General features: G+C 44.5%; 1 protein-coding gene and 1 pseudogene across 3 annotated transcripts; both read right to left on the bottom strand.

The window, feature by feature from the left end:
• Positions 1-38,577: 38,577 nt before the first annotated feature.
• LOC129354202 (kinesin-like protein KIF20B) lies at positions 38,578-62,926 on the bottom strand. 3 transcript variants are annotated; one of them, XM_055023725.1, is made up of 32 exons: positions 62,657-62,926; positions 62,424-62,526; positions 62,209-62,298; positions 61,997-62,119; positions 61,151-61,289; positions 60,878-61,068; positions 60,190-60,244; positions 59,516-59,758; positions 59,330-59,441; positions 59,183-59,254; positions 58,970-59,116; positions 58,605-58,767; positions 57,799-58,041; positions 57,364-57,503; positions 57,164-57,284; positions 56,969-57,074; positions 56,720-56,877; positions 54,518-56,215; positions 54,069-54,487; positions 53,848-53,986; positions 53,072-53,194; positions 52,937-52,985; positions 52,208-52,333; positions 51,959-52,071; positions 51,724-51,879; positions 51,488-51,655; positions 50,390-50,503; positions 49,873-49,959; positions 48,995-49,204; positions 39,336-39,410; positions 39,155-39,254; positions 38,578-38,689 (listed from the first exon to the last, which is right to left on the bottom strand). In XM_055023725.1, exons 2-32 carry the CDS (start codon positions 62,520-62,522, stop codon positions 38,610-38,612), a joined length of 5,859 nt encoding a protein of 1,952 aa, XP_054879700.1. In that variant the 5' UTR covers positions 62,523-62,526; positions 62,657-62,926; the 3' UTR covers positions 38,578-38,609. The 3 variants fall into 3 exon arrangements, with proteins under 3 accessions (XP_054879700.1, XP_054879702.1, XP_054879701.1); XM_055023727.1 differs by having other exon boundaries at positions 54,590-56,215; XM_055023726.1 differs by having other exon boundaries at positions 38,579-38,689; positions 59,516-59,722.
• A 607-nt stretch (positions 62,927-63,533) lies between these two features.
• Positions 63,534-70,846, bottom strand: LOC129354211 (ankyrin repeat domain-containing protein 1-like; annotated as a pseudogene).
• Positions 70,847-71,657: the final 811 nt, after the last annotated feature.

Here is a 71,657-nt window from a genome sequence, read left to right as displayed (position 1 = left end):
TCAGAAGTGTAGTGAGAAAGTAATTACTTCTAATTCACCTTGAAAGCAATTATCTCAGAAAGTCAATCCTCCAGATGCTTCGTTCTTCTAATTCTTTCCCGAACATTTATTTCCAGGACGGAAAAGAAAGACGTTGAGATGAGCGTCTTCAGAAAATCCAAGCGAAATGAAGACGCTTCGTCATCAGCAGAGGTGAGAGGAGAAAACGCTGGAAATACTCCAACAACCCGACGAGCCGCTTTCACAGAGGCAATGAAAAGACGCCTGATTTCATTCAGGAAACAAAATCCAGGTTTTCCACCCGTCCTTCAAACTGGCAGCAGCACCGCAGACAGATTTGACCATAAAATAAACTCCAGTCTGCAGGTTCATCCACAGCTCAGAATCACACGCTGTCAAATCTTATTTCATTTTTAACCATTTCAAAGGAAAGGATTTTGAAGTTTGGGGATTAAAGTTGACTAAAACAGGCTGGATGGCCAAAGGTTGTTAATCCCAACAGATTTACAGGATTCGGGATTGAGCTCCAGGTTTCTTTGGTGGATTAATGAAGGGCATTACTCCTTTACTCAAGTTCATGAAATAAAGTCTTGTGTTTGCCTTTTCTAGGCCCTCGCTCTTCATTATGGTCAAATATATAACAACTAAGTCCCAGCATAACCTGTGTCCATTAAAATCACTGAAATCTTCACTCAGATAGGATGACATGGTGTATTTAATAATCATAATTCATCCCAGACATGTTCAACTCTGACAGAAAGAGATGATCTGCACTCCATCTTTGTTTCAGGAATCATTTCCTTTAAAAAGCTCAGACTCATGAGTGAGTTGACTAATCCTCAGCTTGTGGACTACAGGAAGACTGCCAGCACCTTTTAGTGCAGCTAAATTATCCTTTAGCGTTTTAGCATTTCGCTAAAATGTTTAGTTTTCCCTAAATGTATTTTTCTGGACACATTTTAAAGCTTTAATATGATTGGCTGATTTGAAAACTTTCAGCTGAGGAGACTTTGAAATTTATGTGAAAGTTTTTGACTGTTACAAATTCTTCAAGTAGTTAGACATTTATATCCAGGCTCTTATTTTGAAGTTCTGTTTCGTTCTCTGTTTCTTTTTTCCCTAATAACTATTTTAAACAATAAACATACAGAAACAAGCAGCATATCAATATAATATCTATAGGGATTATAGAAAATGTACATTAAATTAAGCATTTTAATCTTCAGAAATAATTTGGAGTGAAATTAGCTCGAGCCAGCATTAGCCTAACAGTCTGAAGTTTATGGAGTTTTTCATATTTTCTCTGGAAAAACTGAAGTGAGTTCAGATATCTGGAGTAAAAGCTGCTTTTTAAAAATATGTGAATAGATTTTTTTTGTGCTATTTCACTGTTTCACTGGATTATTAAGCAATAATCCTCCTTCACTGGACTTTTGACTTCTGGATTTTATTCAGATATTAAAGCAAATTAAAACCCAGTCCCTTGGCGGTGAATAAACAAGCCTTCTAAATAACTGTCTGCTTTTTATCACAGTAATGAATAATTTAAAAAATGAATAAACAAGATAATTATATTGATTTGTTTCTCTTGCAGAGCTGGAAGGTGACAGCAGCATGTATGAGACCGAGGGCCGCGCTGTGCAGCCATCTGTTAGGAATATTAAGTGCAGGCAGCAGAGTGCTGCTGGAATATATGTTTAGTCATGAAAAGCTCTCCCACTGAGAGGCCCAAACTGCTGAGTCGCCGCTCTGAAGCTCACATGAAACCCAGGAACAATTTGCTGCTTTAAGTTCTGATTGTAGGTGTTGGCGCCGTGGGCCGCCGCTTCTCTGTGGGCTCCCACAATCCTTCACAGCGCCGCCGCAGACCTGCTGCTCGGCTCCACACACAAACACACACATATCGGCCCCCTGCTGTGAGGCGGGCAGCATCTCTCCTGAAGGGACCAGAGCGAAAGCTCAGACCGACACTCAGTCTCTTTTCTTCCTGCATCATCACTTTCCAAAGTAACAGAGTGTGGAATATTAAAATGTGTTTTCCTTTGCTGTTGTTCAGAGTCCAGGGTGATTCTTTTTTATTTCATGTCATTTCTGTGTTTAATAATAAAAATGCAGCATCATTTCAGCCAACAGACAGTTTGGAGAAAACTGAAGCATAAAGTTTGAACCTCAACAGAAACGTCCATCTGAGAAATCAAACCTCAGTGTTTCTATCATTCAGTTGAGATAATCCAGGTTTTCTCTGCGCAGCGTCTGTTTCACCTGCAATGGAGTCAGATGATCTGCAGGTTTTCTTCTTCCCAACAAACAAAACATCTAAAAACTAATGAATCTAGTGATATAATCCTGGTGACTTATGAACGAATCTTTGCTCATAAAGCAGTGAAACATTCGCTGGAAGAGCCAGACGTGGTGAAAACAGAAGTTATTAGGAACCAACTGGTTCCTGTAAGTCCCCAGAAGTGCAGCTTACAGAACCACTGGTACCGACACCAGCACTCCTGCCTCCCCAGATAAAAACAACATGCTTTTAATTATTTTAAAGTTTGGCCTGATTGTTTCAAACAGATTTTTACTGTGTGCTGTTTGTAAGTGTGATGTGGATTTTAGCTCAGGCTGCAGTCACAACACATCAGATTCAACAACTCGCCTTGAAATATTTATCTGGCAGCACGAAGAACCTGGAGGACAAACTGAGGTTAAATCCGTCCAACCAGGGCTCAGCGGGTCGGCAGGGAGGTTTTGGTAGGAACTGATCCGGGTCCGGCTGAGGGAAGGAAACCTCAGAGGGAACCAGAAGGTCCTCGGATGGAGAACGGCTCCATGCCGAGTTTTTCTGCTTCATTCATCTTCATCTGGTTCTGGGATTCACATTCAAATGTTCTACAGAAACTTCTGCTGGGGTAAAACCATCCGGGACCGGTTCCGACCCGACTTTAGTTACATTTCACACAAAGCAGAAATGAATGAACAGATGCGTTCATTGTGTTTAGGATGCTGCATGCTTTTATTTTGAAGGTCAGATATTTTAAAACTTTTTTCTGTCCCAAATCTTCCCATTAATATTAATATTGAGTTAACTTCATTATTTTTGTGATTACTTGTTTTTTCAGGATCAGAGCTGCTCCTCTATGACATGTGGGTGGAAAATGATTTCTCATGCATTTCATTTTTTATTATTTTAATTTATCACTCTGATGAAAATAAGACGACTGCTGGTCATTTTCTCTCCTTCATGAAGCTGTAAAGTGAAGAAATATCAGCTGTCGGTTTTGTGAACGTTTCCATTTCTGGGTTCAGTTCCTCAGATTTAAACTGAAATAAATCCACTTTATTATCAGAACATAAAAGTCCAAACTTCCCTGGTTTAGTGAAATAAACTGATGGTCCTGAGATTATTAATCTGCTGACTCATCCAGTCCTGTTCAGAGGACGCTGCATCATCAGGTTAAAGCAGAAACTGTCTGCCCATTGTTCCCATTGTTCCCACTGATTTAAAACATTAATTTTTCTCAAACTTTTATTGCTGATCCTCTGATCATGTCTGAGAGTTTCAGTTTTACTTCCTGCAGATTTCAGTGACTTTAAATAAACCTTTATGTGATGGATTTCTGTGTGGGAGAAATGAAAACGTTGTGGAAGGAAAAGTGACGGTGAGCCCGGCCAGATGGAAACGTGATTCGATCCATGGAAGGGAAGAGAAGCAAAGATTTCTGCGATTTCCACGTCGATTCAGAGAGACGAGTCCAAACAAGCCGAGACGTTTCCATGCTGACGGACAGACAGCATGGCTGCTGCAGGTGAGCATCAGGGCTGCAGCAAACCTCCGAGCTGGTTGGAGTAGAAAAACATACAGATTACAGGCGCCTGGATGTTGAACTCAGTTATTGGACAAATATATCATTTCTGCTACAAAATAGTTTGAGGTTGGATGAAAGTTATATATGCATCTGCAGCACATATAATTTGTAATAATAAGACCAGCAGAGATGGTTTCTTCGACAATTATTTTAGCTCATATCATCCCTTTTTTAACGACTATTGTGACATTTTAATGTTGTTTAAATAGATCTACAGGTGCAGGTAGCTACAATTCATTCTTTTGTTGTAAAAAAAAACAGGCATTAATCATTAAAAGTGTTAAGAATTACAGCTAGAAATGGAGGAAATTGATGCAGAGGCGAGAAATATGAATGAATAACGTCAGTCTGTCTGAACAATAAATTATTGGTCAGCTGAAGACAGATTTTAGATTTCATTGTGTTCAGAAATTAGAAAGGAAATTAGAAATATCTGTGTTGCTTCAGAATGTAATTCTGTAATCAATATTTATGACACAAACTGAAATAGTTTTCTTCAAATTCAGTCTCTAATAGTGTGAAAATGGTAAATGCTCTGTTCACAGAAAGTTAAGCGGAAGGAAAAAAGTGATCTAGGAAAAAGTCTCTTGAAGTCCAAAGTGAATTTATGGACTTTATGGTTTATTTCCTGTCACATTTACCAGTTTTATATTTAGTACTGTAAATGAAAACGAGCCGCTGGGCGTGACCCTGGTTGACCTCTGCAGCAGCTCAGAGCTGTTTCTGAACATGTCATGATCACATTCATATTCAATAAAGCAGAATACTATTGAAAAGTTCATTTCAGTAACTAGATGTTTGGATACAGTGTGAAGTTTATCCTGTACATTAAATCTGTTGTACAATTTTCTTCTCACAGCTATAAAACCAGTTAGATCATCAAATAATACAGAATGTTTGATAAATGAAAAATATGTCAAAGCAGTTTTAATCTGACAAATGAACCTCATAAGAAATATATTCTGATATGAAATTAACTTTTTCTTGTGGGAAAAATACTTTTCTGAATTTCTCTCTGCAGAAACTTTTCTAGAAGATTTAATCTGCATCATTCTTTTTCAAAATGTTTTCCTGAATCACATTTATGTATTAACGCTGTGGTTCAGAAATGTTCTCTCTGCTCAGATGTCGGTGTTCATGTTTGGACGAGTGTTGTCGGGTCAGAACCTCTGGATGAGCGACAGAGCTGCATGAACATTAAACTGATCACTATATTAAAGCTCTTGTGATGTTTGAAGCGTGTTTAAAACAACATGAGTGGCTCTGATGCGGCTCCATCCACTCTGAAACGTCATGAAACACGTCAGCAGCAGAACTCTGGTCCGGTTCTGGGTTTTCCTGCTTCACACGAACACACCGATTCCCACCGATTTACTGCCTGAAAATCAAACAAACAAGCTGGACGTTCAGGTGGAAGAAAGACCCAGAACACCAAACCTGCATTTAATAGATGCTCAAACTGGAGCGTCTGATTGCTTCACTGCAGCTGTTTTATCCCATCATCATCATCATCATCATCATCATCATCATCATCATCATCATCAGCAGCAGCAGCAGCAGCAGCAGCAGCAGCAGCAGCAGCAGCAGCAGCTGCAGCAGCAGGAGCAGCAGCTGCAGCAGCAGGAGCATAGAAAACCTTACAGCTCAGCTTTCATGCCCAAACCAAACATGTCTGACATGTGACTCTGACTGTCAGTGTGAATTAACTGTATTAAATTCACACTGTTACCTTCAGTTGTTAAGAAAATGCTGCACATATCAAATATGATTTAAAATAAATGTAACGTTATGTAACAGCCGATTCCTGTAAGTTAACCTTTAGGGGTCGGTTCCCACCGGCCCAGTTTGGTCCGCTTTAACCCAACTTGTTCCGTCTGTGTGAACGCCGAGCAGAAACTTAAGAAAAGGTTTTAAGAACACACAGAAAACAAGAGACAGAGAAGAAATATGAAGATAAAGCTTCATATCAGCCTGAAGACATGGAGCAGCAAGGATTCAACCGGCTGACGTTTTCTTCTTCAGTTAAATACAGAAATGTTTCTGTAATCTTTACTTCCTGTTTTACTTTGAAAGTTCAGCCTTTTTCCCAAGCTTGGCCTTGTACTGTTTAAATATGTTACTGTAAATTCTTCAGCTTTTATTATCATTTTCTTCAAAAATGTGACGGATCATTTCTTCATTCTACATTTTAAAACAAGATCCAAACTCTTTCAGTTTATTTCCTGTGTCAGAGTTCCAGTTTCACTGAACTGGTTTCCAGCCTGGAAAATGTATAAATTAATGTTCTGGTTCCAGTTTCATCATCTCACAGCTTCTGGGATTAAAGTGATTCATAAAAGAAATGTTTAGATTCAGAATCATGATGCAAACATTCAACCTAATAACAGAAACAGCACGGCGTTGTAAGCTCTGTCATTATTTTACTCTCATATGGATTCAGATTATGTCTCATGCATGGCTGCCAGAACCCGGTCAGAACCGAACCCGGTCAGAACCAAAACCACTCTGAGGACAAGCAGGCAGAAACATTTCAGCTGACTCAGTCCAACAGGAAGCAGAGCAGCTCAAACTTTATAGATGCAGTGAAAGTGATTCAGAGTTAAAGTGGATTCATATAAATCAGTTCAGTTTCCTCTCTGCTCTTCCTCAGGTTCATCTTCCTCCTCCTCCTTCTCTTCCTCCTCCTCTTCCTCAGTCCTGCAGCTGAGCTGATCTTGTCACAGCTGGAGAAACAAATCAGAGTCACGTTTACATCTTTCATGTGAAAAACACTGAACTTCTCCTGAGTTTCTTCAAAGCAGCAGAATTTGGATTTAAAGCTGCGGGACACTGCAGCTCTTCAGGCTCTTTGTTTTTCTGTGTTGGAAATGTACCAGTCTGCTGCACTGTTATAAACTATATTGATTTTTTTACTCCACAAAGGGTGAAATGAAAATAACAGAAACTCTTTTTATATGAAGTTATGATGACCACAATCAGTCACAGTGGTGCATTTCTAAAGAAAGTCTTTATTCTGCTGTTATTGCCCAAAGTTAAGCAATATTCACAGAGCAGAATCAGATTTATTGGCTAACATTGTGCAGCTTTCAGCTTCACAGACTCACAGCAAAAAGTAATGACTGCAATAAAAGATAAAGAAACATTATGTACAAAAATATACATTACAGACGATGCACTATAACCGTTTTAAAAAAGGAAAGGTTATATTATGACTGAGCTGATTCCTCTGGCTGAAGGTTTTCCATCAGAATCTGTGGTTGACGGTTTTAGTGAAACGCTCTGAACAGTTTGTGTCCAGGATGTGTGGGGTCTGCAGAGATGCTGATGTGATCCACAGGAAACAGTTCAGGATGCTGAGAGGAGCAGAGTTTCTCCAGACGTCCATCATCACCTCCAGAGTCAGAACAGCTTCAAATCATTCAGAATAAATCTGATCGGTTGCCTGTCAGCTAATCCAAGTTTCTGGATTTTAATCTGTGCTGACTCCGGTCAGGTCAGGTCAGGTCAGGTCAGGTCAGGTCAGGTGAGGTCAGGTGAGGTCAGGTCAGGTCAGGTCAGGTCAGGTCATCACTCGGCCATGGCTGACATGTTTGTGAAGGTGTGTGTTGATTTTTATCAGTGATATAAAAGAAAAGGAGGAATGATCAGGCAGTTTAGGATACATCTGGTCTTAATTCAATCAGACGATGACGGATTTTTAATCCTGTTAAATCCTCGTTAGTTGCTGATGTTTGGCTGGTAAACAGCTCAGAGTTTTTTCTAATGTCTTTCCGGAACAAACCTTCGTACTTTAGCCTCCCCTTCCTGTCGTCTGTCAGGTTTTACGACCTTTTTGCTGAGCAGAACCACAGAGGGGTTAAACCTGCCGATCCTGCTGTGCTTTAATTAAGTTCATTTGACCCTGACATCAGTTTGGACCCAGTTTTAATGTTGAGGTTTTCCAGAGGAGGAAGTTTTCTCTGAAGGCTGTTCATCAGCAGCTGAGAGACAGATGAGGCCATAAAATAAAAACCAACAGCTTCTCCAGATTCCCAGTGACCTTTTCTCTCCACAGCTCTGGTAATTGGACAGAACCGCTTGGTCTGCTGCCAGACCCAGAAAGAGGTCGCCTGTTACCTGCCAGCCTCCGGCTCGTATTTTTGGTTTCTTTGTCTGATTCCTGCAGCTTTATGCTGCTGAGTTTCTCTTCTGTGTTTCATGTTGCACCACAGAAACTTCATGATTGAACAAAAATCATTTGAGGTTATTTCTTAAGGTGAGATCCAAAGCATCTTGTCTCATCACATTATGGATATAAAGTTCAACAGTCAAGAGAATCAGCTGCTGCCAAAGGTCATCAGGGTCAGATCTGCACAAAGCTGATGAGCTGGAAGGTGCAGAATTAATAAATGAAGATGATCGGTCCTGGTTCTGGTCCTGGTCCTGGTCCTGGTTCTGGTCCTGGTTGTGGTCCTGGTCCTGGTCCTGGTCCTGATCCTGGTTCTGGTCCTGGTTCTGGTCCTGGTTCTGGTTCTGGTCCTGGTTCTGGTCCTGGTCCTGGTTGTGGTCCTGGTCCTGGTTGTGGTCCTGGTCCTGGTTCTGGTCCTGGTCCTGGTCCTGGTTCTGGTCCTGGTTCTGGTTCTGGTCCTGGTCCTGGTTCTGGTCCTGGTTGTGGTCCTGGTCCTGGTCCTGGTCCTGGTTCTGGTTCTGGTCCTGGTCCTGGTCCTGGTCCTGGTCCTGGTTCTGGTCCTGATCCTGGTCCTGGTCCTGGTCCTGGTTCTGGTCCTGGTTCTGGTCCTGGTCCTGGTCCTGGTCCTGGTTCTGGTCCTGGTCCTGGTCCTGGTCCTGGTCCTGGTCCTGGTCCTGGTCCTGGTCCTGGTCCTGGTCCTGGTTCTGGCCCTGGTCCTGGTCCTGGTTCTGGTTCTGGTCCTGGTCCTGGTCCTGGTCCTGGTCCTGGTCCTGGCCCTGGTCCTGGTCCTGGTCCTGGTCCTGGTCCTGGTCCTGGTCCTGGTCCTGGTCCTGGTCCTGGTCCTGGTTCTGGTCCTGGTCATGGTCCTGGTCCTGGTCCTGGTCCTGGTTCTGGTCCTGGTCCTGGTTCTGGTCCTGGTCCTGGTCCTGGTCCTGGTCCTGGTTCTGGTCCTGGTCCTGGTCCTGGTCCTGGTCCTGGTCCTGGTTCTGGTCCTGGTCCTGGTCCTGGTCCTGGTCCTGGTCCTGGTCCTGGTCCTGGTTCTGGTCCTGGTCCTGGTTCTGGTCCTGGTTCTGGTTGTGGTTCTGGTTCTGGTCCTGGTCCTGGTTCTGGTTCTGGTCCTGGTCCTGGTTCTGGTCCTGGTTCTGGTCCTGGTCCTGGTCCTGGTCCTGGTCCTGGTTCTGGTCCTGGTCCTGGTCCTGGTCCTGGTCCTGGTCCTGGTCCTGGTCCTGGTCCTGGTCCTGGTCCTGGTCCTGGTCCTGGTCCTGGTCCTGGTCCTGGTTCTGGTCCTGGTCCTGGTCCTGGTCCTGGTCCTGGTCCTGGTTCTGGTCCTGGTCCTGGTTCTGGTCCTGGTCCTGGTCCTGGTCCTGGTTCTGGTTGTGGTTCTGGTTCTGGTCCTGGTCCTGGTTCTGGTTCTGGTCCTGGTCCTGGTTCTGGTCCTGGTCCTGGTCCTGGTCCTGGTCCTGGTCCTGGTCCTGGTCCTGGTCCTGGTCCTGGTTCTGGTCCTGGTCCTGGTCCTGGTCCTGGTCCTGGTCCTGGTCCTGGTCCTGGTCCTGGTCCTGGTTCTGGTCCTGGTCCTGGTCCTGGTTCTGGTCCTGGTCCTGGTCCTGGTCCTGGTCCTGGTTCTGGTTCTGGTCCTGGTTCTGGTCCTGGTCCTGGTCCTGGTTCTGGTCCTGGTCCTGGTTCTGGTTCTGGTCCTGGTCCTGGTTCTGGTCCTGGTTCTGGTCCTGGTCCTGGTCCTGGTCCTGGTCCTGGTTCTGGTCCTGGTCCTGGTTCTGGTTCTGGTCCTGGTCCTGGTCCTGGTCCTGGTCCTGGTTCTGGTTCTGGTCCTGGTCCTGGTTCTGGTCCTGGTCCTGGTCCTGGTCCTGGTTCTGGTCCTGGTCCTGGTCCTGGTTCTGGTTCTGGTCCTGGTCCTGGTCCTGGTCCTGGTCCTGGTCCTGGTTCTGGTTCTGGTCCTGGTTCTGGTTCTGGTTCTGGTTCTGGTCCTGGTCCTGGTCCTGGTCCTGGTCCTGGTTCTGGTTCTGGTCCTGGTCCTGGTTCTGGTTCTGGTTCTGGTCCTGGTCCTGGTCCTGGTCCTGGTCCTGGTTCTGGTTCTGGTCCTGGTCCTGGTCCTGGTTCTGGTTCTGGTCCTGGTTCTGGTCCTGGTCCTGGTCCTGGTCCTGGTCCTGGTTCTGGTCCTGGTTCTGGTCCTGGTCCTGGTCCTGGTTCTGGTCCTGGTCCTGGTTCTGGTCCTGGTCCTGGTTCTGGTCCTGGTTCTGGTTCTGGTCCTGGTCCTGGTCCTGGTCCTGGTTCTGGTTCTGGTCCTGGTCCTGGTCCTGGTCCTGGTCCTGGTTCTGGTCCTGGTCCTGGTTCTGGTTCTGGTCCTGGTTCTGGTTCTGGTTCTGGTTCTGGTCCTGGTCCTGGTCCTGGTCCTGGTCCTGGTCCTGGTTCTGGTTCTGGTCCTGGTTCTGGTCCTGGTCCTGGTTCTGGTTCTGGTCCTGGTCCTGGTTCTGGTTCTGGTCCTGGTTCTGGTCCTGGTCCTGGTTCTGGTTCTGGTCCTGGTCCTGGTTCTGGTCCTGGTTCTGGTTCTGGTCCTGGTTCTGGTTCTGGTCCTGGTTCTGGTCCTGGTCCTGGTCCTGGTTCTGGTCCTGGTCCTGGTTCTGGTCCTGGTCCTGGTTCTGGTCCTGGTCCTGGTCCTGGTCCTGGTTCTGGTCCTGGTCCTGGTCCTGGTCCTGGTTCTGGTTCTGGTCCTGGTCCTGGTTCTGGTTCTGGTTCTGGTCCTGGTTCTGGTTCTGGTCCTGGTCCTGGTCCTGGTCCTGGTCCTGGTCCTGGTTCTGGTCCTGGTCCTGGTTCTGGTCCTGGTCCTGGTTCTGGTCCTGGTCCTGGTCCTGGTCCTGGTTCTGGTCCTGGTCCTGGTCCTGGTCCTGGTTCTGGTTCTGGTCCTGGTCCTGGTTCTGGTCCTGGTTCTGGTTCTGGTCCTGGTCCTGGTCCTGGTCCTGGTCCTGGTTCTGGTTCTGGTCCTGGTTCTGGTCCTGGTCCTGGTTCTGGTTCTGGTCCTGGTTCTGGTTCTGGTCCTGGTTCTGGTCCTGGTCCTGGTCCTGGTTCTGGTCCTGGTCCTGGTTCTGGTCCTGGTCCTGGTCCTGGTCCTGGTCCTGGTCCTGGTCCTGGTCCTGGTTCTGGTCCTGGTCCTGGTTCTGGTCCTGGTCCTGGTCCTGGTCCTGGTCCTGGTCCTGGTTCTGGTTCTGGTCCTGGTCCTGGTTCTGGTTCTGGTCCTGGTTCCTGGTCCTGGTCCTGGTTCTGGTCCTGGTCCTGGTTCTGGTCCTGGTCCTGGTTCTGGTCCTGGTCCTGGTCCTGGTCCTGGTCCTCCTGGTTCTGGTTCTGGTCCTGGTCCTGGTTCTGGTTCTGGTCCTGGTCCTGGTTCTGGTTCTGGTTCTGGTCCTGGTTCTGGTCCTGGTCCTGCTGGTAAAAAGTGTTTTTGGTTTCAGTTTCACTTTGAGTTTCTTGTCTTCCTGTCAGGGTTTCTGAAATTCTTCCAGTTTTAATTAGAAAAGGCGGAGCTGCAGTTTCTGCCAGCAGCAACAGTGAAACTGACATTTGCATGTCATTAATGAATGAAGTGATAATTCTTCTGTGTAATTAAGCAAAGTTTAGTCGACTGATGTCTCTGAAGCAGAGCTGGGCCTTAATGACGCCTCAGTCAGACGAGCTGAACTGGAAAACAGCTGCAGCGTCATTTCAGCTATTAAAGCTGACCCTCTTCAGCTCCAATCTCAACTTAAGCAATCTAAGCTACATTTGACTCACAGTTACAAACATAATAATTATTTTTTCACCCTGAGAAATGCTGCTGTCCAAATGCGGCATCGTGACAGGAGTATTAATTACCAATTTTTCCTCGCTGCTGCTTTTCATTTTGCAGGAATCACTCTGCTCTGGAAGCATCAACGGGAAACATTGTTATGGATCATACGGATGTTTTAAAGTTTTAGTGACTGGATGTTCAGAGTTTCTGGCCTTCATGGCTGAGCAAACGTGGAAACTTTCATCCACACTTTTCAGTTCAGTTCATGTACTGATGTGTCATAAATTTACACATTGAGGCGGTTTGATGACCCAGGCAGACGTCTTTGTACCTGCTTACATTTTACAAATTAATCGCCGACAACATGAACATCTAATCTGTCAGATCTGCTGTTCCTGAGTTGATTCATGATGAGAACATGTGAAAGCAGAAGTTATTACATCAATCACAAAATATCTCACCTGAACTACGACCTGAGCAGCCACTGCTGCAGAAATCATAAAACCTTTAACAGGATATTCAATCTTTAATGTGTTTCATTTATTGTAACCTGCCTGGAGAGCAGGGGTCTTCAACCTGCGGCTCCGGAGCCATGAGTGGCTCTTTGGATCTTCCACTGTGGCTCTTAATAACTTTAAGAAACAGCTGTTGTTCAGACATAATAACATCTTAGGGTTTAACAGTTTATTACTACAATATTTGCAATAAATTTCCACAAAAATTAACACTAAATGTAAACACTTTTACATCTGCATAATTAAATCTAATTCAATCATTTTTATTCTGAAAAATGTCTCCCCAAACCAATGACCTTTGACATGTGACGAGGTCGTTGTTGCACCAGAGGTCGTCTGATTGCCATGGCGCCAGGTCCGCATCTCACTCCTTGTTTTTCTGCATATTGCAGGAAATTACAAAACTGTTATCAAATCAAATTTGAGTCATAAACAGATTCTGTGTGATTATAATCCGCCCGGCTCCAGTTTGGTCCAAACTGCCCTCTGTGAGCCGCAGAGCCGCCACAGACACATCCATGTGTCTGAATCTGCATGATTATTCATCTGCGTGTTCAGAACAGCTTGTTTCTTCTTCTGAGATTTGCTGGAATCCCAGATGGTGGATCCGCCGCCTGTCGGGTCCAGAGCTGCTGCTGTTCTGCAGCTCAGCTCAGCAGCTGATGGCTTCAGTTATTTTATTCTCTGACTGTTAAGAGATCAGTTGGTCTCTGCTGAGTTCACACTGAGGTTGTTTCACTGATAACGCGCCTGCAGGTTTTCACCAAAACATTTTGGGTTTTTATAGGGAAGTGAGGAGGAAGTGATGTCACCCAGAGGGAAAACCTGTTCAAGGTGGAAACACCTGGTGGTGCTTTAACAAGAATCCATGTAAATGTTTGAGCAGACAACAAATCCACAGCTGTTAGAGTTTCTGCTGCTGCTCAGTAGCAGAACGGAGCAGACACTAATTGGTCCTGTCCTGTTAATTGGCACCTGGGAAATTGGATTTAATTACTGTGAAATTACTGTTTTACATTTATCCCATCACAAGAGGTCGTTTATGGAATCAGCTCGATGTCTGTGGTTTTCTGTGATAATTATGTTCAGAAGTCAAGTATCTATCGCTCCTTGTTCTCTGACCTTTGGTCTGAATTCAGTTTTCATCTGTTGGTCATCAGTGAAAACAATAAATCATCAGACTGAAACAACGTTGATCTCAAAGTGGTTTACTGGTAAAACTGGTCATTAATTGTTCCCATTTGTTCAGTTGCAGGTGTGGAAATGATTTATTGTTTGGTTGTTTATCTCCAGGTGAGGATCACAGTAAAGTGAAGTCATGACATCACATGGACTCCATCTTGATTTCTTCTCTCTGTTCTGGTTCCAGGTGTTGATCTTCAACATATTTAGATTTTATAAATGTTTTCCTTTAGGATTCATAAAATATTTCTAAATTTAAACTGAACAATTTTCACTCTGTTTAGTTCAACTTAAATTTCTCTGTTACTGGCGACCCAAACCTGGAGGGAATCATCATAGCAACCGGTGACTCAGCACTTTTCCAGCCTCGTTATCACTAAAAGGATTCTTCTGTTTCTTCTCCGTTCAGTTTTAATATTTTGTTTGCTTAGTTTGTTCTGGCAGATTGAACAAACCCTCTCAGCCTTCTCTGTGCTGGAACAGATTCTATTTTTGTCTGACCATTAACACATGAATTATGTAAAATAATAGAAAAACAGGAAATAGATGCTTCTTTGGAAAAAGTGGCAAAAGAAAGAGAGAAAGACAGAGATCATATCAGATGATCTGTTTTCTTTGGGTTTTAGTGAATCTAATCTCACGGTTTCTCAAACATATCTTAGTGGCTTTTATTGAGTAAATCTGTCTCCCAAACTCACATTTAATCCTTGTTTGGCTGCAAACTGCTGAAAAAATCCTTCCATGTAAACGATTTAAACGGTTGTTGTGATGAGATGTCAGAGTGTTTCCCTGGTGATTTGCAGAGCCTGGATCTGAGCCACGGTTGGTTTTTCAGACTCGTGTTTGTGTTTTGTCCTCAGCATGGGACGGTTCTGCAGGTGGTTCTGATCCAGACAGACAGTGAGGGATGCTGAGCGTCTCCAGCAGAACCTGGGCAGTTTTCACGTTTCACATGTGAAGCTTTAAGACATTTACTGGTACTTCAGAGGCTAACGCGCTAGCAGAATCAGGCTAACGGGTCAGACTGATGTAGCCGATCAGTGGGCTGATTTAGCCGCCACTAATCTGGGTTTAACTCGTCAGACTGAAATCAGATTTCATCAGTGACTCTTGAATTGTTGCAGACTTGCAGCCAGAGAGCAGGATGAGTGTTGGAGCCGATAAAGCAGGAATGAAGAGGATAAGCAGTCAGAACCCGGATCAAAGTTCTGATTAAACTGATCTCTGACACATGCTTTTCACTCCTCTTGGCAAAGGTTGCTGCTCAGAGATGATGAAGTTAGAAGGAATAAATAAATATGTGAAGCTTTGATGGAAACAGTGTGGGACTGAAAGTCAAAGTAATCAATAAGTGTCTGAGGTTCAGTGACTGATGGTAAGAGGAAAACTGCTGAACATTGTTGAGTTTAAATGACTTTTCTGCTTTTGGCTGATTCATTCTAACTCGTCTCATTAACAGACTCCTCAGTAAAAGTTTGTTTATGATCCGTTCTACAGATCAGGCCTTCAGTCTGCATGTTCTGAGCTTTTTACTTTTCTTTTGGTAGAGTTAGCTGAACTCCGGATGGAGGTTCTGATTCCAGTCGGGTTCACACTTCCTCCTGTAGCTCTTTGAGGAGGGCAAAAGCTTGTGTTTGTTCTGGTGAATTGAAGGATGATCCTGTGATATTCATTATCTCAGAGTGACAGTGAACCCAACTGGAACCGTGTAATTATGAATCTCCGCCGTGTGATCGTCTGCAGAGCCTCTCGTCTGCAGAGCCTCTCGTCTGCAGAGCCTCTCGTCTGCAGAGCCTCTCGTCTGCAGAGCCTCTCGTCTGCAGAGCCTCTCGTCTGCAGAACCTCTCGTCTGCAGAGCCTCTCGTCTGCTCGTCGCTGCCGGAGCGTCAGAGCAGAAAAGCTCAGAGAACAGCCTGCCAGCCGCAGATAGAAAACAGCCAGTCGTTCCTCCATCAGATCCAGCTGGACCTGATGGCGACCCGGCGACTCCGGCCCAGTTTCTGCTCCAGGGATCTGCAGCACTGCAACGCATCATCACCACTGGAGCTAAGCAGGGACTGGTAAAGGTCCAGGTTTTGTCACTTTTTAATGAAATCACTAGTCTACAGAAAACATCACAGTGCTGAAGATCCAAACTCCTCATCGTCGCTCCAGGCTGCTGCACAGCAGGACGCGCTGATTGATTAAACATTTCTTCTCCTGAGCAGGAAAACCTTTCAGGTCAGATCATTTTTTACTTTGTTGAGTTTCTGAGGAGCTTTAAGAAAGTTTTCACACCTGATAGTCCAATAGATTTGGTTCAATTTGAGATCAAAACTTCACCATCTGCTCCACCTTCAGCTACTGCAGTTCTTCCTCACTCCTCTGAATCAAACCAACCTGTTCCCCGCCTGGCCTGAGGGGGCGCTGCATCAAGAACCCCTGAAGGAAACAACACAAAAACCTCTGAAGACACTGAAGCAACTTCCTTCTTCACCAGGTGGAAACAAGATGAAGGCATCAGATTTCAGTCATTTCTCCTGGTAGCGCTAGGCTAACATGTTTGTTTTGGTAGCATTACCCACAATCCCCGGCACTATAGCCCACTTCCTGCTTTTGGAGCGTCTCCGATCCACCTGGCATTCATATGCATTCAAACAGAACCAGAGTTCACTTCAACTAAACTCAGACTAAGGTCTGGAAGACCATAGGACCAGAGGTCAGAGGTCAGAGGTCGATTAGCGTTCACACTTCACCAACTGGACCAGCAGATTACTTCACTTATAAAAGACATGTTGCCATTTTATAACTAACCCATCAGTGGAACTAGAACAAGCAGGAAGTCGATTCTTTATGTGGAGTTTTGACCAATAAAACCTTTTCAGGTGGAAGGAGAATCTGCAGGAACGTTCCGGAGTTGACGGAAAGTTTTTCTTTGACCTTTGAACCTGTGAGTGTCCTTACAGATGATCTGTTCATCACAAGTGCTGAAAGGTCAAACTTTAAGCGAGAAGCCCACTGGGAACCTCCAGAGTGGAAAAGATTGTGATTCATTCTGAGTCCCGGCGGAACGACTGATGGAGACCAGAGGAGGAAGAGGAGGGCGTGAGGAAGAGGAGGATCCATGTTGACTCCGGTTTATTGAGTTCACGCCTGGTGTGGTTGGGTGAGCCGGGCGTTTGTGAGGCTGAAGGATGAGCAGAACTGCAGCTCATATCGATTTATTCAGGATTTATTTCTGAATCATAAGCTGCTGCAGCAGGAAGGAGAAAATATGGAGACAGTTTGGGCTGCAGGTTCTGGTTTGAGCTCAGCAAGAGGATGATAGATGTTTACTTTCTCTTCTGTTGTTTGTTGCACTGGAAGCTTAAACCAGAGAGAAATCCCACTACGGGAGGCGAAAAGGGTCAAATTGAATGGCAATGACTCAGTGAAACTGTGCCTTTGTTAAAATGACTCACATTAAATCATAACATCGTTGAGCTGATAGCAGCTTCAGCACAACATAAAATCCAGATGTTTTATTATTACTCTCTCTCCTGATATTAACTCCTTATTTTTTATGAACATATAAATAATCCTACATCTACTCTTCTCTTCCTTCTTGTTTTTTTTCTGTTTTCTCAAACCTCCAGGCAGACGGCTGCTGGTAGTGAGCCAGGTTCTGGTTCTGCTGGAGGTTTCTTCCTGTTAAACAGGGTTAGTAGGCAGTGGAGTTTTTCCTCTCCACTGTCGCCACATGCATGCTCAGTAGGAGGGATTGCTGTAAAGTCAATGACAGAATCTAAGTGACTGTTTTTAGTTGATCCATCCAGGAGGAATAAATGCTGCAACCTCAAAAGATGGAAACTTTTCAAATGATTTGAATAATAAGTTTAATGTTTCATATGTAGGATTATTGCAATATTTGTACGACTGAAGTGAAATGATTTTTTCATAAGCTACAACAAGACGAGATTTGTTGTGAAACAGCACCGATGGAATAAACTGAATTAAAACTGAAGCTTTTGAAATGGCAAAACATTCAAAAATATGTTTGAGCAAATTGTGTCTTCTGCATTTAAATAAGAAATGCAATTTCTTATTTCATGAAAAAATCACATGCGAATATGTTTGTTCACACAATAAGTCATTAAAAATCACTCGGTGTAAACACTTGCATGACATCTATTCATAACTATCAGCCAATCAGAGACGTCTTATTCACGAGCGGGAGCATCAAGCCCCGCCTACTTGGGAGTGGCTACGTTTAGGGCATTCTGGGAAAACTAGCTGGTTATTTTACAGAAAGTTATAGATACAACATATTGGAATGAGATAAAACTCTGAGAGCTGTGAGGCTCTAATGGAGAAAGAAAAAAACAAACGCAAAGCTGCTTCCACTTCCTGTTGTCTTCTTGGTCGTTTCCTCCAGTAGTAAAGGTAATTTTATTTATTTAGCACATTTTCAGCAACAAGGCAATACAAAGTGCTTTACAGGAATTAAAAGGAAATACAAACAAAATAACAAACCAAAGGAAAGAGGAAAAGAAAATGAATCGAATGTTGATCTGAAGTGTTTAAACTCGTCGTTTCTGTTCAGGGTTCCTGGATAAAAATAAGTAAGATATGAAAATGTTCAAAATATATCATAACAAGACAGAAAACTCCATCTCATCCTATTGAAAAAGCTTTTTATTGAAAAACGAGTTTTTCAAAATAGGCGATTTAAGAATTAAAATATATTCTGGGTTTCTGGTTTGCTCAGTTCGATGGTTCATGGAAACAGTTACTGACCCTCTGCAGCCACTTCAAACAACCAAAGAAATCAGCAGCAGCTCTTGTGAATGACCTTTGACCTGCAGCCTCTCCAGCGGCTGAAGAGACGGTGCGCTGGAGCAGGAAGTCCCATTAGGCAGAACCTCAGTGACTGGATCAGAACCAGCGGCAGGAATTCATTCAGCACTTTGAAACGTTTCATTAAGGAATCTGACCTCAATGAAGCCGAGAGAAACACAGCGACGCCTCGCTCGCCCTGATTCACCCGCCAAGAGAGAGAGAGAGAGCGCGACCTTTGCTTTGTTCACCAGGTTCTGAAGATCGGATCCGACCGCTGGAAAAACACCAAGTCTGATTTCTGCTGCAAATACCTCAAAACTAACTGTTCAGCAAGTTATAGGAGCTGAACATCATATGGATGAAAAAGATCCGGTTGAATTGTCAGATTATTTCACAACATGGAAAAAATGTCTTCTTGTGAGAGAAACAATATTCCAGCTCAACGAGAACTAATTTGTTCTCAATATAAGGAATTATCGACTCCAAACATGTTCATATTTCTCTCTCCTTCATAATGATCTCGTTCTTCAAACACAAAATGTAAAACACAGCAGTGACGCCTGTCTGCCGGCTGAGCTCGCCCCCTGCTGTGTGCTAATGCAACTTGGCATCATAAATCAGTTTTTTAAGAGCGGCTCCTGGAATAGTTTCCTAATCTCAAAGCTGCTTCAGATGGCTGGCTTCCAACGAGCGAACAGGCAAAATGATTAATTACTGCTTACGTGATTCATTAAAAGATAGAAAATGTAAACAGAGCAGAATAAAAGCTGAATCGATCAGTTTGGAACCTGTTTCATTTGTAAACGTGTGCAGAATGGAGCTGGAATATCTAATGCTCTTATTTGTGATGCGTATCAGATTAGGTTCATGGAGTGTGAGCAGCATTGTTTATGGATGTGGATAATCTCTGGAGAACAGTTAAAGTATTCACCACCTCAACCTGCTGACAAATGAGAGCCGGATCAGGTTCTCACCTTCAGGGAGGAGCTGAGGAGCAACTAGCTTCACATTCACAATCAGGAGCAAATTGTCTTCTGTCTGCTGACTGATCCGTCAGCGCTGGGTGTAACTGACAGCAGATCATCAGCCGGAGACGTTTCAGGATGAAATGTGATGATCAGGTCAGATTCTGAGTGATGTGGATCAGCTGGTCGTAGAAAACCTTTTAACAATCAGCACAGATGAATGAAAATGACTCCAAGTGGAAGAGATTTCCTAACATCTGTATGTTTTCAATTTACCTTCTAAATAACCTTAATTGGTGTTTTTTTCTCAAATGTTAGTATTTTATATCATAACTGAAGCCTGGAGAGTTGGAGATCGAGCTCTTGGTCGTTGCTTTTCTTAGTCATTTCTTTTAGCTATTTTAGTATAACTCTATGGGGGTGTATATTGATACAGTCAAATTACCAACAATAGTTTGAGTTATTTAGCCTGTCAAAAGGGAAAATGGATATTCATTTTTAACAGGCTAAATATTTAATTTGCACATTAAATATTTAGCTCCAAAGTTAGCAAGCTAAATATTTAGCTCAGACTAAATATTTAGCTCCAAACTAAATATTTAGCTACCAATAAATATTTAGCTCCAAACTAAATATTTAGTTGCCACTAAATATTTAGCTCCAAACTAAATATTTAACTCCAAACTAAATATTTAACTCCAAACTAAATATTTAACTCCAAACTAAATATTTAACTCCAAACTAAATATTTAGCTCCAAACTAAATATTTAACTCCAAACTAAATATTTAACTCCAAACTAAATATTTAACTCCAAACTAAATATTTAGCTCCAAACTAAATATTTAGCTCCAAACTAAATATTTAGCTCCAAACTAAATATTTAGCTCCAAACTAAATATTTAACTCCAAACTAAATATTTAGCTCCAAACTAAATATTTAACTCCAAACTAAATATTTAGCTCCAAACTAAATATTTAGCTCCAAACTAATTACTTAGCCAGCTGGATATTTGAAGACGTATTTAGTTTCTCACCACATATTTAGCTGTGAAATATTTAGTGTGCAACATTGACATTTATGCATGAATGAATAATGTGGGGGAAAAAATCATTTTTGCAAAATGAAAAACCATTTTTTTTCTTACATCAAGCTAAATAACCAGAATTATTTCTGTCTTTAGGTTTAGTTTTTTGGAGGTGAAAGGTTAAACGAATGAGGAAAAAAACATCAAAAACAATGTTGGGTGTAAAGTTAAACAAATAAATGGAAAATGAATCTGTTGTTCCTTCTCATTTCTCTTCCCCTCTGCAGTAAAAACTGTTTCTACTTATTTCACTTCTTACAGTAATAACAGACCTATCAGATTTAGTTCAGATAAAAGTAATCTCTGTGAGGAATAAAGTTTCTTCAGTTCCTGAGATGATCAATCACCAGAAGAAACAAAAGTTTTCTCTTTGTACTATTTGGACTGCAGGAGCAAAAGTTTTGCACCGTGACTGACTAGAATAATAAAACAGGAACTTTCCTCACTGTCTGCAGACAGTAACATACTAAATAAGGAGTTTATTACTGAACTGTGTGCTGTCTTCAGGTGCTACAGGCTGTTATTTATTCAGGAAAGCTGAGTTTCTCAGGAGAACAGAGAAAACTTTCCAGAGAGTTTGGGTTGCAGATCCTGACGAGGAGCTCTGAGGTTCTACAACGGGATGGAAGCTAAAGGAGTGAAGATTGTTTTCTAGGGATTTAACAGATTATTGGAACAATGTGTGACATGCTGGTTTGGTGCCTGTTAGACTTTAAGATGGGATTTCATTGCAGGTTTGGTGAATGTTTGGTTTATAAATGAAATGGGAAAGCATCACTGTATGAGATGAAGACGAGAGGTCTGAGTGCAAAGCCCTGAGGAACTCCTGGATTAATCATAACTGTAAGGAACTTGTTTGCTTTCAAGGGAGTTCAAAGTTCAATAACATGATGAAAATTTAAATAACATTTATTCCAATACTTTGAAACTGTTGTGGTTTTTGTGGAATATAAAGTTTAATGGGTGTAAAATGAAATTCAAACTGAAAGGAAACTTCAAAGTGAAACATCCATATAAAATACTGAGAACTGCAGCATGCATATTTTGTATCTAATTAAGATTGTGCTCATTTTTCAGGACTCTTTGCCTCACAGCTGTTCCTCCATCTTTTATGTTTCCTTCCTTTCCTAACTGAGTTATTACTGTGAACTCAGAGCATCAAAGAGGAGAAAACCTTTTTCTAAGGTGCATGAAGTGTAATTTAACTTTGATTTAGCTGCAGCAGCTCATACATTCACAGCCATTTGTGCAACAGCGATGCCTGGGATTTACCGTCTGAACTGGAAATAGACTGAACAGTAAACTGGAGATATGGGAGTGCTGCATATCTTTTCATTAGATCCGGCAGCCGGGCCAGGAAATGTTCACCGGGCCGCTGGAAACGGCTACCACTCAATCCACTGCCAAAGGGTTTCAAATTCTCGTTTTTAAATGCTAAAGCAACGTCTGGATGAAATTTAAAAAAATAAAATGGTGTTTGCTGGTAGTTTGGCTCCATTTCACCTCCTCATCCTGCTGGGAGCCACAGAGTCTCCTCTTCTGATTCATTCTCTGTTTTTAGTCTTAATATTCTGAGTTTGGTAGATTTCCTGCTGTTGTTGAGCATCTATACTGTTTAGATTTGAAACAAAGGTTTGAAATACAAATGTAGAAAATTTAACAACATGAAAACATTATTAAAAACTTCAGCTCAGAAGAAAACCTTCTAAAATATATTTAAATCAACTGTTAACTTAGTTACTGCAAACTTAAAATAAAGTCTCTATACATTTAATCCATTTTCTAAACAATATAAATGGTAAACTAAGATTAAAAAAGCAGCTTTAAGTAAATATTAAAAGATGAAAAGATCAATAGTAAATGTAATAATTTAGTTATAGTCAGAGGAGACGTTGAGGATTTGATGAGAAAATGTTGCATTCAGTCATTGGAGATTTGACTTAAAGTCAGAAAAACTGGCTGGTGAACATTAAAACCAAACTACCATAAAAACTAGAAACTGTTTATTTCTTCAAGTTCATTAAGAAACGGAGTGATTAACGCGCATTAACCCTTTAATCCTCACATCGAAATATGAATCCAGCTCATTGGAGCGACTTTGTTTGGCTGATACTCTGCAGCTGGAACCACAAATTTACATACACCTACACTTCATCACTGCCAGACAATAAACACCGAGTCCTCCACCACTTCCTGGCGTTTTCTAATTTGCTGCATTATATGGTGAACAGAAACATAATGTATCTCTGCTGTGATTAACATCACTCTGACCCGGCCGGCCTCCTCTGTGTCACCTCTACCTGTCATCATCCGTTCACCTTCAGAGCCTCGTTTTAAAGTGTTGAGTTGCTGGAACGAGTCCAGCAGAGCGGACACAGGTTGTCATCATGCTACCTGATAAACAGACGTGTTCATATGTTCTGACCCGTTCTGACCCGTTCTGACCGTAACAGGACGGAGGGTCTAGAACATTTCTGAGTGATACAGATGAGAGCAGCGGATGTGAATCTGAGGAATAATAAAAACATTCAATCTGAAGATGTTTGAAGGCGATGCGGTGAGCGGCCTCAGACAGCCACTCACACTAATTAGCTTTCAAACAGAATCGTTTTCTGTCAGAGATTCAGGAGGAAACCAGCAGTTTTCCAGGAGTAAATAGATTAGATATATGGAGGTGGAAACTTAGAGGTATTTCGCTGACCAATCAGACGCTGAGTTTTCATTCCTGCTCATGAAGGTACAGCCTGTCCTCATAATATTCTCATCTGATGAGACTGACAGAAATCCATCGGAGGTTCAGCTTTTACTTTACAGTTTAGACTTTAGCAAACCCTTCACTTTTGATTTTATTAGAGCTGAGGAAACGTTTCAGATCATAGTTTGAGTTTCAGACAGAATATTTCCCAGCTAACAGAACCAGCTAACAGAACCAGCTAACAGAACCAGCTAACAGAACCAGCTAACAGAACCAGCTAACAGAACCAGCTAACAGAACCAGCGAACAGAACCAGCAAACAGAACCAGTGAACAGAACCAGCTAACAGAACCAGCAAAATCACTGGTTCTGTTAGAACCAGCTAACAGAACCAGCTAACCGAACCAGCTAACAGAACCAGCTCACAGAACCAGTGAACAGAACCAGCTAACAGAACCAGCTAACAGAACCAGCTAACAGAACCAGTGAACAGAACCAGCTAACAGAACCAGCTAACAGAACCAGCTAACAGAACCAGCGAACAGAACCAGCTAACAGAACCAGCTAACATAACCAGCTAACAGAACCAGTGAACAGAACCAGCTAACAGAACCAGCAAACAGAACCAGCTAACAGAACCAGCTAACAGAACCAGCTAACAGAACCAGCAAACAGAACCAGTGAACAGAACCAGCTAACAGAACCAGCTAACAGAACCAGCAAACAGAACCAGCTAACAGAACCAGCAAACAGAACCAGTGAACAGAACCAGCTAACAGAACCAGCTAACAGAACCAGCAAACAGAACCAGCTAACAGAACCAGCAAACAGAACCAGCTAACAGAACCAGTGAACAGAACCAGCTAACCGAACCAGCTAACAGAACCAGATAACAGAACCAGCAAACAGAACCAGCTAACAGAACCAGCTAACAGAACCAGTGAACAGAACCAGCTAACAGAACCAGCTAACAGAACCAGCTAACAGAACCAGCAAACAGAACCAGCTAACAGAACCAGCTAACAGAACCAGTGAACAGAACCAGCTAACAGAACCAGCTAACAGAACCAGCTAACAGAACCAGCTAACAGAACCAGCTAACAGAACGATGGCAGGGCTAATGTTCAAATTCTACCAGAAAACGCGCTCATCTCTTAGCAACAGATTAACAACAAATGTTGTTATTGCTTTTGAAATTCGTCTTATGTTATTGGACTTAACAAGAACTTTGCAATTGGTGAATTTTACAGGAAAATTGAATGTATTTCTTTATGTCAGGCTGATGCTAATGCCCGGTTCTGCTCACGGCGTGTGGCCCAATAATAATGAAGAGATATTTTATTATATGTATTGTGACTGAACTCCAGTTATTAATGGTTCCTCTTGAAGGAGTTGCTTCCAGTATAAAACCTGCAGCAGACTGGCCATCTCCAGGCCTTAAGCTCCTTAGCATTAGCATTACCTGATTATTTGTTATATAGATTCATTTTGATGATTTTTTTCAGTTGTTTCCTTCAGAGTTTCTGTTTTTGTGCATTTTCTTTACAATGCATTTTTATGCACAGTAAATTTCACTTTCAGGGCAGAAAAATTCAACGTTTCTGTCCTGATGGATGAAACAGCAGAGAATGGAGCACATTTAGCTCTGGAACATTGATTTACTTATTTCTGTATGAGAATAAATATATTCTGCTACAGAAAGGAAAAGTTTTCTTTCTGTCTTAAATCAGTTTCATTTGCTTTCTCACCACACTGTTCTAGAAGGACATTTTGGCTGATATGAAAAAAGCCCTACATTTGGACTAAAACACTCAGAAATGTTGAGTTTAATCTCAGAAAAGTTCTAGACAATAACAAGGAAATGTCTGAGTCTGAAAAGTATAAATCTGCAAGAAAAATCTAGCAAATGTTCAACTTTTGGAGTTCTGAAATGTCCCTGTTCTTTTTTCTGTCAAATGTCTGTTTTCTGACAGAAATGACCTTTTCCCCCTGTACCTCCAGCAGCTCATTTATCGCGAGCTCTGCTTCATTCCTCTTCGTCTTTTTATCATTTAGAGTTTCACTGAATGGCAGCCATGTTGCTCTGTGAAAGGAAACACGTGAAATCTGATTTTGTGTGGATGCTCTGACCTACAGAACCTGAAGCTGTTTTCAGGTTCAGCAGGTCTGAAGACATCCAGACTTCAGATGAGCGGCTTTATTCTCCTCTGAGCCGGAATGGCTGCAGCTCGCGGTTCTGGCCTGTGAAGGTCCCTAACAAGCAAAATGATTCTGCCACCAATCATTTTTAGTGGAGGCTGGCCGGGAACGACCTGCGCCGTCAACAAGAACTCAGCCGGATCTCTCGGCGCTAGTGGCGAACGGATTGGAAAACGTCCCGATAATGGATCCAGAGAGCAGCCTCTTGCTTTCCAAGGGCGCAGAGGAGTGAGTGTAATTTACACAGAGGCAGCAGAGATAAGGACGAACACAGAGGAGCTCCCAGGCTGCACTTTATTGGGATTAGAGCAGATGAAGCTGCAGAGAAATATTAAAACAACAGATTAGCTTCAGTTGTTTCTGCAGGAAAACCTCAGTGGGATGAATACATGAAATAAACAGCAGACAGAAATCAGAGTTCAAATGAGGGTTTGGTAGCAAAGATGGAGAACGTAGAAATATTTCACATTAGTTATAGGAGGAGTCAGAGGAAGAGAAATGTCTGCATTATGAAACAAGGAAGAGTTTCACGTGTTCAGATTAAAATCATCAATGATGTTCAAGAACGCAGAAATATTAATGCAGTCATAAAAATATCAACTCTAAAGGTGAGAATATGCTGTCAGTAAACTCTTAAAATGTGGGATTTTATCAGGACAAATGTTAAAATATTCAACAAAAACATAAAATCATGTTCTTATGTTGCCATCAGAAACATTTTACTGATTCCAACAACAAATCTGATTGGACAGCAGCAGCTGAGGAAAATATGAAAATAAATAAGGAAAAATACAGGAAGAAAGTGTTTAAACATTAAAACACAACAGGACTGTAAAAACAGAAATTAAAGTTCAGATATTGCTTCAGCTTTTAAGATGTTGTGAAAATAATACTTTGTTGCCATGGTTACCCATCATAATAAATGTCCAAAAGTAATAATAATAATAATAATAATAATAATAATAATAATAATAATAATAATAATATATAATAATAATAATAATAATAATAATAACATAAAAAGAGCAAAACTCCTTCTGGAACCAGAGGTGAATAATTATCCCAACATTCAGAGACTCAACCAGAAACCAGGAATCAGAGGAAAGCAGCAGAGCTGCTCCAAAAGCTGCACTGAGCCTGGAGCCGCTTCCAAAGCCTCAAACACGTCAAACAGGAAGCTGTTGTCGCTGCTTCCTGGTGGTTTCTTCTCTACCTAAACTCTCACTATGATGGAGGAGGAAGCAGAACTTTCTGAATTCGTCTCTCTGCGCTCCGGCGGCCGACGGATGAAAACATCCAGCAAACGCAAGAAAAACCCCAAAAGCAACAGAAAAGCTAAGCAGCCACTGATTCACGCCTGCAGGCTGCTAGTGGTGAAAAGGTCAAGTCAAACAGATCAAACAGATCAGATCAGATCAGATCAGATCAAATCAGATCAGATCAAATCAAATCAGATCAGATCAAATCAGATCAGATCAGATCAGATCACATCAGATCAGATCAAATCAGATCACATCAGATCAGATCAAATCAAATCAGATCAGATCAGATCAAATCAGATCAGATCAGATCAGATCAAATCAGATCAGATCAGATCAAATCAAATCAGATCAGATCAGATCAAATCAGATCAGATCAAATCAGATCAGATCAGATCAGATCAAATCAGATCAGATCAGATCAGATTAAATCAAATCAAATCAGATCAGATCAGATCAAATCAGATCAGATCAGATCAGATCAAATCAGATCAGATCAAATCAGATCAGATCAAATCAGATCAGATCAGATCAGATCAGATCAAATCAGATCAGATCAGATCCATAACTGAGTTTTCTTTGGCTTCGTGTTGACTGTGAGGATCATTTCATTTAGTTTCTGCTCTGCGGCTGTGAGGCCCCAGCAGGAGTTCTGCTCAGGGAAACCGGTTCTGGTTTCTGGGTCGACATCCATCGTCCAGAACCTCCAGGAAGGTTCTTGTGGTTACAGTGACAGTTTTAATGAATGCAGCCTGCGGCGCTGCGCCACACAGACGACCTTTAGCTTCACAACTCCAACAACACATGAAAGTGTTTTCAGCTCATGTTGACCTGAGCTGAAAACATGAGCTCAGGTCATGTTTTATATGAAATGTTTTATATAAAAGCTGCAGCATGGAGGAAATCTGGTGATTCACCTTCAAGTTTTTGAAATTAGAGACAAAAAGAAGCTTTTAGTTTCACTAATATCTGCACAAAATATTACCAAGTATTTTGTTCTAGTTTCTACTGGAAACATCTTGCAACAGTTGAAATAAGACTAACTTACTTAAGACTAACTTAATCAGTTCTCATAAATGGAAGAACTGATTAAAGTCAATAACAGAGTGATAAAGTTTTTAGATCCACTGGCAGATTTTCAGAAAACAACTAAGACCACAAATCAAGAATTTTGACTTGCTTTATTAAAATTTCAAGAGGGAATCTGAAACTACAGTATTGATTAGATGTTACTGATATTTTGGGTGGATCCGCCCATCTCTACAGTCTGATTCTTCTTCAGTGGTAATAATGAAGGATCCTCTGACCTCCAGTCAGATGTTTTGCTGTCTGAATGTCTTCATGAATCTTGTGTTTCTGCCATCAGCGGCTGCAGAGCAGGAAGCAGCAGGAAGCAACAGGAAGCAGTAGGAAGCAACAGGAAGCAGCAGGAAGCAACAGGAAGCAGTAGGAAGCAGCAGGAAGCAACAGGAAGCAGCAGGAAGCAGCAGGAAGCAGCAGGAAGCAGTAGGAAGCAGCAGGAAGCAGCAGGAAGCAGTAGGAAGCAACAGGAAGCAGCAGGAAGCAACAGGAAGCAGTAGGAAGCAACAGGAAGCAGTAGGAAGCAACAGGAAGCAGCAGGAAGCAACAGGAAGCAGTAGGAAGCAACAGGAAGCAGCAGGAAGCAACAGGAAGCAGTAGGAAGCAACAGGAAGCAGCAGGAAGCAACAGGAAGCAGTAGGAAGCAGTAGGAAGCAACAGGAAGCAGTAGGAAGCAGTAGGAAGCAACAGGAAGCAGTAGGAAGCAACAGGAAGCAGTAGGAAGCAGCAGGAAGCAGCAGGAAGCAGTAGGAAGCAACAGGAAGCAGTAGGAAGCAACAGGAAGCAGTAGGAAGCAGTAGGAAGCAACAGGAAGCAGCAGGAAGCAACAGGAAGCAGCAGGAAGCAGTAGGAAGCAGCAGGAAGCAGTAGGAAGCAACAGGAAGCAGTAGGAAGCAGCAGGAAGCAGTAGGAAGCAACAGGAAGCAGTAGGAAGCAGCAGGAAGCAACAGGAAGCAGTAGGAAGCAGTAGGAAGCAACAGGAAGCAGCAGGAAGCAGTAGGAAGCAACAGGAAGCAGTAGGAAGCAACAGGAAGCAGTAGGAAGCAGCAGGAAGCAGCAGGAAGCAGTAGGAAGCAACAGGAAGCAGTAGGAAGCAGCAGGAAGCAACAGGAAGCAGTAGGAAGCAGCAGGAAGCAACAGGAAGCAGTAGGAAGCAACAGGAAGCAGTAGGAAGCAACAGGAAGCAGCAGGAAGCAGTAGGAAGCAACAGGAAGCAACAGGAAGCAACAGGAAGCAGTAGGAAGCAGTAGGAAGCAACAGGAAGCAGTAGGAAGCAACAGGAAGCAGTAGGAAGCAACAGGAAGCAGCAGGAAGCAACAGGAAGCAGTAGGAAGCAACAGGAAGCAGCAGGAAGCAACAGGAAGCAGTAGGAAGCAGCAGGAAGCAACAGGAAGCAGCAGGAAGCAACAGGAAGCAGTAGGAAGCAGCAGGAAGCAGTAGGAAGCAGCAGGAAGCAGTAGGAAGCAACAGGAAGCAGTAGGAAGCAGCAGGAAGCAACAGGAAGCAGTAGGAAGCAGCAGGAAGCAACAGGAAGCAGTAGGAAGCAGCAGGAAGCAGCAGGAAGCAGTAGGAAGCAGCAGGAAGCAACAGGAAGCAGTAGGAAGCAGCAGGAAGCAACAGGAAGCAGCAGGAAGCAACAGGAAGCAGTAGGAAGCAGCAGGAAGCAGCAGAAAAAAGCAGTAGGAAGCAGCAGGAAGCAACAGGAAGCAGTAGGAAGCAGCAGGAAGCAGCAGAAAAAAGCAGTAGGAAGCAGCAGGAAGCAACAGGAAGCAGTAGGAAGCAACAGGAAGCAGTAGGAAGCAGCAGGAAGCAGTAGGAAGCAACAGGAAGCAGTAGGAAGCAGCAGGAAGCAGTAGGAAGCAACAGGAAGCAGTAGGAAGCAACAGGAAGCAGTAGGAAGCAGCAGGAAGCAGTAGGAAGCAGCAGAGATTGATTTCCAAAACGCTCCTCAGATGAAATCAAGCAGCTGCTGGTTTTAATGCAGATGTTGGAGTGAGTCCGAAGGCGCTGACGCTCCATCGATCAACCAATCAGACGCTTCTCTTAAAGCTGGGCCTCATTAGGAGATAAAGACACGAAGCCACTCTGCTGTCTAATCAATAAACCTTTCAGTCAGAATCGCTTCATGTGATAAACGAGTCGACAGCAGAGCAGCTTCATGTTGGACGGCTCAGTTTGTCTGATTTCATCTGAGAGGAAACAACAAGCACGGCTTCAGTTTGCTTTAAAATGTCAGGAATAATTGGGTTTTAATGCATTTATGGAGAGCAGTCAGCGGTCTGATTGGACCCAAAATGTTTGTCCTCTCCTCAGACTGAGAGGCGGCTAATTACACAACAAGCCCGGTCCGCCGCCGCAGCTTCTCCAAACACAGCGGCGGCTTTTTGTTTCCCCCGAAGGTCGAGATAACGCTGGCGTGTCGCTAAACGAGCCGCTAAACGAGCCGCTCTCACTGATCGCTTTGTTTTCCCATGCAGGAAAACGACTCGAAAACGTCAAAGTGAGCAGGGACCTCAGGTTGAGTCTCTGACAGACAGTAATGGAAAAATGATGCTGGTTTCTGTCATAAACGAGAAGAACTGAGGAACAGATGAGTTTTGACTCCTGCCTGCATTATTCTCCAAGCTCAGACAGAAAACGTTTCTGGTTCATTTCCTGTCTCTTCCAGAAGCCGATGTGGAGCAGTTTGGTTTCAGTCACATGAGCCGGAACGACTTCTGATGGAGGCCAGGAAGTCAAAGGTCAACAATGAAGGCAACCTGGAGTAGAGCTCTCGTTCCAACACACAAAATAACTAATCAACCAATAAAAAAATAAAAGAAAGTACATTTCTGACAAAAATCTCCTCAAGTTTCTAGAAAATACTTGAAAATTTTGGTTTGAAAATTCAAAAATTTGCTAGAAACAAAGTGAAGGAATGTTTAGATGAATGCACCGCCAGAGGTGAACCGTATCTCATAGATTTGTATTTTATAAACTTTCTGGTCCTTAAGCAGCAGAGCAGGCTGATTGTCATGGTGAAACGTCTCAGATTAAATCAGATTAATATTATAATCTGCTTCATTCAGAAGCAAAAAAAAAGATGTTTACACATTTTCTTTTCTGATTGCAAAAATAAAATCTTTATTTATACAATAAAATCTCAACTAAAAGTAAAACTAATCAGAATCAAACAGATTGATGAGTTTAATCTGATCAGGGTTTATTAATCTGAATCATTTCCTGGAACAGTTGCAGGACGTCGGAGCCAAAATTCATCCAAAGGGAAGAAATAAAACATGAATTTAAAGCTGTTAAGTTACTGGAACTGAGAGAAACTGGATAAATGCGACTCGGTGGTTCATGGACAGCAGCTTTTATTCAGAGGGAAATTAAAAACGGATTTCACAACCATTGATGTGCAGATTGTGAGACGAAGACACAAAGAGGCCCAGCTGTGGAAGCGACTCCATCATTCAGCGAACGCATCACGGCTCTTCCTTCCTGCAGATGCAAACAGAGAAAAAACCAGCTGTAGATGGATTATTTAAACCCTCACTTTCTGTGTCACCCTTCCTCTCCCTCTTCTTCATCAGATTGGTTCGTTTCCTCTGGGATCTCTCCGTCATCGCCGGGTTCGACTCGTCTGTCCGTTGGTTCTGCTCCTTTCACCTTTTCTTTTCTGCGGTGATTATGGTGCTTTATCCTAACGATGCCTTCAGGCTCCAGGCTGAACTCTGAGCAGAAATCCTCCAGTTTCAGCAACACATTCACATTTTCACAGTCATTTAGGATTACTAACATATTTCCATTTCATCCATATTTAACGGCTCATTAAATCTGAGGAGCTGAGTCCTGAATGTCTCTGTTTCCACTTGTTGAACTGATTGTTCTCTGGAGGTTTATTAGTTCTTACAAATAATTTAAGTTCAACTCAGAAACGTCCAGGAAAAGAAACCAAAACCAGAATCTTGCCTCTTTGCAAACATGATCAACTTTATTTCAATATTTAAATAAACACAATAACAGGTTTATCCTGGATTGATAATAAACTTAACTTTTCAAAATAAAAGAGTTGGTTTTTGTCAATAAGTTAGAATAAATGTCACAATGTGTCTCATTTGTCAGCTTTTGAAATTGATCTTTAAGCAGATATTAAACAAGCTGTTCAATAAGTTTTTTTATTGTAACCTTAAATGTCATGTTTTCATTGACTCTAAGCAAAAACCAACACAGTTAGGAGAAACAGAGACAAAACATTTTCTAATGTTTCATTTGGCAATTTACTGAAATAATTGAGCTTTTTAATAATATTCTAGTTTAATGATCTATCGGGTTTCTTTGGAACAAACCCAATGAATCTCAGTTTCTATAAGATCTAGCACAAAACAAGACGGTTTTACTTTTGATTAGTGACTGAATTGATATCTGATTTTAATCTATTTTTATACAAAAAAAAGTCGATCAGTGGAAAAATGAAGCCTAAAGTCATGACTAATGCACAGCAGTAATGAGCAGGATGGTTGAGTTTCAGTTTTTCAGCTTTAATTCAGGTTATTTTTGCAGCACCAGAGGAATCTTTATTATAAAACTGACCTAAACTGGTTTAAACTCAGTGAATGAAATAATCTCAGAATGCTCTTTTTTTCAGTGACTTCATGGTGAAGTGAGGCGTTTCGTTCTGAATGTTTCTGGCTGAAGCAGTTGCAGGGTTTCTCAGGAGAAAAGCGTTTCGGACCTGAGCTGACGCTAATTGCGGCTGATCAGTGGGTTTCCACCATGTTGTCTCCATTTTAATGACTCGTTTAAATCCTCGTCTGCCTGCAGGTAGAAACCGACGCGCCGTTCCTGTGGGACGCATCCTCAGCATCCTCAGCATCCTCGGCCCCAGCAGAGCTCATCGTCGTGTTTACGGCTGCAGCCGCTCTGCAGACGCCGATGAGACCAAAACTCTTAAGAGGCTCAATATCCAGTTTTATTAGAAACCAGGGAACGTTAATGGAAAGTTCTGGCTTCCCTCATTCCATCCATTTCTGTTCAGAAAGTATCCGAGGAGGCGCCAACGTCTTTCATCCTCATCTGAACAAGACAACAAGGTAGAAGAAAACATGAAAACTTCCTAATTACTTCATCTGGGTTTGAATTTTTGGGGAAATCAAAGTTGATCAGAGAAACAGCAGAGCTGTGTGAGGTGGGACAGGACGACCTGTTGGACATGGTGACTAACACTGCAGAACAACAACAGATCCGATCAGCTGCTGGAGTGAAAACTGGAAGCTTTCAGAACCCGGTCCGGTTCCGGCCCACTGCCTGGGTGTCAGCTGTAACACCTCCAGCGTTTGGGCCGACCGTCTCTGACGTCAGGAACTGTCCACACTCTGCGTGTGGACAACGTGAGTAACAGTTCAGTCCTTCCCACATGCTAACGCCGCATTAATGAGCGGCGGAGGCTCAGGGGTCAGTGGGATTCGGTCCGGTTTGTCATTCACTGGAAAACAAAACAAAGAAAGAAGAGCAGAGAGTTTATCCGTGTGAATATCACGGCTCTCAGTGGAAGCAGCTGGGAACAGAGTTTGACACCGAGCGCTGTGAAAAGACACAAAGCTCCTGCTGGAGTGGAACAAACGCTGCTTTCTTTCATTCAGAGACGATTCATTATCAGGAGGCGAGGGCCTTCTGCTGAACTCTGGCTGAGATGCTGAACTCTGGCTGAGATGCTGAACTCAGGCTGAGATGCTGAACTCAGGTTGAGATGCTGAACTCTGGCTGAGATGCTGAACTCAGGCTGAGATGCTGAACTCAGGCTGAGATGCTGAACTCAGGCTGAGATGCTGAACTCAGGCTGAGATGCTGAACTCAGGCTGAGATGCTGAACTCAGGCTGAGATGCTGAACTCAGGCTGAGATGCTGAACTCAGGCCGAGATGCTGAACTCAGGCTGAGATGAAACCGAAAAGCAGCCTCCGTGTTGCCCTGGAAACCAGCACCGAGTTCAGCCCGGAGAACGAGACTCAAAAAATGATGAGTCCAAAAAGACTCAAAGGAGGAACAGTCCTACAATATCCAAGTCCATTCACACTGGTCCAGTTTAGCTGGCTTTGATCCAACTCCGGTCCGTCTGCCTAGAAAGTCCGGTTGGAGAGCCCTGAACTCTGGTGAGGTCCAAATGCATATGAACAGGAAGCGGATCAGAGACTCCGCCTGAAGGATGTTAAGAATTATAAAGAGGAATAACTTGATTTAGCTCGTTAATTTATTCCTCTGTCCTAGGTTCTTGTGTCTGCGTAAGTGTCGAGGGAGAAAGGGCAATCATACGACGTCAGACTTCAGATATCCAGAGTTTTATCCAGAGAAATTCAATACAAGAAGAATGTTACAACAGCATCTCACCTAGATCATCAAAAGTCCAAGACATGACAAAACAGAGACAAAGAACTGAGTAAAAAGACAAAAGATGCATCTTCCGGGAAACTCTCACTCAGCACAGAGATTCGAACTTTCAATTCACTTTGAAGTCATTTTAGTTCAATCACATGTACTCCAATTGCTAGTAAATGAGCTCAATTATTAAAGTAGCTTAAAAGGTTTGTATTTAAGAATTTTAAGTTTTCAAAATGTGCATACATGTAATAATTAAGTACTTTGATAAAACTCTCCACTATCCATAGATCTGTCTTTTGATGTCTTTAAAGTTTATTCATAAATTGCTTATTTAAAAATGTACAGTAAAATTTTGTAATACATTTTTCTTTATGTTTGATTAATTTATGCAAATATAACAGCTCTTAATTACATGTTCAGCTTGGATTTAAGTTTAAATCATGAACTTTCTGTCGTTTTGATGTTTCTGGACTAAACCTTTATTTCCTGGTCAGAATCAGAACCGCTCGGCCTTCAGCCAAACCACCAGTCACATCCACTTTCCTGTCAGTTTAATGTCTTTATCTTTCACGTCCATTACTTGGCTATGAGCCATTTACTTTTAAAAGTTGTAAAATAAAAACAGAATTTTCTCCCACTTTTCAATTTTCTTTAATGTGTTTTGAGAAAAAAATCAACTTCATCTGTTCAGTAAAGCTGAACAGATAATGTTGCATAAAACATTGAGATCAAATTGTGTCAAGATGCAAGAACAGCTCAGTGGCATCACGCCTGTAATCCAGAACGATGTCACAGCGTCATGGCAGCTCAGAGCTTCACATGCATGGAGGGAAAAACCACAGCAGACTCTCAGTCCACTGAACCATACAGAGCATAAGCAAGAAAAGAGATTTATTATATTTTGATACATCATGAACCACAAATACTAGAATGTACATTTTCTGTGTTAGACTAAAAACAATAAGGAAGTCCTCTTGTGGATTTAAATAATCCCTTCACTTCTTTCAGAGCTTGAGATTTATTGCTAGTGTTCTTTTCAAAGAAAAGCAACTCATAGAAAACATAAAACCCATCTCATCAGAGCAGTCATGTCATGTGACAGAAGCAGGTTTTCTGATTGCTGGTTAAATACAAACAAGTTTTCTGAATTAAAAGCTCCTGTTCCATCAATTTTCTGCAGGTAAATCTGTAAATGTAACCAAATAAACTCAGTATTTTAAAACTCTAAATGCACATTTTACTTTACGCTCATTCCAACTATGAGCTGATCTCATTAATCAAATTAAATATTATCCAACATTTCTCTGTTGGATAATAAATTAAAGAACAAAAAATGTAAAAAGTTGCTTTGGAGCTGAAAAGTCAGACTCTCTAGTGATCTGAGCCAAAAGAATAAGGGGAACGGAAAACAATTCGGTTCATCCAAACTGACCCAGAACAGGAAAGTCCAGATTCACGTTTGGGTCCAACGTTTCAGCCTCCTGCCAGCAAGTTAACGAGATACCGAAGGGTGGATAAATTATTTTAAATTCTGGTTGACAGGCAGCCAGAACTTCCTGTAACGGGTTCAGACTGACTGTTTCTGAATGGTCAGAGTCTTTGGAGCCTTTATTCAGTCTCCTTCGCTGTTCCACCTCCGTTGATCCAGGCAGCACGTTTCTTCTGCCAGTTCCATTTTCTGAAAGCGTGGTCAGCAGCATTTCCTCTGAAAGCTGAACGGAAGAGCAGCTTGAACCTTCAGAGAATCGAGAGCAGAACTTCTTCGGACTTTCAGATCCAGGTGTTCATGAATCACATGGACATGCGGAGGTGAGGAGGGTTCCTGTCACGCAGCTTGCAGGTTCAGCTTTTCTGTGCTGAACATAATTAGAGGGAAAAGCAGCTTTCTGACATCTGAGTGCTGGAATCCAGTCACAACGCCTCCATGATTGATTCACTGCCTGTTCCTGTGCAGCGACTGATTAGCTCCCTGCTGGGACCCAGCTGATTTACAGGAGGGAAATATTCTTAGCAGAACCGTAAATAATTAAAACAAGAAAACGATACAGAGGGAAAAAAACATTTTAAAAGAAACTTTAAATTTCTGAATCAAGGTTTATTTTAAATCAGTTTCTCAGGTGCAAACAGGGAGAAAAAACATGATAAACATCCAGAATAAAAAAAATAACATAACCTCTAAAGGAGCAGAACCAAGAAACCCAAAGACTCAGCTCCAGTTCAGCCACTAAGGTCAACTGGAGTTAGCACCAGTACATCTCAGACTGAGAAATTAGAATAATGTTGAAGTGCAATATGTCTCGCCAGACGTCTCAGAAAGTTTATTCAAGATTATTACGCATAAATAAAGCTTTTATTTTAGTTTTAATGATTATGGTTCACAATTAAAATAAAATCTTAGTCTTAGAAAATAAGATCATAAAGATGCTTCAGTTATAATGTCAGCTTTCTGAAAATCATTTATTATCCATAATCATCAAAATTACAGATTATTTTCCAAACAAAGACCTGTAAAATATTACTGTCCGATTATAGAAATGAGTTTCACTTTCTGAGACGACCAACAAGAAATATTCAACTTTTATGACGTTTTAAATATATTTTTAGATGCACCAGTAGAGAAAAACACTGAAACATTTTCTAACAGCAGTCAGCCTTTATGTTTGTCAGCCTAAAGTTGATTTTGGAAGGAGATAAAGTGCAGCAGAACCGGGTCCAGACCCGAACCGGGTCCAGACCCAAACCGTGTTCAGAATCAAACCGGGTCCAGAACCAAACCGGGTCCAGACCCAAACCGTGTTCGGGATCAAACCGGGTCCAGAACCAAACCGGGTCCAGACCCAAACCGTGTTCGGGATCAAACCGGGTCCAGAACCAAACCGTGTTCAGAACCAAACCGGGTCCAGACCCAAACCGTGTTCAGAATCAAACCGGGTCCAGAACCAAACCGTGTTCAGAATCAAACCGGGTCCAGAACCAAACCGTGTTCGGGATCAAACCAGGTCCAGAATCAAACAGTCCGGACCCGAACTGGGTCCAGAACCAAACCATGTTCAGAACCAAACCGGGTCCAGACCTGAACCAGGTCCAGACCAGGAGCCAGTTAAATTCGTCAGAGCTCCAGAACCTCTTGGTTCTTCTGGGTCTGGATCTACAACGTAGAATCATTTCTGTCCTTTAGATCTGAACGTCTGCAGGAATCTCAGAACGGATGATTAAAGAAAAATTAAGTGCTTTAAAATATTAATATCAAATAGTTTAAAATTGAAAGTTTAGTGGTATTTGTTGCAGGTCTTACAGGATGTTCCTGCCTTTTAGGGGCGGAGTCTGCGACCATCGCTGTTAGTCTGTTCTTGTGGCGGTTTTGGGGGAGGCGGGGTCTGACGGCCATGTTGGCGGTCTGCAGACGACGCGACACCTGGAGGCCCGGATGAGATGGCAAGAGCAGGAAGGAGGGAGACGGTTCTTCTGGGCTCTCAGGCTGCAGCCACCACTGTTCTTTATTATATATTTATAATAAATGCCTTCAATAGGGTTGAAAATAATTTTGTTATGGTCAGGATGTAACGAAAGATTCCCCAGAACATGATAACTCAGAGCTTCAAGGTCATGAGAAGTCCAGATGGTTCAGAAAGATCAAACTATGGTAGAAAATAACGTGAGACTTTATAGCAGCTCTCAGTGGAGAAAACATTAAATAAACTATATTAGGACCGACGAGGGAACTCTAAACAGATTGCACATTAAAATAACCAGGAAGGGCTTTAGTGCTTCTAGTCATGAGGGCGGAGTCATTTGATCATGAATGAACAGAAAGTGAACATAAAAATAACATGAACAAAAATACTGGGAGAAAAAACATATTAATGACTACAGGCAGGATGCTGCAGGAGGGTTTTAGTTTTCACTAGATCATTGCTAATCCTCCCGCTGACCTTCAGTTTAAAGGTCAAATAAGTGATTAAATAAAAGCGTCTCAGACAGAAAGATATGCTCGATCATAAGCAGCTTCATTAAGACAGTAATATGAAAGCTAACTGGATACGGCGCTAGCATTTAGCCACTCTGGAGCGGAGGCGCAGCTTGATCCGTTGGCTGCCGTCGCCGTCCTTCGTCTCCTGGTTAATAATCTGAAAACACAGACAGGAGAAAACATGGCAGAGGAGGGCGGACGCAGCAAAGCAGATAATTACAGAACATAACCAGAGTTAGCAGAAGTTAACGCTGAACCGCCAACAAAGTCTCTCAGTCTGTTTCACATCTAAATATCCTTCCAGCCGACTCTGGTGAGAGACTCCTGAAATATGCAGCATAATTAAAATATTCGTTCAATACGAAATGTAGTTTTAATATCACGTGGCTGAGATTTGAACCCAGAACCTTTTTGCTCCTCCACTGAGAAATGAACAAATAAAAACAATCATTTTCATTCCTTGCATAAGACAAACCTACATGTCCAGATTTACTGTGAGGTTATCAACACAGAATAAAGATAGAAAAATAACCCAACATCTCTTTTCGCAGGACTCATAACCCTGCAGTGAATTAATACATCAGATGAAGATGTGAGCCTCGTCACGCTGCCTCGGCTCCACTCACCGGGTGGGGGGCATTTCCATGGGGCAGGAGATTCAGGCCTGTAGAGTTTCTTTCTGCTCCTCTTGGCCGTCATACGGAGGGGGAGGAAGAGGAAGAAGAGGCTGACTGGGCATCCGCACGGCCGCTGACCAGGCTCATCATCTTCTTGGCTGCAGTAACACATCAGGTTCTTTCAGGGATTGGATCAGCATGATTAAACAGCAGCACAGAGATCCAAGGCTTGGGAAGAACAAAAACTCATTCTGAACATTTAGAGAGGGAGAATAAGTGTCCAGGCTCTGCCTCTGTGCAGATGATACTCGGGTTTATGTCACCAGATCACATCATCGACTCCAAGCAGGTAAAACACTGGATGGTTAACATTTTCCAGTGAAATGAGAAGTTAAAGTCCAACACATTTTAACCAGTCAGGCCTTCAGCAGGACGCAGAGCACATGTGAAGATGTTTCCTCATGTGACTGAGTTGTGTTGGGGTTTCAAGGCACTCAGGACTCCTGAGTCTCCTGGTACCAGGCCTCTTCTTCCTCCAGGCCCATTTTGCCTGTGCTTGAATTGTGTTTAGTTCTGGTGAGGTAAGGCTCCCTGCTCTAACTGAAAGGTTGTGTGTTTCTGACCTCCAGAGCTCAGGACGGTCGGGGACCTCTGCAGGAAGTCTCCGATCTTCTGCAGCGTGCCATCCTTCCTGCTGCGGAGGCTGCTCTGGGAGGTGGCGCTCTGGCCACAGGGAGGTAAAGGTGGTCAGCAGTTTGTCTCACAGCGTCCAGTTTAACAGTGAGTGGTGGTTCTGGGCGGTACCTCCTCTGACTGCGAGTTCAGCTTCGGTGCGAGTTTGGTTCTGGTGTTCCTCCGGTTCTCCGTTTCCACTTCCTCCTGAAAACAGACATGACTCATCTTTAACACGGCTAAAAACAACATGTTTCATAATGACAGGTTGGAGCAGATGGAGGCGGTTCTAATTCAACACGGTGAGGAGCAGCCGCGGTGAAAATATATGTCATTAAAGAGGAGAAACAAGCTGTAATATATAGTTAGAGGCCAGGCGGAGGAGCTGGAATCACAGTGAGGTAAACTCAGCCATTATCCGAGTGTCAAGTGTTTGGCTTCCACTGAGCCTGGAGGAAAACCTGCCAACAGCAGGTTAGCACAAACCAGCCAGGTTCAACGTATTTCAGATTCACACACTCAGCAGCAGCTTAAACACACCAAACACAGATCCAGTCCAGCCTTCAGATGCCAGACGGCCACTGAACGCATCCTTACTGAACGCACCGCCACTGAACGCATCATTACTGAACGCATCGCCACTGAACGCATCATTACCGAACGCATCATTACCGAACGCATCATTACCGAACGCATCATTACTGAACGCATCATTACTGAACGCATCATTACTGAACGCATCATTACCGAACGCATCATTACCGAACGCATCGCCACTGAACGCATCGCCACTGAACGCATCATTACTGAACGCATCATTACTGAACGCATCATTACTGAACGCATCATTACCGAACGCATCATTACTGAACGCATCGCCACTGAACGCATCATTACTGAACGCATCATTACTGAACGCATCATTACTGAACGCATCATTACTGAACGCATCGCCACTGAACGCATCATTACTGAACGCATCATTACCGAACGCATCATTACCGAACGCATCATTACCGAACGCATCATTACCGAACGCATCATTACTGAACGCATCATTACCGAACGCATCATTACTGAACGTATCATTACTGAACGCATCATTACTGAACGTATCATTACTGAACGCATCATTACTGAACGCATCGCCACTGAACGCATCATTACTGAACGTATCATTACTGAACGCATCGTTACTGAACGCATCGCCACTGAACGCATCGGCACTGAACGCATCATTACTGAACGCATCATTACTGAACGCATCATTACTGAACGCATCATTACTGAACGCATCATTACTGAACGTATCGCCACTGAACGCATCATTACTGAACGTATCATTACTGAACGCATCATTACTGAACGCATCGCCACTGAACGCATCGCCACTGAACGCATCGCCACTGAACGCATCGCCACTGAACGCATCGCCACTGAACGCATCGGCACTGAACGCATCATTACTGAACGCATCATTACTGAACGCATCATTACTGAACGCATCATTACTGAACGCATCGCCACTGAACGCATCATTACTGAACGCATCATTACTGAACGCATCATTACTGAACGCATCGCCACTGAACGCATCGCCACTGAACGCATCATTACTGAACGCATCATTACTGAACGCATCATTACTGAACGCATCGCCACTGAACGCATCGCCACTGAACGCATCGCCACTGAACGCATCATTACTGAACGCATCATTACTGAACGCATCATTACTGAACGCATCGCCACTGAACGCATCGGCACTGAACGCATCATTACTGAACGCATCATTACTGAACGCATCATTACTGAACGCATCATTACTGAACGCATCATTACTGAACGCATCGCCACTGAACGCATCATTACTGAACGCATCGCCACTGAACGCATCATTACTGAACGCATCATTACTGAACGCATCGCCACTGAACGCATCATTACTGAACGCATCGCCACTGAACGCATCATTACTGAACGCATCGCCACTGAACGCATCATTACTGAACGCATCATTACTGAACGCATCATTACTGAACGCATCATTACTGAACGCATCATTACTGAACGCATCATTACTGAACGCATCATTACCGATCGCATCATTACCGAACGCATCATTACGGAACGCATCATTACTGAACGCATCATTACTGAACGTATCATTACTGAACGTATCATTACTGAACGCATCATTACTGAACGCATCATTACTGAACGCATCGCAACTGAACGCATCGGCACTGAACGCATCGGCACTGAACGCATCATTACTGAACGCATCATTACTGAACGCATCATTACTGAACGCATCATTACTGAACGCATCGCCACTGAACGCATCGCCACTGAACGCATCATTACTGAACGCATCATTACTGAACGCATCGCCACTGAACGCATCACCACTGAACACATCGCCACTGAACGCATCGCCACTGAACGCATCGCCACTGAACGCATCGCCACTGAACGCATCATTACTGAACACATCGCCACTGAACGCATCATTACTGAACGCATCGCCACTGAACGCATCATTACTGAACGCATCATTACTGAACGCATCATTACTGAACGCATCATTACTGAACGCATCGCCACTGAACGCATCATTACTGAACGCATCATTACTGAACGCATCGCCACTGAACGCATCGCCACTGAACGCATCATTACTGAACACATCGCCACTGAACGCATCATTACTGAACGCATCATTACTGAACGCATCATTACTGAACGCATCGCCACTGAACGCATCATTACTGAACACATCGCCACTGAACGCATCATTACTGAACGCATCGCCACTGAACGCATCATTACTGAACACATCGCCACTGAACGCATCATTACTGAACGCATCGCCACTGAAAACAATTGTCTGCGAACAGCAGCGGCTCTCCACTTCGTTTGACCACCTGGCCTGTTCACTGCAGCATGATCCAGTCATCTCTAAATTTAATTCCTCCTGGCTCATGTTTAAACCAAAGTTTCGATTCAGTCTCTGCTGTCGACTCAAAGGCAGGAAGGAGTTTTAAAGGATTGTAAAGTTACAGCAGTTTAAAGCCTCTGGATCAGGAATCAAATCTTCTACTTCCCTGCAGTTTTGCCACATTATCAAATCAAAGAGTGAATCACAAGCAGCACGAAGACGAGGAAAACGAGGAAGACCTGCTAATCGGCTGGGGAGAGGAGTGGGCGGGGAATCAGGGAGAACAAAGGTCACGACCTGTGGAGTCATCAATGACTCACTAGATGGTTTTAGAGATAATCGGAGCGAGAACGGAGGAGCGGAGCAGAGTGTGTGAGGCACGGTGTGTGTGAGGCACGGAGCGTGTGAGGAACGGAGTGTGTGTGAGGCACGGTGTGTGTGTGAGGCACGGTGTGTGTGTGAGGCACGGTGTGTGTGTGAGGAATGGTGTGTGTGTGAGGCACGGTGTGTGTGAGTAACGGTGTGTGTGAGCGAGGAGGAACAGGCGTTGTGTGGAGGCGGAGGGATGAGAGCTGATCAGGAGTGGAGATAAGCTGGGATTGGACGGCGTGGAGTCGGTAAACGAGGAGGGAAAGCAAATGAAGAGAGGAACAGATGTAGACGGTGAAATTTGTCTGTTCTGGAGTGGATCACAGATCCCAGGTGAACCCAACAGAACCTGAAGGTCGATTCTATCCAATCAGATTCATCGTCTCTGAGCCGATACGGAGGAACGCCGACAGACGAGGCGCGAGGAACCGTCATCAGTTTTCATGGTTACCATGGTGACACTCTGTCTGGTTATATTTAAAACTTCAGACTGAAGAAGAAAAAACTTGCTGAAGATGTTCGCCTACACAGAACGACGGGTAGCTGCTGCTACGTCAGCTAAAGGACAGGGTGAGACCGGACCGGACCACGGCCTCGGACCGGACCGGACCGGACCACGGCCTCGGACCGGACCGGACCGGACCACGGCCTCGGACCGGACCGGACCACGGCCTCGGACCGGACCGGACCACGGCCTCGGACCGGACCGGACCACGGCCTCGGACCGGACCGGACCACGGCCTCAGACCGGACCGGACCACGGCCTCGGACATGAAAACTCCATGTCCTGCATAATTAAAGCTCCAAACTCCAACTGGAGCCTTTTAAGAAGAGTTTATCCAGAGTCAGAGTTGATATTCTTGCTCTCGGTCTGATCTAGTGAAAACGATCTGGAGGAGAATGAAGGTCTTTCCTCAGTGAAATTTACGCTCCTTTTACAAAGCCACACGTATCATCATGCATGTCAATAACCCCAGCCTATTGGACCAGAAGAGAGAAAAACATTTCTGCAGTAAAAGCCAGAAGCGGTTGTAAAGATTTTCTGGGACAGCAGCAGGGATGCCGCTCCTAACAGTAAAAGCTTCGTCAATAAATCATTATGAGACGGACAGACGGACCTCTGCCATCAGCACTGACAGACGAGAGCTGGGAAGTGAGCAGAAGGAGTTTATCTTCATCTATAAAGGAAACTTGAATCAGTCGGATCCGTCCTGATAAGAACCTGCTCAACCATGTCAGCTGCAAATTACAGCCTCTCCTCCGACAGGCAGCAATTACATGCAAATTAATCGGTTGATTTAGGCGGTTTAGAAGATAAATGACCTGAAGAGCTGGAGTCAGAACATCTCCAGATCCTAATACAGCGACACAGCGCTCGTCATTTCAGATCAGGTTCATTAATACGATCGTTTATCCACTTCTGTTCAGACTGTAATCAGCTTCCAGGAACCGGTTTGACTCCAGCGTCTCCACATGCAGCTGAACAGAAGTGGACCAGCCCACTTTGGTCACGTAGTTTTTAAAAATAGTTAACAGTGAGACATGTCAAATTCTGCTCAATGGAAAAAGCCTAAATAATAAAAACATTCCAGACAAACATACACGTCTGTCACAACTCAGCATAAGTTAACCTTCGATGAATCAAAATCTGAATTTGTGTGAAAACCAGTTAAAGTGTTAATGCTAAATCAGAAATCAAAGCATCGTCCAACTGATGAATGAGGTGAAAATGGCCTCCAGGGCTCATGATGTAAACACTGTAAAACCTAAATGTAAAAATAAAGTCAAACTATAATGTTCAAACTGAGCTGCAGCAGGACGGGAGCCACCTCAGACCAAGAGCTGAACCCAGTCAGATCTTCAGCTCTCAGTGAGACGCACCTGGACTTTGTAGTCTATTTTCAGTCTTTGTTTTCTCTAATTTAATTTTAAAAGAAAAAAAATCTAATTATTAATTTTTTGTTGTCTTATTTTGAAATGCAAGAACCAAAGACCCAGACAGAATCAGTACCGGGCCCTGAACCCAGTCACTGCGTTCAAAAGCTTTCTAGATTTCATGGAATGCAAAGAAACTGTTCATTTATCTTTAAACTAAATGAAAGATGATGAGCAGGTCAGTAGGAGGTGGAGACCCAACATGGCGGATGCCGATGTGATGGTGAAATGGTTCTGTGGGTTCTGGATGGAAACAGTTCTAATGAGGAAAAGCAAACGGTACCTGGCGTGCTGCTCGTCTTTTAGTCCTCCTGAAAAGGTGAGACTTGAACAAAAACAAGAATTCGGTTAAAAAGCAGCTTTAATTTGATGCCAACTTCTGCATTTTAATGGTAGCTGACTAACTTATAAAATGGGTATTTTTCCTCTAATGCAGTAAAAACTAATAACTGAAGACAAAAGATGAAAACATGAGCAGAAACTTTCTGTAGAGCTTATTGGACAGACAAAAACTTTGACTGGTCCAGAAGTGGAGGTTACAGAGCTGAATAAAAGCTTAAAACATTAAAGTGCATCTTCATGTCAAAATCCCACACAGACTGGTAGAGGAAACCTGGACTTTTACCTCCATCTTTAATCTGAGAACAGAGACAGGAAGCAAACAGATGGAAAGCTCAGAGGAAGAGTTTCAGTCTGCTTGTCCAGCTCTGGTCCCTCTGAGACCTTCTGAGGGTCCATGAAGTTCTGTTCCGTTAATCTGGAGGGAACCTGCTGTCATCAGCACAGCTGGGGGCAGTATGGGCCAGGATGGTGCTGGCAGAACCACAGACTGGACCCAGAACCAGAGACTGAGACCCAGAACCAGAGACTGGACCACAGAACCAGAGACTGGACCCCAGAACCAGAGACTGAGACCCAGAACCAGAGACTGGACCCCAGAACCAGGAACTGGACCCCAGAACCACAGACTGAGCCCCAGAACCAGGGACTGGACCCCAGAACCAGAGACTGAGCCCCAGAACCACAGACTGGACCCCAGAACCAGAGACTGAGCCCCAGAACCAGGGACTGGACCCCAGAACCACAGACTGAGCCCCAGAACCACAGACTGGACCCCAGAACCAGAAACTGGACCACAGAACCAGAGACTGAGCCTCAGAACCAGGGACTGGACCCCAGAACCAGAGACTGAGCCCCAGAACCAGGGACTGGACCCCAGAACCACAGACTGAGCCCCAGAACCAGGGACTGGACCCCAGAACCACAGACTGAGCCCCAGAACCACAGACAGGACCCCAGAACCAGAGACTGGACCCCAGACCCACAGACTGGACCACAGAGCCACAGACTGGACCTCAGAACCAGAGACTGAGCCCAAGAACCACAGACTGGACCACAGAGCCACAGACTGGACCTCAGAACCAGAGACTGGACCCCAGAGCCAGAGACTGGACCCCAGAACCAGAGACTGAGCCCCAGAACCACAGACTGGACCTCAGAACCAGAGACTGGACCCCAGAGCCAGAGACTGAGACCCAGAACCACAGACTGGACCCCAGAACCAGAGACTGAGCCCCAGAACCAGAGACTGAGCCCCAGAACCAGAGACTGGACCCCAGAACCACAGACTGGACCCCAGAACCAGAGACTGGACCCCAGAACCAGAGACTGGACCCCAGAACCACAGACTGAGCCCCAGAACCACAGACAGGACCCCAGAACCACAGACTGGACCCCAGAACCAGAGACTGGACCCCAGAGCCAGAGACTGAGCCTCAGAACCAGAGACTGGACCCCAGAACCACAGACTGGACCCCAGAACCACAGACTGGACCCAGAACCACAGACTGGACCCCAGAACCAGAGACTGAGCCCCAGAACCACAGACTGGACCCCAGATCCACAAACTGGACCCCAGAACCACAGACTGGACCCAGAACCACAGACTGGACCCCAGAACCAGATACTGGACCCCAGAACCACAGACTGGACCCCAGAACCACAGACTGAGCCCAAGAACTACAGACTTGTCCCCAGACCCACAGGCTGGACCCCAGAACCACAGACTGGACCCCAGAACCACAGACTGGACCCCAGAACCACAGACTGGACCCCAGAACCACAGACTGGACCCCAGAACCAGAGACTGGACCCCAGAACCAGAGACTGGACCCCAGACCCACAGACTGGACCCCAGAACCACAGACTGGACCCCAGAACCACAGACTGGACCACAGAACCACAGACTGGACCACAGAACCAGAGACTGGACACCAGAACCAGAGACTGGACCACAGAACCATAGACTGGACCACAGAACCATAGACTGTACCCCAGAACCAGAGAATGGACCCCAGACCCACAGACTGGACCACAGAACCACAGACTGGACCCCAGAGCCACAGACTGGACACCAGAACCAGAGACTGGACCACAGAACCATAGACTGGACCACAGAACCATAGACTGTACCCCAGAACCAGAGAATGGACCCCAGAACCAGAGACTGGACCCCAGAACCAGAGACTGGACCCCAGAACCAGAGACTGGACCACAGAACCAGAGACTGGACCCCAGAACCAGAGACTGGACCACAGAACCAGAGACTGGACCACAGAACCAGAGACTGTACCCCAGAACCAGAGACTGGACCCCAGAACCAGAGACTGGACCACAGAACCAGAGACTGGACCCCAGAACCACAGACTGGACCACAGAACCAGAGACTGGACCCCAGAACCAGAGACTGGACCACAGAACCAGAGACTGGACCCCAGAACCAGAGACTGGACCACAGAACCAGAGACTGGACCACAGAACCAGATGGAAGTTCTGATCTTAAAGTAAAAGCGACTATCCAGAACTCTGTCTCGGTATCAGAACGTTTCTGATGATGGACTGAATCTAATATTTATTTCTCCAGGTTTGTTTTCTGAATGAAGCACCTGGGAAATCTGATCTCAAGGACATGAACACTCATTAGAGCTGGGATTACCGGCACAAACTCATCTTTTCTTCCAAACCTTCAGGTTTGTGTTGAATTGATTTGCTTTTTGAGCTTTTTAAATGGGAACAAAGCCGTTCCAAGCCAGAGCTGCTCAGATGTTTGGTTATTAATTAAATAAATCTCTGATGTTAACAGAAGAAACAACCTCAGACAGATCATTGCTGACTCTTCCAACACTGTAGCAGTCAGTGTTACAGCAGCTCTGCAGAAGCTTCTGACTGAAGTAGTTCAGGTGTCTAGTTTTTGTACGTCGGTTTTATTCTGCTCTCAGTCTTACTTTTTAAATTACTCTAAACACGTTTGGTTGTTTTATCACCTTACTGCTGTAACATTTCTAAAACGACAGTTCACTTCATCAGCACGACTGTGGAAAATATAACTGAAATATTAAGTCTGTTCAGGTCATATTCCTCGTTCCTGGACTCTAATATTCATACAGATTATTTATTAATGCTCTTGTTACTTTAGTTTCTGCAAAGGACAAAGAAGCAGCTTTTTTCCTGCATTTGTCATCTCTAGGGACCAATTCCATTTTAATATTCAAATGAACTTCAGCTATTATTATTGAACAGATTAGTTTTTCATTTCAGATACTATCTCCATATTCCCAGCTAGCTGCTCTGGTTTGCCAAGCAGTAAATTGGATTCTTCTGATGGTTTTTATGTTAATCTACAGTTTGAAGTTCCTTTAAAACACACTGAATAACTGGACGCTTTAATTAGCCGAGAGGCTCCAAACAATGGAGAACAGCAGCTTAATGTGACGCTGTGGGTTTAAAATAAAACGTTCAGACAGTTAAACTGTCCTGAAGCTCAGCCTGGAGTCCAGATTCAGAAAATCTGAACCAGGTAGAAAACTTCACCTGAACTCGTCGTTCAGTTTGAAATCCCTGGGATCCGACACAAACTTCCATCTTCATCTGCAGGGGCAGCACAGAAACCCAGAGGTGATGCATCCACAGCAGGAGGAGGATGCGGGGTCACCGGGGCGACCCATGCCTCACCCCGCTCCACTGAGGGCGGCTCTGACTCACTCCCAGTTAAATATGGACGCTGGGACGTCTCGCTGTCTCCTCACATAACAGACCCTCTGCAGCAGGAGCTGAGAAAAACCGTCTAAATGCTTTTTTCACCCAGACGGCGTGAACCAGTGGAGAAGACCAGCATCACCCAGGAAACCAGTGACACACGGCAGACCTGAATAATCTAGCTAGCTCCAGCGGATATCAGAGAACATTTTCAGTTCATTTAAATGCAGGAATGTGTGGACACTCTCTAAAACAAAAATCTTTTTTCAGAGATTTTCTGCTGTCGTACGAAGAAACCAAAACCAGAAACTCCTCCCCACCCGGTGATGCTGCGACAGATAATCTGGATGAAACACTACAGACAGCAAACTGTTTAGAGCAGGTTTCCATCAGGTCTGATGGCTGCTGTTCCTTTAGCTCCTGCTGGAGCCCATGTCTTAGCTGGAATCATGTTTCATAGTTTTACTAAGCCACAGTTGGACTGCACTCCTCCTGCTTTCAATCCTCTTACCTTCTCCATCTCGCTGCTCTTCCTCTTGCGTCCCGTCCGGTTGAGCTTGACGGTGACGGCGCTGTCGTCGCCCTGCCGCCGCAGCGCCAGCCGGTCGGGCTGCAGCGGGCTGAACGAGATCTCCAGCTCCGGCCGGGGGAAGCGGCTCCTCCGGCCCGTTTCTGTGGAAACCTCGGAGGACTCCAGCACCGAGGGGAAGCCTGACGAACCCTGCGGCAACAGCAACACTGAACTCAGCTGCAGCACCAAAGAGACACTGATGCTTTGACTAGGCCCTTCTCCTACACCCAGTTCACACTACACGATTCTTTGCCCAATTTGTCCCCTTTCAACAATTGTAGAAAGCCCAACGTTCTAAGATTGGCGCTTGCGATAATCGTAACCGATCATCCCGCAGTGTGCTTCTGTGTTACAACTGATCGGGTCCAGTCGGTACAACGAGACCACTCCCATCTAAAATCGGTCACGTTGGATTGTCTTGACCCGTTTATCACTGCAGCGTGTGCAGTTTTCCCTGACAGAGGGACAACGCAGCCTGTGTGACAGGTAGCCAATGAGAAAGCCCGGTGGGAGTCGTAAGCCGGAGGACAATCCCAAACAGCTGACAAGGTGCAACCGAACAACATAAATGTACATTCAACATTTCATGCAAGGACTAGCCATAGAAATGACAAGGAAATTGACAGATGCAGCTGGTTTATGCAGGATTTTCTGTCTGGAGTCTGAATGTCAGCGAGAGGAATCGGTTCATGTGGAGCGTTGCTCTTGGCGTGTGGCTGGACACACCACAATCAAACCCGTCATACCCAAGATGCTTTTTGTCGGCTAGTGTGTGGTCTGTCAGGTTTTGAAAATGGTGTAGCGTGAAGTTGACTTACCCGACTGCTGGCAGACGATCTGGTCTCCCTTCTCTGTGGCTGCAGCGGTTCAGCCTTTGCTTTCTTCGCCAGAGCAGAACTCTCACTCTGTGGAGGAAAACACATTATTCACATCAATCACCTAAAACCAAAACAATATATGTAAATCATCTGGACTTAATGTAGGGATTAAAAAATATGATTCAACCCAAATTTATAAGGAAACATCCAGGAAAAAAAAACTGAAGTTTTTTTCTTCCAGGAAAATGTTGATGACACTATAAATGTTTTTGCTACAACGTTTCATCCGTTTCCAGAAATATTCACTGATATTTGAACATTATTAACGTCTTCATTTAAAGTGTGGGGAACAACTCAGATACTGAAGAGGTTCTACATATTTACAGGTTGTAAACTATTTGAGTGTTTCTGCAGCAGTTTAAATGCTTCAGTATTTCAAACTGGGTCATTTGTTTTGCTGTGAAACTTCAGAACTCTCCTGCTTGTCCGATAAACTCTGAGCGAAGACGGTTCTGACCTGCTCTGCTGCGTTTTCCTGGAGGCTTTCCTTCAGCCGCACAATCTCTGCTTCCTTCTCCGTTAGAGCTGCCTGCAGCTCTGCCACTTTGAGAGAACGACAGCCACCATTAACCTGCAACACACAAACACACATTAGAGCCACTGAACCACAGGAGCCTCTCCAGGCACCATTCAATTCCCGAGGCAAATGGAAAGGAAAGCCACTAAATAAATAACGTTGGAATTATTCCCAAAGCTGAAGCTCAGCTGTCAGGACAGAAACATTGTCTTAATTAGACAATATGAAAAAAACTAGTCGACTAAAACAACAATTTATCATCAGAAAGTCCAAACCCAGAGTCCGGCCTTCAGATGGTCCAAAACATGGCAGCTGCCTGCTCTGTCCAGAACAGAATCCAGATGGTTCTGGCTAGCTCTATGCTAGTTATTAGCTGTGGAGCTCCAGGTGTGTGTGACACACGTCACATCAGCTGAGTCTCAGTTTAATTGTCCAGCCAGCTGTGGCGCCATCACCAAGGTGACGTGGTCCTGCAGACACTTCCTGCTCTGGTTGGAGCGGCTTGGCTGATGAAGCTCTCAACTTGATTTAAAAGTTCCCATATTCAGCTCTGAGTCACATCAACTGAGCAACAGCATCCACAGAAAGTTTTAAGTGTTCTTAGCAATTGGTTCTGTTCACTCATTGATCCGTTTTTGTTTTGTCTTTAAATGATAATTTGTAGCATCGTTATAGAGCTACCCAGGCAATTTAGCCCTAATGTAATTATTGTTATTTAGCCTTAAACGTTACGCTGGTTATTCTACAGAGAGAACTGTGGACGGAAAAAGTCCAGTGAGAAAAAATTCCCCATGTACGACAGATGAAATAATCCTTCCAGGATAAAATGATTAACTTAATTAAGCCCAACTAAAATCCTAAATCCTTCATTTTCCTTCACTCTGCTCCCAATCAGTCAGACGGAGAGCAGAGGTAAAAATATGGAACCTTTCAGTTCAGATTTCTGATTTACTTTCACCAAACCCTGGTCATTTTTGATCGTTAATAACGTCTGATTTATGGTCAGGTGTGAGGAGGGATGTGTGGCGCTGCACTGACCCCTGCTGGTGACGCTGTGCTCTCCTGCTGCAGCTCCTTGATAAGCTTGTCTTTGTCCGCCTGGCTGGCCAGCAGCTTCTGCAGCTGCACCTCCAGAGCAGCGACCAGCGTGTCCCGCTCCGCCCTCCAGCTCTCCATGGCCGCCTCCTTCTCCTCCAGCCTGGACTCCTTGGAGCAGACGGAGACGTGTTGGAAAAACATCTGGAGCTGCAGATGTGTCACTGTCCGGCTCTTACCAGGAGGTTCTGCTGGCGACAGTAGCGCTCTCGGTCTTCAACAAACTTCCTCATCTCCTGGTTCCTCTTGTCCTCCGCCTCTTTGGCCTGGCCAATCAGAGACAGCTTCTCCTCCTGCCACTTCCTGCGTTCAGCCTGCTGTTTCTCTGTCAACACCTGCAGGAGAAGCAGACGTCCATCTGTCCACATGTCCAACGTCTCTCATCCAGACAGACTCCAGCTCTGCAGCTTCTACCTTTAAGCTCTGCTGGGCTCGGGAAGCTTCGTCTCTGGCCAGCCGGAGGTCGTCTGAAGGTCGGCCGGACCCTCTGTTCTGCTCCAGCAGCTTCCCTTTCAGCTTCTCTACCTCTGAAACAGAACACAACCAACTGGTTGCATCATTCTGTCAGTAAAGTCACCAGTTTGTAGACAGATCTGAAGTTTTTGGTGTTGAATGATGGAGTGAAGGCGTTGCCTGGTTCTTGTCCAGGTGTTGGCGTCTCACCTGCAGAGAGCTCCTGCACCACACGCGTCTTGTCGTCCAGGACCTGCTCCATCTGCTGCTGCGTCTCCTCCTGCTCCGTCAGCGCCAGCCGCATGTCCTCCACCACCCGCTGCTTGGCCTGCAGCTCTGCAGGAGCAGACAGGAACATGGCTGACCTCAACTGCTTCGCAAAAGCAACAGCCTGAGGGAGGACTCGGCTGGACTGTGGCCCTCAATGTTTTCACATTTATTTTTAAGGAGTCCTGTCATGCTTCCGGTCAGGGCTGTAAATGTTCCATGTTTTGTGTGAGATCTTTCTCCGATGATGAGATTTCATCTCGTCTGCTCATTTCTTCCAGAATGAGCTGCTTTAGTGTTCTGTCACTTTTATGCAAATAAGCTGCTGCTGGCCACGCCCCCAATCTCAACATGTGCATTTTAAAAACAATAAAATGGCTGCAAACAGAAGCGCAACAGAAACACCTGTACACAGAGACACTGTTAAAAGTGAATTTTTGTTTCAAAATCCCTGATTTTGTGGAGCTACTTAATTTGTAGCTTATAATTTTTCAACATTTTTTCTTCAAACTTCTTCCAAAATCTACATATAGAAGAAAAATGGAGAAATGATGATCATTATCACAAAAACTCTGAATTATGCATCAGCAAACATCAAAACAACTAAAGTGGAGGAATATTTCATCAGCCTGATGGAGACTAATCCAGGAGGATCAGGGAGCGGTTCTCTACCTGTACAGGCCTCCTGGTAGAGCTGGGCAGCCTTAGAGTCCTGTTGCTCCTGGAACAACAGAAACATGAGGAGCTGTTAGCATCCGGCAGACTGGGAGGAAACGGACACAGCTGGAAACATCAGGGTTGTTTTACGGCTCTGAGCTGCTGGATGGTTCTGTCTCTGCTGCTCAGGTCCAACTGCAGCTGCTTCTTGGTTTTTTCCGCGTCAGAAAGCTTCTGCTTCAGGGCCGTCTCCCCTGCTCTCATGGCCGACACCTGAAACCAAGACCAGTTTCTGCAGGTTTTACCAACTCACACTGCAGACTTTTTAAGACTTATGAATTCTCTCTTGACTCCATGCTCTACTCACAACTTTGTTGAAATAAAATGTATTTAAAATCCACTTAACTTGCAGCATCAGTTTGTGTTACACCAAATGCTGCCCTTGGACTAGTGCTAACAGCAGCAAAGTAGACTGTATTTTCTGAGCCAAAGCATTAGCACTGAATGCACACAGCATCAAATGGGTTGGCAACAGAAGTGAGCAAATGGTGGAGACTAACTTCACCCAACAGGCTATAAATTTACACTCACCCATAAGACAGGAAAAAAGCGAGCTAGCAAAGTGTTAGCAGGAAGTTAGCAGCAGCCTGAACCGCATCGAGTTACAGAGAGCAATGAAGTCTGCCTGAAACAGGTTTTATAAAAATATAAAGTATTTAAAACCGACTTACATTGTTTGTGTTGATTTAAGGCCTCATGTATTTTAGATACATAAATGTAAGACTTTTTAAAAATGTGCAGACGCCCTGAAAACAAACCATGAGCTCCAGATTAAGATATTCTAATTTCCAGAGGTTTAGTCAGCCTTGTGTAAAACCCGGCTGTGGATGAGTTGAGCCCCTATCCTCCAGTGTTCTGATACGGACCTCCTTCTGGACCTGCTGGACCTGCTTCCTGTAGTCGGCCAGCTTCTCTCTGAGGTCTGACGAGTTGTCCTCCTTCCTCTGTAGCTCCAGACGGAGGCTCTTCACCTGCTGCGCCTCCTCCTGAGCCACCAGCTTCAGCCTGGACAGAGACACAGGAAGGAGGAGAGATCAGGAAGGAGGTTCAGGAAGAGATGAAGAAACGGTTTAATCTCCGTCGTTACCTGCTGATCTCCCCGGCTTTCTTCTCCATCTCGGCATCCTTCTCAGCTAAGGCCTCATGAGCCGCAGCCATCAGCTCCTGCCGCCGCTCCACCTCCTTCCTCCTCACTTCCTGGACAGCAAAGCTCTCCTCCTCCTCGCGTCGCTCTGATTCCTGCAGCTTCTCCTGCAAGGTCACAACCTTTTGCTCGGCTTCCTGCAGCTTCTCCTGCAAGGTCATAAACTGTTCCTCTACTTCCTGCAGTTTCCTTTGCAGAGTCACATCCTGTTGGTGCGACTCCTTCAGTTTCTCCTGCAGGGTCGTGACCTGATGTTCTGCCTCCTGCAAATTGTCCTGCAGGGTCGTGACCTGTTGCTTTGCTTCCTGCAGGGTCGCGACTTTTCGCTCCGACTCATGCAGATTCTCCTGCAGAGTCGCGACCTGTTGCTCTGCTTGATGCAGGGTCACGACCTTTTGCTCTAACTGATGCAGCTTCTCTTTCAGGGTCGCGACCTGTTGCTCTGCTTCCTGCAGGGTCGCGACCTTTTGCTCTAACTGATGCAGCTTCTCTTTCAGGGTCGCGACCTGTTGCTCTGCTTCCTGCAGGGTCACGACCTTTTGCTCTGACTGATGCAGCTTCTCCTGCAGGGTCGCGACCTGTTGCTCTGCTTTCTGCAAGGTCGCGACCTTTTGCTCTGATTGATGCAGCTTCTCTTTCAGGGTCGCGACCTGTTGCTCTGATTGATGCAGCTTCTCCTGCAGGGTCACAACCTGTTGCTCTGCTTCCTGCAGGGTCACGACCTTTTGCTCTAACTGATGCAGCTTCTCTTTCAGGGTCGCGACCTGTTGCTCTGCTTCCTGCAGGGTCACGACCTTTTGCTCTGATTGATGCAGCTTTTCCTGCAGGGTCGTGACCTGTTGCTCTGATTGATGCAGCTTCTCCTGCAGGGTCACAACCTGTTGCTCTGCTTCCTGCAGGGTCACGACCTTTTGCTCTGACTGATGCAGCTTCTCCTGCAGGGTCACAACCTGTTGCTCTGCTTTCTGCAGGGTCGTGACCTTTTGCTTTGCTTCCTGCAGGGTCGCGACTTTTTTCTCTGATTCAAGCAGATTCTCTTGCAGGGTCGTGACCTTTTGCTCTGACTGACCCAGATTCTCCTGTAAGATTACAACCTTTCGTTCTGATTCAAGCAGATTCTCCTGCAGGGTCGTGACCTTTTGCTCTGACTGATGCAGATTCTCCTGCAGGGTTGCGACTTTTTGCTCTGATTCAAGCAGATTCTCCTGCAGGGTCGTGACCTTTTGCTCTGACTGATGCAGGTTCTCCTGCAGGGTCGCGACCTTTCGCTCTGCTTTCTGCAGCTCTGCTTCCCTCTCAGCAGATCTTCTCTCCATCTCAGCCAGCTTCTCCTCCAGCTGTCGGTCCTTCTCTCGTCTCATCTGCTCCATCTCAGAGGAAGCCTCTTCCCTCAGGGACGTGAGCTCTCTCTGGAGGTCAGAGTTCACCCTGTGCAGGTCCTCAGCGCTGGTTGAGGCAGTGCTGCTGTGGACCTCAGCTTCTCTCAGGTCGTCTCTCAGTTTCTCTGCAGCTTCCTGCTGCAGTCTGAGCTTCAGCTGCAGCTGCTCTGCTTTCTGATTGGACGCTTCCTGTTGGGTTTCCAGCTGGACTCGCAGTTCTTCCTGCTCCTCAAGCTTCCGCTGCAGTTCTCTGACCTGCTGCTCTACTGCAGCCTCTCTCTGTTTCCTCTCCTCCTCCAACTGCTGGATGAGTTTCTGCTTCGCCTCACTACTCTTCTTCTCCTCCTCTTCCCGCCTCTTTCTGAGCTCAGAGACTTCCTCCCTCAGCTGGCTGTCGACACCATCAGAGGAAGAGAAAGTAGGCGTGTGGAGCTGCTGCTGCTTCAACTCCTCTGTGAGGATGTGGATCTGGTTGGGTTGATCCAGGATCTTCTCCTCTAGCTCCTCCACAGCAGTCTGCACCGACTCTGCCTCTCGGAGCGCCTGCTGCTGCCGCCGGCTCTCCTCCAGAGCAGACTGCGCCTCCTCCCTGGCTCGCCGCTCCTCCTGGAGGGAGGCCAGTGCCTCCTCCTTCCCCAGAGTCTGGTACTCCAGCGCAGCCATCAGCTCCTCTCTCCTCGTCTGCTCCTTCTGAAGCGCAGCCAGAGCTTCCTGAAAGGAGAAGAACTCATCATTTCTGAAGAAATTTAAATGAAATCACTGCAGGTCACACAGCGCCGCGAGGTCATGAAAAAGAGACGCATCAGCAAAATGAACTACACTTCTGCAGGTGGGATTGTCATGGAAACCTGTTGATCTAGAAAACTGTAAAGATACAGGAGAGTAAAATAATGTTTTCTGGGTTCTTTCTGATGGATTGTGCAGATTTTCATGGAGTCTTAAGGCAGAACCCAGTTATAGCACAAGACAACAGGCCCGATGGGAGAAGATTAAAGCTTAACTAAACAACCAAATCATTTTATTTGGAGATAAACTGTCTAAATATTCTCATTAGTTCCATCTTTATTTATTTCTTCCACAATGCTGCCTTGCTATAGATCAGCAGTGTCCCTCCGTTCCCCATAACAAGGGGAAGTATTGAAAAAATATCAGGAAGTTACTCTCAATATTTTTTGAAATAGCAGGAGTTTAGTCTACCTCTCAGGTGTTTCTTACCTGGAGCTGACTGTCATCTTTGCCTTGGTCAGAGCTGTTCTGTGAGCAAAGCTCGACCTTCTTCTGCAGGTCCTCCAGCTGCTGCTCCATCTGCTTCACCTGCACTGACTTTTCCTGGAGCTGAAGAAGAAGCAATTTCTTTTCTTCTGCTTCATCAGCTTCACAGGAAAAGAAAAACAGAGAAAACAACATTCATTTCCAGTCTCTGCTGGGCCGTTTCCTCCTGATGCCTTCAGGTGTTGTTGGTACCTCTGTGGTTCTGATCGTCTCCAGGTTTCTTTTCAGCCGGTCCGGATCGGAGGCTGAAGTGAGACGCTCCTGGCAGCTCAGAGGCCTGACAGCTCAGAAATCTGTCCTGAAAGGAAAAAGGCATGAAAAATATTAGAAATCTGCCACTGATCCAGAGATCCAGTCAGTGTGTATCCCCTGGTCAGAAGGCGCTACCATAGTGACCGCGTCCGCGCTGCAGCCGGCTGAGGACATGTTCCTGGTCAGGTTCTTGAAGATCTCCAGCCTCCTTTCAGCTCGCTCCTCCAGGATCTCCCTCTCCCTGACCAGGCGCTCACTGACATGCACACACAGACACCAGTTAGTGGTTCTGGTTCTAAACCGGTTCGGAGCAGAGGAGGGAAGCTACATCTCACTCGTAGTCCTTCTGCATGTCGGAGAACAGCTCTGAGAACTCGCGGCTGATCTCCTCTCTGACCCGGGCCTCCAGCAGCAGGTTCTCCGAGCGCTCCATCTTGAGCTGGACCTGCAGCTGCCTCAACAGCGCCATCTGCTGCTACAAGAACAGCAAGGAGAGACACGACACTGTAACAGCAGCAGGAGACGTTTCTGCAAACCCAGTCAGTTTGGTTCTGAGGTTAACAGCCGTCCCGAATCGCTCCGACATTAAAACTCATCTGAAGCAATGAGCAACAAACTCAAGGTGCGCTGGGAGAGATGGACTCAGAGTTTCATCACAACGTTTTGTGGTAGTATTGTGATAAAAATTAAAATGGTGATAAGAGTTATTCATTACGTTTTTATGACTGTGAACGCTAAAAAATAAACGATACAATAAGTGCCCACCCTACCTCATGCGACGCTTTGTTGATAATGACTTTCTCTTCTTCTTCTTCGTCGGTCTCCGGAGTGTCCTGCATGACACAGTCATCTTCTTCTTCTTCTTCCTCCTCCTCCTCTTCTTCTTCGTCATCCTCCGGAACGTCCTCCAGGCTGGTCTCCCAGCTGGCATTCCTCCTCCCTGAGGCTCGGACAGGGGAGGAGTCACTGCAGGAAGGGACGGCAGGGAGCGGCCTGGAAATCAGGACGACCACCTGGAAGCACGGGAACAACAGACCTCAATCAGTAAGTCCCAATGTGGCCGAGGGGACATTCATGACAGCAGTGTGTAACCTGCAGCTCTGGAGAAGAAATGGCTCTGAAATATCTGGCTCAAAAAAGTGCAGAATCAACTAATTTTGAATTAAAAAAGTTATTAATATAATAAAAAAATCTGATTTCAATTGTTTTTTTTTTTTTTAAGTTTTTGTAAAGAATAAATGTGACTTTGAATTTCCACCACAGAATAAAAGAAGTTTGGTATCTAAAGGTCAAAGGTTTAGGATATAATACGGCTGTGATCTGGTTAAAGCTGCATAACGACACCCTGGACTCCAGCTGCATTAAGTTATGTAAAGGGTCATACAGACAGTCTGCATCCAGTTCAGAAAGGGAGGAAATCAGAGTAATTTAAGACCTGGAAATGCCGAGTCACTGGTTGCCAGGGTGATTCCTGCCTGTACTAGAGAGCAGGGGGAGCCCACAGCACCACTCCTCCTCAGTCAGAAACATTTAACCCTGACGGCTCTCCAGGGACAAAGAGGAGGACTGCACAGACCTTCTGGGCCACAGCGGAGAACTTGAGGACGTTGAGGGTCTCGTCGTACATGGAGGCGCACTGGTTGATGTTGACGATCATGCAGGCTTTGCCCCGGCCGCAGAAGAAGCTCTGCAGGTAGTGTGTGAGCTTGCTCTCCCTGAAGGGAATGTGCTGCAGCAGCCTGAAGGCAGGAGACAACAGACTGCTGGTGGAAACACGACTCAACCCAAACGTTAAGAAAAAAGAAGTGTCTTGAGTTTTTATATTTCAAAACAGAACTGGATGAAGTGCATTTGCATGGCACCCTCTGGAAAGTTCAGACATTTCAAGGCTTTAACTTTTTCCTGTGAACGGGTCAGAACCAGCAGAGGGAACTGACTCACTTGGCCTGCTGGTTGTAGCGCAGAGCTTTGATGCACTTCCCCAGGATGAGCAGCGAGGCGTTGATGTTTCCTGCCTCCTTCAGGCGCTCTCCTTTGTTCTGAGTCTTGGCGCATCGCTCAGAGCCGGCCAGGTCACACAGACACAACCTGCAGGGCAGAGCGGCCATGTTTAACCTGCACACGCTGGAGCAGGTGAGGTTCCCCTCTACTCACTCGCTGATGGTGAGGACTCTGGGCGGGTCGTCATCCTCTATGCTCAGAATCCGGATGGAGAAGATGCTGTGACTGGAAGCAGACAATCGGCCATTAGAGAGCAGCAGGAAGCAGCTGGGCGTGAGGAAAGATGGCAGCGCTGCTCACCTCCTGCTGGAGAGCTGGTTGAGGCGAGTGGAGGAGAAGCTCTGGTTTCTCCGGCCCAGTTTCACCACTCTGAACGCCTCCTCAGCGCTGCTCACCTGGACCCAGCGCAGATCTGAACACACAGCAGCCATCAGTCACTTCCTGTCTGACATCAGAAAACCTTCAGCTGCAGCTCAGCGCCCTGACCTTTGACATAGGCGTTGCTATTGGCGTCCTGTGCCAGCCGAAGCGCCGGCCTGCGCGGTGCCCCGCTCGGTGCCACTTCCAGGAGGTCGTGGATGTTCTCGTTGTAGATCTCACAGAAGGAGACCCAGACGGAGAACTTGGTGTTGGGTTTGACGTCCAGGATGATTCTGTCTTGGGCTGCAGTACTGGGCCGCGGTGCAGAGGAGCCTGCAGACAACAGACCTTCTAAAACCCTACAGACAGCTGCAGAGAAACACGCTGTCTTAAAGCTACATCTCCAAACACTCACACAAAAATTATCTGTATGTCCTGACAGTAAAATATAAAACAGTTAATCTGATCAAATAAAATCTAATCTCCTCTGCCATCTGCAGAAATATATCGCTTGGTAAAAGACACCCAGTTAGAGCCAGGAGGAGGGTCTTAACGCTGTCAATCATTCTGGTGTATACACTGGCTCTGATTGGTTGTGTCTGACTGTATTGGTGTATTTCTGCAGATGGCAGTAGGACCACTGGGAAGAGTCTGACTAAATGTTTCAAATTATTCTGTCAGGACAGTGACAGTTTCAACACGTATGTACAACACATTTTTATTAAAATTGCCTACTGCAGCTTTAGTCAGTGAAATATTTAGAAAAGCTGTTGGTTGAAATAAACAGGTATCAGACTCACCTTCAAACCAAGTCTGGTTGGTCGTGTTCTGCAGGCTGCTGCTCCTCTTCTCATTCTGAAGGAAACAGAATAAATGAATTACATCCAGCATCAGGTGACCTCCAGAGGTCAACAGATTTCCCAGCAACGCTGAGCAGAAAGTCGAGCTTTCCTCTTAAAAGTGAACTTTACTGATCCAGACTGAGTTACCATGTTAACTCAGTCTAGATGACCGAGTACAAATTCAGTTTTAAGAATATTCATTGAATTTCTCTCAGAAATATCTGCCTAAAAATACAAAATTTATGCCACAGAAATGTGTTGTTAAGATGGTAACTGGGTCAGTTCAGATTATTTATTCAGTGGAAATTTACTACAAATGTCGCCTGAAGGACTTAAAATAAATCTAACTTAAAACAGAAATCTAACAAATTCACTTCAGTCATATAAACACATTCAAAGTTTGAGAGAGAAACTCTACTAATGTCGGCTTCCTGTAGAACTAACGCTTGTCATTAATATTTAATGCAATGAAGATTAGAAATGTATGTTCATCCTTTCACTGTTGCATAACCAGGTTTATTCAGCTGGCATGCAACCATGATAAAATCATTTCAGAGTCTAACTGAAAGTCTGCCTCCTAAACAGTTAGTTTTGCTTCCGTTGTGCCCGTCCGGGTCCAGCGGGTGTCGGACCCGGAGCCGCTCACCTCTCTGAGTTGTTTGAGCAAGGTGTTCTTGAACTGCGCCTCGTCGGCCTGCTGCTGGCGGCTCAGAGCCAGGAACTCCCTGCAGCGGTGCGGCTTGACGCTCAGGCCCTGGAATACGTCGTCACCGATGCTGCTGAAGATGAGGCGCAGCGCCCGGGGCAGGATTCCAGCTTCAGCTTCAGAGTCGGGACCTTCAGCAGCACAAACAGCAGCACAGTCAGATCTGAGTGCTCCCTACAGGCAGCAGGTCCTTCACACTGCGGGTTGCTGTACCGAGGAACGTGAAGGTCTTCCCAGAGTTGCTGACTCCATAGGTGAATACCAGGGAGTTTTCTCCTTCCAGGACATCTCTGACTAGATCTTTGACGGTGCCTTCAAACAGCTCACTTTGTGTTGTTTCTGGGCCATAAACCTTAAAAAGACAGAACCATTATATAAATCCTCCTTTCATCTGAGAAACATTCAGTAAAAAGACTAAAAGCTGATGAGTTTTTATTCATTTAAAAATTAACAGTCATACAAATATACTGATGCTTCATAATAAACATCTATTCATCTTCCAATTTCTTCGCTCTTGCTAAAGGAGTTAGCACTACCGCCTGCTAGTTGCGTTATCTCAAATCCCTGCCAATGATTCTAGCTCTTGCTAATGCCGTTAGCTCTAGTAATGATTAGCTACAGCAAATAGCAATAGATCTTGTTAATGTGTGAGCTGCTGCTAATGGTGTTAGCTCTATTTAATATAGTAAACAGTAGATAGGCCAATCACATTAGCTTGTTTCCATAGATAACTTGCATATGGCAGCAGATAAAAACTTTGAGCTGGTTTGTCTCCATTCAGACCGTTTGTGGGTGGCTCTCATCAGCCTCCACCACCATGGCGTTTTGTTGTTTGTTTGATTCACTATGACCTAAATGCATCATTGGCCCAGCAGGCATTATACAGCTGAGAAAGTTGCAGCCTAAATAAGTGGAAAATATAATAAAGATACATTATGTTTTTTTATGAATAACAATAACTTATGTACATTTTGTGATGTAACTAATAACCAACTAATTGTGGATCCATTTAACAAGAATCAGATGGACTTCCTGTTTATGTCCCAGTCAAAGTCTCACCCTGGAGAACTGGAAGCGCTGGCCGGTCTGAGGAAGGGATTTATCACTGCTGAGCCGGGCCAACAGGGACAGACTGGGAGGCTTCAGGAGAACCGTGTCTGGGGTTTCCACAGCAACACAGTCCTGCAACAAAGGCAAACAGATCTGTGTGATCTGCTGCAGGTCGTCTTCCACATTAATTTAACATCGTCTCCAGTTAGAAGCACTTCTACCTGTGACTCTCCGCTGCTCGTTTCTGCTGAGGTCAAGGGTCGGATTCTGAGGTAAACCTGCAGGTGTTCTTTATCCTCCATGCAGGAATGCTGCAGAACAAAACAAAACAAAACAAACGTAAAACACTGCAGCTCAATGAAGGCAGATCCCAGCAGGTGGCATGTTGAGATTCAACACTTTAAAATAACTTAACCACCAAACAGCTCGGACTGACCGGTAGTTGTGTTGAGGGGATGAACTCTGCTGAGAGTTTACTCCTCCCATCTTCAGCGAGTCTCCGTAGGTCAGTCTGGTTCAGGCAGGACTCGGTCATTTTTCTACAGAGGCAGAAAAACACAGATTCTCTAAAGCCAGAAACTTCTCGACGGCAATTAAGGTTTCAACGAACTGACAAATCAGGGCAGGATGTATGGAGAAGCCCCCTGCCTCCAGGATGTTAGAACTGACCGAAATTTCTTGTTTTCTTTTCCTCGAAGCTTTTCGATAAACAGGGAAAAATTCTTCTTTCAATGCTAGATAACGATGCCTGCGCTCAAAATATGTCTAAGATATAACCCCCTGTCAAACAATTGTTTTCATGTTTGTTATCTTTCAAAAATTTGACCTAAATTTGTTTTTGTTTTTTTTCCCCTGACGACATGAAACGCTGCCACCTGTCAACGGCTAACACGGCTAGCTGGACACGGCTAACACTTTGCTAAAGTTCGGTCAATTTAAAGGAAAAACAACCCGGCTTTCATATTACAAGTACACCCAGAACTGAAACGGTACTCACATAGCAGCTTTACATTCATAGCATTTACACACATCAGTAAAAAAAAAAAACAAAAAAAACTTTTTCTTCTTTTCAAATTGACATGCTAACTGGCGTCGAGCTACATCGCAATAAACAGTCGCGGTTCTGCGTTTGAAAGGGTCCAATAGGGGCTCAAGAGAAGTTGCGCATGCGCTGTAGCTGTGTGGCGTTCATGGACTATATTTGAGCTCGGAATGTGAAATTAATCACCGGAAAGCAGCAGTCAGACAAGAAGACAGGTGACAACTATTTATATTATCTGCTCAAGTAGAAGTAAAGACACTTGTATGATCAAATATTCTAGTAAAAGTAAAAATAGCCTCAACTGCTTTACCAAAGTTAATGTTATTTGTTACTTCTGTCATTTCTGAATTAAGATATTCCATTGTTCGTCTGACTTTTTTGTAATGTAATTTTTTTAAACACACAGCTATTTTTTACTTTAACTAGACTGAAAAATTCAGCAAGTGCTGTCAGCTGCTAACTTTTCTATCCATGTCTGCTGAAGACAAACAAGAATAAAACAAGTTCAAATCAAAGACAAGTTTATTAAATATTTATATTTCAATCAATAAAAACCAAGTTACAGACATCTTACAAAATCCATTTGTTTCAATAACTTTGCATGTCAAACTTCCTCTGAACCATCAGCAGCATTCCAGCTCTGTCTCTCTGTTCATCAGCGTCATAATTAGAGGTGGAGCCTGAATATCCTAATGGTCACCTGATGGGAGAACGTTTTGAGAACTCTCTATCAGTTTTTGTCCCGAACAGAAGGGTGAAAAGGAGCAGGACATTTACAGATCATCAGAATGAATAAAAACTAGAAGGAAAGGAGAGAGATTCTGTCCAACCTGGAGATCAAACTTACTTCGTTCTGACTTATTTCCCTTTAACAGCACAAAGCAGACGATTTGCTTCAGGTGCAGATCAGCACAACGAACCGCTCACTGTTAGATAAATCACATCTGGCAATAAATAAATATTTCATTCATCCATAAATTAATCACCATCAGGTGCATTGTCACTGAACTCAACTCAGCTCAATATTAAATAAAGGAAAACAGAAGAAATCGTCTTCAGCTGGACACCGACCAGCAGCGTCCAGCTGACTCCGAAGAGACAAAACTCTTCCTGCTTGGATTCACATTGTCAGTGAATGTTCCCTGATGGAGACCAAAGGTCAAATGAGCCAGCGGGTTGCCGGTTCAGATCCCTGAATCGTCTGTTTTCTGCAGACAGTCCAGGCCATCAGGGCTTCTCCTCGTTGAAGTTACACAGCAGGCTCTTGGCTCCGTTCTGCCATGAATACAGCGTCTCCATTGGAGTTTTTCCATCCTGCAGAGAAGGAGCAGACCAGACTGAGCTCTACTGGACCTGGACCCATGTTGGAGTCCAGCAGCGCCGATGGGACTTACGTTGTTCTTGGTGCTGAGGCTGGCGCCATACATCATCAGCAGCTTGATCATCTTGAATCGGTTTATCCTCACAGCGTCGTGCATTGGTGTGTCTCCGTCCTGCAGGCAGACACAAAAACAACCAGAAACGTTAAATACACTGCAAAAACACAAAACCCTATCGAGTAGTTCTGGTCTACTCTCTGCTCAAAATAAGATGGTACACTTGAAATAAGACAAAAATATTATAAGTCAATAATTCCTTAATATTCATGGAAAAGTACAAGTTCCACTGCCAGATTATTTCACTCATTTTACATGTGATAAGTGAAATAATCTGCCAGTGGAACTTGTAGTTTTCACCAACATTATGAAATTATTGACTTAACACATTTTCTTGCAGAAAAGTTAGTTGTAAGTTAGTTTTGTCTTATTTCAGGTGTCCTAAGATTAAAGTACTTGGTAAGGTTTTTGGATTTTTGTGGGGTATTAGAGAAATCAGAGGCGACCTGCAGCGTTTATGGATCCAACAACCAGATGAGTTGTTGAGTGTCTGAATGCTCACTCTGTCTCTGGCGTTGACGTCGGCTCCAGAGTGGATCAGATGCTCGGCGCACTCGCAGTGTCCGGTCCTCACAGCGACGTGAAGAGGCGTGCTCTGCAGCTGAGTGCATCAGGAGGAGGAATCATCATCTAAAACACATCTGCACACGCAGTACCGCGTGTCGCCACCAGGGAGAGGCAAACTAACCTTGTCTCTGCTGGTGAACTTGGCTCCCTGGTGGAGCAGGAGCTGCAGGGCTGGCAGGCTGCCTCCCCTGCAGGCCCAATGGACGGCTGTGGCTCCAGCTGCAACACAAACACACACACATCACTGTCAGGCTGTGTGTGTCATGGGGTCTGTGAGACAGAAGAAGAGAGAGCAGGACCTTGTCTTTCTGCTCTATGGCGGCGCCGGCCTCCACAAGTCTTCTCATCACCTCCACATGTCCTTTGAAGGAAGCTTTGTGCAGAGCAGTTCTCTGAAACTGGAAAATAAAAAGCATTTTATTCACAAACTCCATAAATTAGAGACATTTCCATGGTTTTTAACAGTTCCTCTCTCACGTTATCTGCAGCGTTTGGGTTTCCTCCGTCGGCCAGGTACTTCTCCACCACAGGAAGTTTGTTCTCCATAACCGCCGTGAGGAACAGCTGCTCATCCACCGTTTCTGGCTGGAAAACACAGAAAGGGCAGCAGAGTTTAAACTGCCCTTTCTGTCAAACAATGCTTTGCTGCCGTAACCAATCCAGTCCAGAACCTTCCAGTCCAGATCCTTCCATCCTTCCATGGAAGTCCAGAACCTTCCATCCAACTGGTTCCAGTTGGACCAGTTGGTCCAACTGGTCCAACTGGTCCAACTGGAACCTGCTCTGGTTCAGGTGAAAACAACCTGACGATGTCCTACCACTGTCTCTGGTTCCGGTTCAGTTTTCTTGAACACAGAAGACTTCCTCTCCTTCCTCCTCTTCCTCAGCTGCAGGATGTTGAACAGATCGTCCACAGTCTCCAGCTTCAGCCTCCCGCTTCTGTCCGTCTGATGGAGCAGAGACAAAAACAGTTTTTAAAAGGCCACAAAAACCAGAGGAATGAGAAATAGGTTTCAGAGAGAACCCTGTCGGCACTGAAAATGTCCCTTAGATTCATTCACAGCAGACTGGGAAAAACACCTGGAAGATGCCCAGTAAATGCAGGAAGACACTGAAAACATCAGTTTTAGAAATCCATTCTAAAGCTACACAGAGCATTTAGTGAAGTTCTAAGAAAGCACCCAGTAGGTCAACAGAAAACTTGAAACATGTCCTCTACAGTCCACCAAGATACCAGGAGACACATTACCTTATGAAGTAGAGATGAGTTGCAGAAAACATCCAGTATCCCAGGAAGGGAAACCGTTTTTGAAAACCTGTTTTATCTTTGACTATAAAAAATAAAACATGGGTTTTTTTTCTAAATAATCCAAATTACTGCTGTTACTTTTTGATTGTGTAACTTAACAAATGGCACCCTTTAACATTTTAACCTTTTTAGAAAGGATGAGTTGTAATGTGTGTTGCTGCATTTCATTTGTAAATATCATATATTGTATGCTATGTTTTAAATCAATATTCAGCTGCACATATCTTCTGAAGATGATGGGATTAGCTTTTGGCCTGGCAAATAAATAGGTAATTGATTAATCCACGTTGTTATGCACTTCAGTAGCTCCAGGGGGCAGCACAGGCAGGTGAAACTGCGCAGTAAGCCTGAAATCAAAGCGGAGTTTCAACTTTGTCCTAGTTTAAGTTCAAGGAAGAAATGAAGAGCAAAGAAGAAGCTTGTGAGCACAAAATGAACATATGGAACATTATATTTCATATTAGTTTTTAATGTCACCAAATTCTCATGTTAGCATGTGACAATGCAACTCATCAACATTTAAACTTTCTAACTGGTAAAAGATGTTAAAGATTTTTTTAAAACCTCTTTAAAACACTGAGATGTTTTTCTTTAGAACCAGGAATGTGACGGAAACAAGAGTTTAGTTTATGAGTAAAGAAGCTTGATTCTGGTTCTGGTTCTGGTTCTGGATCCAGCAGAGCAGACTCACGTTCAGAGCCAGCACGCTGACCTCCTCCTCCGCAGCTCCGCCTCCCCCTGGCAGCTCCTGGAGCGACCGACGGTCATCCCGCTTCTCCTGGTGGACGGCTGCCTCGTACTTGACCCCCGGGAAGTCGCTGGAATCTTTGACCTCTGACCTCTTCCCGGTCACCTGGAGCGATGAGACGCAACGTTTCAACACACAAACCTTATGGTGTCTAAAATGTGTTTTAGTATTTTTCTGCAATATTTTGAAAATATTTCTGCTAATTAAATAAAATAATTTCTTTTGAGCACTGAAGTCGTATTAAAAACAAAACGTCATTTATGGTGAAGATGCAACAATAACTGATGTTCAATTGTATATTTACACGCCTCTAATCAGGCACACCATCATTCCCAGTTAATAGAGCAGAACCTACCAGTTCTTCCACACTCAGCAGTCCCATCCCGAGAAGCTTGGAGGTTCTGGGACAGATTTGGGTCCTGCGGTGTCCCGGTACTGTCCCTCTGCGTCTGTCCCTCTGCAGCCTGCGGCTCTTTTATATGAGGCAGGAAAAGCGTCCAGTCGGCGTCGTGTTACTGTCCTCGTGCTGCTGGGACGCGTCCGGCCCCCAGTCCTCCCAGTTTGGACATCAGTGTGTCAGCATGCAAAGATGGAGCACAAGACAGAGGTGTCACTCTGCTGACATGTCAAGGTGAAAACTCTTTCTGTACATTTTATTTTGTTTCATCTGGGAACTTGAAAATGTTTAAAAGAAAAACTTTTAATTTTCTAGTTCTCATTTTTCTTTTTATTTTATCTTTTAATTTATCTGATTGTATTTTTTGATTTAGGTTTTTAGCTCATTTTGCACATGTACGTTTTAATTTGCACTGTATTTTATTTTGGGGTTTTTAGCTCGCTTTTCAGAAAAATGTGACTTTGTTTTAATATATCATTTAAATTCTAATTGTCGTCAAAGTTACAAGGAAATTTGTACATTTTTTGTAAAAATGTTTTGAAAGAAATGTATCTAATTTTCTTTTAGTTGTAGTAGAAATATTTCTTTTTCACTAAATGATTCAATTTTTCTTGAAGTTGAGATTGAAGAGTAAATTATTATATTTTTATTCACTATTAACCATAAATCCTGGAGAGTCAAATTAAATTTATTTGTATTTTATATCAGGAAAACACAATACAGCCAGCAGTTATGAAACAAGCAATAAACATGATTTTTTGTCAAATATCAAAAACCAAATCATTTCGTCAAGTCATCTTTAAAGTGATCATCAAACATATTGATCAATGATGATCAAGAGATGGATTTTTATCCTTGTTTCCTGAGGCAAACTCAGAGTTTCAGCTGTTTATATGTAACTTGAATTAATTTGACGTTAAAATTAATTTGGATGTGAATTTGAATCAGAGTGTGCCCTCTCGTCTACTCTCCATCTCTGTTAGTACAGTATAATTCTGTCCATCACCTGTGATGTGAGTCACTATTAATAGAAATCCTTTTTGTGTTGTATCCATCTAAAAAATTATCTAAACAAAGTTATATCGATAAAATGTGTATTTATGTGAATATTAAAACAGAAGCTGCTTTATGATGAAGATTTAAAAGTAAAACATTTGCTTCTAAACAAGTTGCTAATTAATGACAACTCAGCATCACTTTATCAAATTTATAGAGCAAAACTGAAAGCCAAACGATCTTTTAAATGTGGTTGTAAACAGAAGTGCAGCCGTGTTTAGAGGAGGCTCATGTTTTAAATCAAATGTGAAACAGAGTGATCCGTTTTCCCGTCATTAATCCCACCATGCGGAGCATGCAGGGAAAATGCAGTGATGTCACCATGAGGAGACAGGTCAGTGATGCTGGAGCAATAAATAGCTTCACTTCCAAACGTCTCGTCAGAGCGGGTGTCATCAGGACGTCCGTCAGCGGGGCGGTCACCTTCCTGGCCAGCTGGTCAATGTGGTCAAACTTCACGTTTCACATCAAACAGGGACGCATGAGCCACTCAGGCTGAGCTCATCGCTCACCAATCACAAGCCAGAGGCAGATCAATGTCAGGAATGATGGGCGGTCCAGTCACTGATGATCACTTAATGGTTTAAAACCAGTCAGAGACACGACAAGCTAAGATTAAACCTCTGAGTCGTGTTGATCTTCAAAAATGGGAAGATTTCCTGAGGAAACTGTCACTGCTTAGGAATCCACTGAACCTCCTCCTTGATTCAGCTGCTTCAGATTATAGAACCACTGGACCTGAAGGGACATTTATGTATGCTCCACCGACTCAGATTATATCAGGAATGAAGATTAGCTTCCATAACTACGCAGATGATGCACAGCTCACCAGGTGACTCTGGTGAGCTGTCCACCACTGAACCGTGTCATAAATGTGTGGATGTGCCAAAACTTTCTGAACAGAAACAAAACTGAACTTATCTGTGGAGCTAATGTAGGGCTATAGATCTAGTTGATTACTAGATCTATAGCTTTTTGATATTACTAGATCTATATAGAGCAACAGGGTCTTCACACGTCTGACTAGCAAAAGCCAGGCCTCCAGAACGCTGCTGATCGAGAAACTGCTGCTGGCGCTCTGACAAAAACTAGTAAGATGGAGCACATCACTCCCAGTCCTTCACTGAGAGAATAAGATGCTGTTTGCATTTTATAAATGACTGAATGTCTTAAAGATCTGCTGTTGCATCAACCTTCCAGAACCCTCAGGTCTGCTGGTTCTGGTTCTGCTCAGCATCAATGAATGAAACATTGACCAACAGACTGATGTGTAATGATGATTTTAACAATGGCTCCTGAGAAATGTACTGTCTGTTATTGGTTTCACAATTATTGGAAGGTTTTTGAAATGACTCATTTTCCAGACACCAAAAAACATGAACTAAAAAACTGGCTGGGTGTTTTTGTTTTTTCTTTGTTTTAGTTCAGACCCGAATGGAGGCAGAAAACCCTGAAAAATGTGATGATCGTACATCTCCTTTAATGCTGTGTGATCTGTGCAGAGGCTCCTCTCCCTGCAAACAGCCATGAGAATCAACAACAACAAGCCAGTTACTTCTGTGCGTGATGAAGTGTGATGTTCTGCTGACAGCGGCACAGCTTCATCAGCTTTTATCACCATCTCAGATAAAGAAGACAAACCAGAAACGAGCGCCACTCCTTCCTCATATCTTCCTGGGATGTCTGTCGTCAGCCCAGCAGCGTCTTCACACATTGTCTGTTTGTCAGAGCTGCTCGGTCAGCTGCATCCCGGTAGCCGGGTCAGGCGATAAACCCCAAGGGATGTATCATTGGATTCTGTAATTATAAATAGGCCCCTGCAGAATCGCTCCCTGGAAATAAATCTAGTTTACTCTATTATTAGCAGCATAAATCCTCCGCTCACCCAGAATCCCCGTTTGGCAGAAGAGGAAGGAGCTCCATGCGGGATTGGATGGAGGGTCTCAGAGCTGTTTATGAGGGTGAAGATAATCCTTCACTAAGAGACAACCTCCGATCGTAACTCACAGCATCCAAAAGCCTCCAGCACATGTCTGAAGGAGCGCTGACATCCTCACTTTACCTCAACAGCTTCTGATTTAACACAGAAAATAACAAACTTTACATCAACATCTGGAATAAAGTCTCTTTCTTTCTGTTGCACATCTGCTGCTTCAAACTCAACAATACATCAGACTGAAAAGAGTTCATGCTTGAATCTAGTGAGGAAGAAATCACTTTTTGATGTAAATTATGACCCAACCCCCAAACTAACCTCAGTCTGGGTTCGGCTGAACTGTGAACACCAAGTGGACCAGAGACCGCTCCAAAAGCAGGAAGTGGATTGCAACACAAGGTATTCTGGGTAACTACAAGCAAAACAAATGCGCTAGCCTCATATTGAGGGAGAAAAGCTTCTGTGTTTTATTTTTACGTAAGACTAAAAGGAAATACTCCAAACGCTAAAATCTGACGCCACTCCATTTATGTTTTCACTTGATGAAGAAAGAAGCTGCGTTCAGCGTCTTCAGAAGTTTTTGTGTCGTTTCCTTCGGTGGTTCTTGGTGCAGCGCCCCCACAGGCCAGGAGGGGAACAGCTTGGTTTGAGTCAGCAGAGAGAAAGAGAACCGCAGCCGAAGGGGCTGGATGTAGACACAATCGAACCGAGTATCTAAGGTAGAAAACCACCCTTGGTAAATCACAGTTTAATTACACATCCACGCCTCCCTGAATGAACCGGACTTTCTGGGCAAACAAGCTCAGGTTGGGTTAAAGCGAACAAAACAGAACTGGTGCGAATGAACCTCAATCATTCTGCTTTTACTGATTTTAAACTCAAACTGTCTGAATTTGGTTCCTTCAACATCATGATGATGATGATGCGTCCTTCATCATCATCGGGGAGCTGATGATGATGAAGGACGTCTCGTTCTGTGCAGAGACAGAACGAGACGAAAGCATTCATCTATCAGGGTCGGTCTGTCCAATGTCAGAGAAACTGGGCGTGTCTGACGAAGATCATGTGTTCACATTCCATCATCCTCACAGTGGCAAAGGTCAAGAGCAGAGACAACACCTGCTGTAAACACACACACACACACACAAACGCACGCACGCACGCACGCACACACACACA

This window comes from Poeciliopsis prolifica, unplaced genomic scaffold, assembly GCF_027474105.1.
Source record: "Poeciliopsis prolifica strain line A6 unplaced genomic scaffold, Auburn_PproV2 SCAFFOLD106, whole genome shotgun sequence".
Taxonomy (NCBI): Eukaryota; Metazoa; Chordata; class Actinopteri; order Cyprinodontiformes; family Poeciliidae; genus Poeciliopsis; species Poeciliopsis prolifica.
The sequence above is the reverse complement of the archived record's forward strand: the minus strand, read 5'-3'. Positions and strand labels throughout refer to the sequence as shown.

What these genes read in the sequence shown, in the direction of transcription:
- LOC129354202 (XM_055023725.1), bottom strand. Translation starts at nt 62,522, where the DNA reads ATGACCGAGTCCTGCCTGAACCAGACTGACCTACGGAGACTCGCTGAA. An exon ending in GATCGTCTGCCAGCAGTCGG is followed by an intron (nt 49,205 to 49,872) that starts GTAAGTCAACTT and finishes CTGTTGCCGCAG; the next exon opens with GGTTCGTCAGGCTTCCCCTC. An exon ending in TGAACTCGCAGTCAGAGGAG is followed by an intron (nt 39,255 to 39,335) that starts GTACCGCCCAGA and finishes CCCTGTGGCCAG; the next exon opens with AGCGCCACCTCCCAGAGCAG.